Source organism: Ostrinia furnacalis, unplaced genomic scaffold (genome assembly GCF_004193835.3).
Source record: "Ostrinia furnacalis isolate ACB-3 unplaced genomic scaffold, ASM419383v2 OfSCF0067, whole genome shotgun sequence".
NCBI lineage: Eukaryota > Metazoa > Arthropoda > Insecta > Lepidoptera > Crambidae > Ostrinia > Ostrinia furnacalis.
Genome location: NW_021130306.1, coordinates 674065 through 746153, shown reverse-complemented (window position 1 = coordinate 746153; position 72089 = coordinate 674065). Strand labels below are relative to the sequence as shown.

The following is a 72089-nucleotide window of genomic DNA, read 5'->3' as shown; positions in this document are numbered from 1 at the left end:
ATATGTAGTTTTGCAAACGAACTTATTATCACACATTTTATGAAAGTTTCAATATAAATGAGCCGAGTTTGCAATTTTGTGTGCAACGTGAAACGTAGAAACGTATTTTAAGGTACTGGGAAATAGTTTGCATCTGATAAAAGCTGAGCAGGTATCTTGTATCTCGACTAAACAAATTACATTTTAGTAGCGGGATTCCTTCAAGCTTCAAGTTCTATTTTGTTGGTAAGAGATTACAATATTTGATAGTTTACATCTTTAAAAAATGTAAGATACCTACAATTTCGTTAAATCATAATTTTAGTTCTAAAATTTCAATAAGTTTCAATTACTTGTCGAATTACGTAAATGACTTATTTGACTTGACTTATGGTCCTATGTCCCCTAGATGGGGCAGAGGGCGTCCACAACAGTTACGTAAATACATATTTTTAATTTGCAGTAAAATTAATTAAAAGTTACCGAATGGAGTTAGAGAACAAAGGACATCATTGGTCCCAATTTCTGTACAAAAATTAACATTTTGTTTAAGTTTATTTAAACAAAATCCTTTCAATCCAAATATCGCAAACTATATTCCATGAAATGTCCATAATGATGTGTGATAATTGTGATTCTAAACGCTCAAAATCTAATTTGAGTAATGCGATCGTTGATGTACGGTAACTAAATACATTGTTCGCCGAATCTATTGTTTACATTACTATTTTGTGGGGTATCCATGGAACTTAATACCGAAACAACGGTCCAACGCCCCAATATTGTTTATTAGAGGCGCGGTTGGCGCGATATCGACTATATTATAATTTAACTTGATGGTAAAACTAGGTATTAAACGTTATATTATTGGAAATTGATATTCAAACTTTTAGTGGCTATAACTTGAGGTTTACGAGCATGGTGAAACTCTGTTATGAGTATATTATTATTGCCTTGGTTTCATCACATCATTAATGCCATTTTAATGACTAGTAAGTGTACAGTTTTGAAAATAATAAAGTTTTATCCAAAATAACTTTATAGTGAAAAATTACCTATCATCTCTGTCAGTAAACTTTGATCCACTGCAGCGAGTCAGCGACAAAGTCAAAATCAGTTACCTACATAAAAAATAAATATTCACATGAGTATCCTAGGTACTAATCCAACTAATATTTTAAATGCGAAAGTTTGGATGTCTGGTTGTCTAGATGTTTGGATGTCTGGATGTATGGATGTCTGGATGTTTGTTACTCTTTCCTGCAAAAACTACTCAACGGATTTTGATGAAATTTTACAGTATCATTTTTATAACCCAGAATAACAAATAGGCTATAATTTATGACGATCTGTGACAAACTAAATTTCACGTGGGTGAAGCCGCGGGCAAAAGCTAGTTAAAAAAAATCTAAGGCGATGTATTGTGAGACAAATCAAAGAAAAACAGGGAAAAGAAGAAATACTTACAACATGTTGTAGGTACCTTTCGGGTGTGGAGGTGGAAAGGTCAGTCCTAAAGTCATACTAAGAGAATGCCATGGAATTGATTTTCGGAATATCAACTTAGCAGCCTATGGCTGGGATTTTTTTTTTCCTCAAGAAATGCATGAAATTGCATACCCACTGGCCCGGGGGAACCAGTGGGTTATGTGAGGCTCTCCCTGCCAGATGGGCAGGGCCTACTCACTAAAACCTGACGGTGTTCTCCCGAAGTCTTTGGGACGGAGCTGCGAGTTATTGTCCGAGCTAGACGGCCTAGACATTCTTTCGCGGCTCCGCCCCAGACTGTTACCAACCTTAAAAATAACAACAACCGGTGTTTTGTTTGGAGTTTGACAGATTTTTGACGTTTGACGAAGATGGTGCAACCCAGCCTAAGTATTCCTACAGTAATATTCAACATAGCATACTTGTCTCATAACATACCTACTACATATTGCCGCGTACTTTTCCGTCGATATTCAATAAGATAAACAGAATAGACTTGTATTTTTATGAGAGTTTAGGTATTATTACGGGAAAATGTTTCCCTCGAAATATAATAACACAATCTGTGACCGTAGAATTCAATTTGACGGGCCTGTTGGCACGGTCACAATGCTGTCTGCCAAGTAAGGGATACTACGTCCGGGCACATTGATACTGGCAGTTTTTGTAACAAATACATTGACATTGAACTTTCATGTATCTAGGGATATGAGTTAAACTTTATTTGATTGCAATAATTGAAGCTCAGAATATTGAGATAGTTTAATCTGTCTTCGAGTAGATTTCCCATTCGTGTGATCGTTTCAAAGTTATTAAATTTTTAGCGTTAAGAGTCGCATCACGTCGCATCTCAAACTAATTTGAAAATTATAAAATAACTTGAAAAAATCGAACTGCCTTAGGCGGGAATTGAACCCACATTTTTCAAGTTATTTATAATTTTCAAATTGATCGTTTCAACCTAATGACGTCCACCGTTTCCAAAACGATCAGTCCTGTGCTGCCAGCATCCAGGTGCTTTCCAAAACCGCCACCAGATCGTCGGTCCACCTAGTGCGAGGCATCTCTACACTACATGTATTTCGGTTTTGAGACAATTTTTGTTATAATGCATTAACAAAACTGACGGATTCTGTTGGCGTGGACTGTAACGTAGTTGTTTTTGCTTTGGTTACTTTACACACAAACTACTATGGTCGATTGGTTTCAATATCGAATTAGGGGCCCGATGCGATTTGTGTTATTGACTGGAACTACTCAAGTTCCGAGTGAGTCGATGAGTACATACGAGTGTACTCATACTACTCATAAATAGGTACGAGTACAAGAGCGAAAACTCTTTAGTTAAGTACTTGTGAGTACATCACTTAAGTGTTAGATATTATTTGGTAGGTAGGTATTACGACGACTGCGTATCCGAATATTGTTGCTGGGTAGCACCATCCTACTTTAACTTCAACAAACGTCAAAAATCTGGCAAATTCCTTACAAAAAGATACTTTTCTGAAATTGATAGGTCTAGTCCTCACCTATTATCACCTGCCTTCGGCTTGACCCCTTACACGAAACACCCTGTATAGGTAGGTGAGTACCTACATAGAATGTGTGGTTGGATATTGAAATACAATTATGTTTAATAAGTTTAATAAAATAATCTAATATAAAGTGCTAAATTATACACTTTATTTAAAATGATGTATCCACCTGTAAAGGCATATATTTTAATATTGTACCTACTCAACACTGTATTATTGTTATATGTAAAGTTATGTGTCGTTGGTGTATCTTTTTCAATAAATAAATAAATAAAATATTCCATTGTAAATAGTTTCGTTTATTTATTTTGCTTCCTTATAATATTATGTAGTACTCAATACTCAATTCTTTATTGCATCCATAATGTTACAGAGGTGTAGGCGTATAATTATCTACTTAAATATGTCGTGCGCAAAGTGTGCGAATCGGATTCTACTGCTTCAATAATAAACCTCCAGGTTGAAATAGCCGCAGTCCCTCAGGAACTTAGTATCGGGGACATATTTGCATTGGTACATCTATCGGCGAGTCCCAACTAATATAAATATATGCACTTAACTAAATTGTTATAGAACTGTTCTATTTTAAAAGAATATAAAGCCTTTTATTTTCTCAGAAATAGGCAAAGGGTTTACGGAACTAGATAAATATAAATCCACCACAGGTTACGTAAGTAACATAAAACCAGACCAATTAAATAAATAAAAAATAATAACCCGAAAAAAGAGAAAAAACAATGGTTTAACGGTAATATTCGTAGCCTACCAACATTTTTTGTTCAACAAAAAATATTTTCTACTTGTAATTTGAACTTCTGGGTATATTCCTATGTAAGTGGGTTGGGTATATCATACATGCTCAGAACTTCAACTAAAAGCCTCCCGTAATAGCAAAGAAATCCCATTCAAATTTCTCCAAAACGTGCTCCTAACAAATCAATCGCTCTCAAACTTTATTTCTTGCTAGTTTGGTGTTTCTCGGAGAACCAAAGTTTCCGTTAAGATTATTCATAGGAGACATAACGGCCTATACAATCCCGGTAACGAAGTGACCTGGAGGGCCCCGTAAGAACCGTCGAGAGGCCATTAAGGCACCCTCCGCTGCGCCAATCTCCTTGAGTATCACGTCCAATTTTTACAGAAACTGACAAATCTTATATTTATTCCCAGAATAAAAAACCTCATACGCATTTAGAACGTCAATCCCACCCAAGTTTGGAGCATGATTGATGAATTCTTTATGTGTCTTTAACCTCGTTTCTAAGCGATTAGCACTAACCAAATGTTGGTTTACACAAAATTATGTATCGATTGTGAATACAGCACAGCGATTTTCAACTTAAACATTGAGTATTGTTCAACTTTTAAAGTTAGTAACTTTTCACGGTCCTAAAAGCTTAAATACCAAAACTTTTCCGATTTAGTTTCTTTGAGTTTCATTGGAGCGAAAAAGTTTGATCGCTCAAAGTTTTAAAAGTTTTTATAATTTTATTTCCAATATTGTCGTGTTAAGACTTTCACTCCTTTTTTAAATTCAGCATTCTTCTAGCGAGTCCTTTTCAGGCAGAAAGTAACTTGAAATCTTGTTGGTACTTCCTTCGATAAGATTGCCGTGGATGATTCTTGGTCGAAAATTCCGCTACCTTTTCCATTGACGTTATCGGCATCCATAAACTTTGGTGCTGTTCTTTTCCTGATTTTGTTATCAAGATGTTCAGCATTTTATACAGTAACTAGCAATACGTGATGATGGACATGGAGAAAATGAAGTAAGACGCTGTTTAAAGTCCTCAAAGAAGGGTATAAACCTACTATAAAGCCTAATTAAGAAAAAACTTCATGTTTTTATTATTTACCTTACCTTTAAACTTCGCCAGGCAATTTACGTGAGGATTTGACTGTTTATGTTCTTCGCTGAGAAGAAACAAAACCTTTGCCGTCTACTGTTACGTAATCAAATTTGTTACTGGATTAGGTAGAGAATGTGCAGATGGCGCGAGCAAGTAAGTAAAGAGCGAAGAGATAGGGTCCCGATATACGTGTCCCGAGTACTGACGACTACTTTCACATTTTTGATATTCAGATCGGGCAACCAGTGGGAACAAAACCCGAGTTAACTTCAAGATATTGAAAGCTTATGGATTTTCGATGTTGTCGGCAAGAACGGGCCGATAATCAACAGAAGGGTATAGGCATTACGAGGCCACGATTTACCACCCTTTCTGCTTGAGACTCGGGAAATGTTCTATATAAGAAATCCACGTTTCCGCCTTAGCCAGGTCACAAATGCCCGTTTATGTTGCGGATTGGCTTCGCAGAAAGAAAACGTCTAAATTGACATCAACCTACTTCTATGAAAATGTCCATTCTATGGCCCTATACATTATAATAATTTGACATAAAAAATATCCTTAATTAGACCGTACAAAAAAATCGTAAAATAAATGTTAAAGAAAATCGTGATTCGGTTAATTCGTAAATAAACCAGTCAGTTAGTAACATGCGCATGCGTCGATAAAGTTTGCAAAAAGTGCAAAGAGCATTGAGTCTCTACTTTTGTAACAAAACTTCTCCTAAGAGTATTTTTAGCAAAGCTTCTTCTGATGGAAAAATACAAGCAGATCAGTAAAAATAATCTTTTACTAAAAGCACTTTGTACTAATAGTCAAATAGATCCACATGATCATTGCATTGGTCAGAACTAACTTTCAATGGTAATGTAGGTATAAGCTTATAATTAAACGTCACTAAAATACTTTAATACAATTTTATTATCCACTCATTCAGATCCATGGTGTAGGTAATTTCAGTAATTACTACAAGTCAGTAAACTAGTACAAGTAGGTCATTCACTTAAAACGTAATAACTTCTTACTCTTTATGAGCATTTACATTACTCCTTTGTCTTAAAGTATAGTAAGTAGAATTATTTACTTAACTTAAAAGTAAGTACAATAAATTATACTTTGGTACCTACTACCCTTTATTACAAAATTACTGTTTTACTAACCAGCTTTTCTCCCTTTCATAACTATAAAAGAAGATGAATTGTGCAAACGAGTTCATTTTTATTCATTATCTCAATGTCAGTAATCTTTTACGTTATTAGCAATAACTTGCTTTTGGTAACTTTAAAAAAGCCTTTTAAAGCTGCAAAGGCCTTCGCAATTTATTTTCATTAGTTACATTGAAATCAAGGTCTACTATACGAGGTGTACCTTGCCATGCTGGTAGGGCCCAAAAGATAAGGACACGGGGCTTAAGGGCTACCTTTTTTTGATAACTGCCACTAGTGGTGAAAATTTAATAAAATATTCTTGATTTTATTTGATTTGATTCATGTAACAAACGGTTTCATTGAGAATTGAAACGGGCATGCCAATTGCAAGAGCTCATACGAGTACCTAGATAATGTCATCATAGTAGAGACAGGAATTGTGAGTGTTTTTTTTTATTTGTAAGTCACAAACATGCACAATTCATGTACAATATTTTGCGTGTAGTGCAGTAGTATTTAATTATTAATATTCCTGATGAATAAAAAATACCGGTACCGGTAAAATTTCGGGTATGTTCAACTCCTAAAAATTGATGGTAGTCGATTTTGTGGTTGGTTTTGACACATGATTATTTTTTGTGTTTGTCATAGAGATGCACATTTTCAACCATCAAAACCAGCAAAAATTATGGCAATGAAATCGTGTTTTCGAAATTTAACACAAAAAAATCTCAACAGGTCATCAATTAACAATCGGTTTCCAGCCGACCGCGGCGGAAGGTCGGCTATACCTTCGAATCTAACCATTTTGGTTGTTGGCCAATTTTAATTGAATGAAAAAATGATCGTCTATGCATTTTTTCGTTTTGGATGATGGGCTAATGGAAATTGGCAGTGTTCGCTGCGGCCACCCGTGCCAACTTTTGCGGAGCCAGCTATCGCTACGCTCCAGTTCGAACTGCGAGATATATCGTTTCGATTGAATAATGGTCTTATGGCAATTGCCTTCCAGTGTCCGTTCAGTGGAATCGATTATGAAAATTGTTGATTTCACTCTTTTCACCTGTGCACCTGAGAAAGTTATTGGAATTCGTCGTACGATGAATGTGATTTCTGTAATGAATTCAATAAATGTGATTTGTTGAATATCGATAAAACTTGACCTACCTACTTAAATTTCATTTCAGGCGATACTTACTTATAATTTTATATTATTAGTTCAACTTTCAATGTTCATAATCCATATTTGTAATTATTCAATACAATACAATGTTTCATAAATAACCATTACCTATTTCAACTAAAATAATAATCGCCAATGTGAAAACAAAATAAATTGCTTGCAAATGTCTAATATTACTTACTCGGAAATTTGAATAATTTGGTTTACATCAGTTATTCAAATTATTCAAAATAGGTACCTTTATAATTTTCATTACAGTGAAAATAGGAGTGAAAATGATGTAGCTTCTTCATAGCTTAAGACAATTCATAAAACAAAAAGTAACCGAGTGATATGATTACACTAAAATTAAGAATTACACAACCATTAAAATCTATGAGAGCATTAGCTTCTACAAATTCCTGTGCTATACCTCAATAAGACCGCACATTCGCGAGCCAACAATCAAAACATTTTGCGTCGTCGGCCTTTCGAATGAACGGCATTCCGTATTTGAATGATTTCATTCATCTTTGGAATGGAAGTCGATCGTATGTGCCTCAAATGGACGTATTGACATTCAAAGCCTTGTGCAGTTTCTATTGAATTGTAAATCTGAATTCTGAGACTGGTGCACTGGATCTCAACAAAAATTGCTTTCAAATTTTATTGAATTATCGCAAATATTTCTATTGTTTTCTGATAACTTTCTGAAATGAAACCTTAAGTTGTAGGCTTACTCATATAATATAATGTACAGAAATTGCAAATGGATTACTCGTGTACCGTTTCGTTGAACAGAAAGTTCTGTATTTTAATTCCACGAAATCAAGTACAATGAAACAATCGACAATCGGCACTTTCAGCCTCGAAAATATAAAAGCCGAAACGAGATTGACCTTAGCGACCTAGAATCCTCTTTGGAACAAGCTGATTGACCAAAATCTAGGCTTTGCCTACTTACAATGCAACACAGTAAACGTTTTTTACCGGCTCTGGTCAGTAAAAGAGGCAGGTTTTTCTTTTTACGCGTGTACCTTCTGTCTGTATTTGTTTTTAACCCCCACGTAGTTTTATAAAAGAGTCTGACAATGTAAGCTTTCAGAAAATTTAAGACAAGCTTTTCTTTCGATTTTCGATTCTAAGAACAATCATTGTATTTCTAACGATTCCTAAGAAATCTGCATCACAATGGAATAAATTTACAAAAGTTTAATAATGACTCTATGCAAAATTGTTATGACCCTGTGGCGAAGTGACAACGCTATAACACTTCTGCGCAAGATGCCACTCGGCGCATGTCTTTTGCAAGATGCTTTGATTCAGTAACAAAATGGACACCAAGACCCTAGCTTCCAGATGTCACATCGCCTAGAATTACAAAATTCGGTGTTGTATTAATTTATCGAAGCGCTCGACATCATATTATTTACTGAACCGTGATTGGGTGAGAGCCCTCGCGCACACTCCACTCCCGCGGCACCTGATTTAATGAGCGCGAATATTTCATGTATCGTTAAGGCCAGCGTCGAAATCAATCACGATATTAACGACTTGTGAAATAAATTGAACGAGCAAATAACTTCACTTTCCGTAACGCTGATTAAAAATATAGATAAGTGCGAGCGTTCGGGCCTTGAGAGCTGAGAGGAACCGTCTCCGGAGGCTGCGAAAAATTGTAATGTTTTTCATAAAATTTATTAGTTTTGTTTTAAAAGTAATTTTTAATAATAAGATGACGTCATGATATTTAGGTCATTGACGGCTTTACTTAATGGTTTGCCCTTTTGAGGAACCTTGCAGTTGCAACTTGTGCCCCTACTGGAGGCGAAAGTTAGTGTACATTGCACGAGCATCTATACTCCATGCGAGTAGGTATAATTTTTAAAATATTTTTTACTAATCTGTAAAAGTAAATTATACGTTATCTAATCAACATAGAAATAAATGAGAGTGTGATAGACCAACTTAAAATTATTTATCTCTAGTAAAATAACTCCAGCACCATTGAGAACCAGACGCTGCGCTGTGAATTTATCGTTAAACCAATAACATTATTCTCTGACCCTTAAGCTGTAAAGTGGAAATAAGCAAGCAGTTTCAATGCAATTCAAAAACGCAAAGGATAAATCTCGCCACGTACGGAACCCGGAGTTATCTATTGTCGGTTTGGTAAATATACACGCTAACGTTTGTTCGAGGAAGGTTGGTATCCACTGCACTAACGATTTATCTAATGACAGCGATCCTCGAAACAATGCACAGAAATCTACATGGAACGAGTAATGTACAGTGACCAGAATCAGAATACAATTTTTGCTGCATATTCGTACTTATTACAAGTACATTAAAGATACCATAGCGTTTGGCCTGATGTACTGTGAAGAGAACCTCAGAGCATATTGGTCAGATGCTGATACCTAATAGCGGAATATTGAGATTCAAGTATTAATGAACATGTTACGGATGAAAGGGCGACTAAAGACTTTCTGATTGCACTGCTTACTCATGGAGACACAAAAGAAGTTAAGTAGTAATAAGTCAAAAGGTAATGAAAAATCATTAACTTTTGACTTATAAATTTTAAATTCTGTTGGTATCTTTCTTATCGTTTCGTGATTTACTTTGCGAAAAAATAAAACACTTTTCCTAAGTAAACTTAAAGTAGGGCGGAGTACAATAAAACCTTATTCTAAAACCCTAAAAAGCTAGCCCAATCAAAAGGTACGTAAGTTAATGTTTTCAGAAGTCGGCCTCCTTTGTGGCCGGTCTATTCTCCGAAGAATTCAATGTTTCAGGTACGAGTGATTGATGTCTGTATCCAAACAGAGGCGCCATTTTAAATCAGCTTCTTTTCTCAACAAAATGAATATACGCATTGAGGGATTTGGTTATTTATTAACTGGCTCTACAAGCAAATTCACAAAAAAATGGTTTAAAATGTACATAAACAACATAATTAGTCGCTTTTTAGGTATTCAAAGTGCTATTTTGCAACTTCAATCAATGAAACTGATGTACTACGGCTGTACATGATAGTTCATCAAGTTTTTAATAGTAAAACCAAACCACCCCAATAGCACTTTCTTTACTTTTGTGCCAATAGTAAAATTACATCTTAATGAAGAGTGAGTCTGTGTATGTGAAAGTGAATGTAATATTAGGTTATTGAATTAAGTAGGCGAGTACCTTTTATTTTATAGGTTGCCAATTTATAACTTCTAAATTAAAATTGTACAGCGTCAGAACATAAAGCTAACACTAAATGTCAAGATTTTGAACCCTACTTAAGTTCTCATGGGACTTAAAAGTTAAATCCATTAAGGCTTGGTATTTCTGCTAAAGTAGGTATTTCACGCTGTCAAAATCTGCGCGCGCAATACTTCGCCGAAGACAGCGCGCCAAAGAGCTCTCCCAGCTACACAGTATAAAAATACCAGTTGGTTAGGTTAGGTTGACTTCCTTCCGTTCAAGCGTCACACTCACAACACTTTCTAATACAAATCATATCCAAGTGATACAAATTAAAACACCGTTAAGAATTTTTGGGAATATATTTTAGAATCGAAGAAATAATATAACTGCCAAAGTAAACACGGTTCAAAGAGGCGTGGCATCACCCGACCTTCCGGAAGTTCAAAAGAATTTCAAGATTACGTCACCCGACCTATTGGTAGGTCATTTAATGATCAGTTCATCAGAAAAACATTTTATGATCAGTTACTCGTAGTAGCGATTATTTAGAGCTTGGATAATAAATTATAGTTGTTGCAATTCACGAAACTTTGCATGTGGTTAATTACATTAATCAGTACACGCATCAATTTTGTTCAGTCTTTTTGTTTATTAATAAATAAAAATATCATACTAAAATTGCATACATATTTATTCTATCGAGTCAACTTCATCAAATCGTGTTTCCATCCGTTAATAGCCCTAGAAAATATCCTCAACTATGCCCAATAAAAATCTTAGCCTTTAATTTTACTGTTTAGTACCTCAAAAATTATAAATGAAAACCTCATTTTCGCCATTTTCTCTGCTACCCGGCCTTAAAGATAATCTTCATTTTGTGGTAGATTGATCTGCCAGCGACAAGGTCGATGAAAAGGTTCGAACTTTACAAAGTTTAACTGGATTTTATAATTTAATCAACGCATTTTGGTAATGCCATTTTGATTTACATTACGCTCAAACAGGAAATATGTTCCATTGAATCTGACTCCTGTTGACCAATATTATTTTGTTAAATAAAATATTACACAAAAACGCCTTTCGTAATGTGTTATCGTTTATTGTTTTTGTTACATTTCTGTCTGAAATTCAATTGGATAAAATAAATCGGAGAGTCAAAATTGCCACTAGTTACTTGTACTTAGTGGTTGCAAAGTTTTTTGGACTGTGTTGGTTGATTTACCAGTCCATTCCTTTCCCAAATTACATCTCGTTGTCAAACGCATTCACAAGAATTATTTTAAAAAGGCGTGTGTTCCCAATACCTATTATTTTAACACGTACTAAGGCCATATATTTGGCTCTCTCTATGTGATTTTTACTGCTTCCTCGCGAATTCGCGTTCGGTTCGAGATTGTTTTTTAATGCGTATTTTATTCGTTTGGAGTAATACGTATGTAGAACAAATATTTCTTACAGAAATTATACGGCAGATTTATGTAATGTGAGCGTGAGATTGCACATACGGACGTACTTATGTATATCAAGCAGAACATAGGAACTGCTACCTATGATTTTGACAGATGCGATTTTTCAACGAAATGTTGAGCATAAATGCTGGTCACTGGACAAAATTTAAAAAAACTTTCATGTCAAATCATAGAAGCTTATTTCTCTTGAAGTAATAATTAAGTAGGTTTTGTTGTTAGTTAGTAATATTCTACTTTCATTAAAGTTATGAGCGCCATTAATTAGTGCACCAACAAGTTATTATGAAAAGATGTCTCGCGAGTTTCTAGATTTCTGTCCTTTTATGTATGAAAGCCATTTAAAAATTCCTTTAAGAAAATGAGTTCAGTTTGCATTGGCATTTTTCTTGAGAAACTTGTTAACAGCAATTTTATGTAATTATTTTTACACTTTTCTATTTAGTTACGATTCAAATGTGAAGATTAACACTTTCTCGAATATTTTCGTAGGTTATTTTAACATTCTGGAATAACGGTGAAATATAAGTACGTATACGTCGTATATCTTACTAATATAAAATAATTTGAGTACTAAGCGACGTTTTATTAGAAAGAGGTGACGTAAAAGCCTCTGCCATTACCTAGGAAGGTACTCTACATACATATTTAACGCTAAGCTATTATTTTTATCTATCCGGGACTTGTACCGTGAGAAGCTTATTTCATGTTAGTTTACGTCGTATTTGAACCCGAATAAACATCTAACAGCTAAAATTTCGCTGCAGATTGCTGCTGCGCCGAGCGCGGCATTAAGTTATTGTCTGTTATCTTCAAAACTCGCGAATATTTTTCGGCGAACAAAGGACTCCATTGCATATTCGATAGTCGCTCCCCGCAACGAAATTCGTGATCCGTCAGCAGAGCGTCTGTAACCGCAGACAACACAGGCCGATCGGCCCGAGCTACACGTATTTTTCCAAACGTATGTTTTCCAACGTGACGTCAATGTTCCTTTTTTGATTTTTGAACGAATCGCGATCGTAGACAGACCATTTATCGTCAGTCGTTTGCTGCCAGTAAAGTACTGGTCAGTTTCGCAAACACTCCACAGTATTTTAACAGCGATCCAAACTGCAATGTCTAAAACCGCCCATGAGCGAGGTACACTCACGTACAGAGGGTTTTTTACTTTTTCAGCGCATCACATGACTTTTAGATGCATTGCTTGTCGAATACTTACAGTATTTTTTTCAATAACATCAATACACAAGCAAAAAAGAAGTACCTAGGTACTTATTAAAAATCAAGTTAGTACATTAGTGTTTCAAAGGTGCACTCATGTGCACCCCTAAAACTATTACTAACTATTCATGTGTGTCAGCCAACAATCCAATTCGAAGGCAAATACCAACCACTACTACGTTCTTTCTTCCTTCGTACGTAAAAGCTTCCACATTTCGAAATCTTCTTAACTTCAGCTCTATATCCCCGAAACAAGTGGTATTATCGGGCAGACCTGTCAATTTACCTAAAATCTCTCCGCCGATATTGTCTCTATGGAAACACTTCGAATGCTTAAACCAAGTTGCGAGTTCATTTTTGAACATTTCCGGGTCTACATAAACTTTTTGATAATCCTTATTAAAGGAGCTTTAGGCACGGGATTTGACAACGTGACACGTAAGTACATAAATTGTCGACAGAAATGGTTAAAAGAGCGGCGCACGTGATATCCGGCCAATATTCTATATCACCGGGTGAGCTTAGCGCTACACGTGCGCGGATCCTAAGAACAATAATATTTCATCCGCGCGCCATGATTTGCCGCTTAAGCGCGATAGGGAAATCGTAAATTCAACGAAAGGAATTTTCTTTATAGTCGCCAAAAAAGTTTCCACGCAAGCACGTAGCCGTACACAGCCTCGAGAGCAAATGGCACCGAATTGTTATACCATCCGTCTGTAGACACCCCTACTTTTCAAATTTTCTTTTACAATGCGACGAGGTAATATGCGTTTTATTGGATCGTTTCTCTTTTGAAATGAAATGGAAATGTTGTTATGTGAAAATATTTTTTTCACAAGCCGATCCTTAGAACGTAATTTCGTACGTTCGAGAGAATGTACTCGCCCACTTGAATATGAGACTAATAGAAAATAAATATGATATATAATATGTGGAATAGAGTTGAGAAAATATTAAATCATCGCGCCTATTTGAAGAAACTAGGTACTTGGAATCGCTTGATAACGGTCTGTAGAACAGTAGAGCTTTCATTCATTATACTCACAAAATTACGAGTGGACAAAATAAACAAAGGTTGTTGCGAGTTCCGTGTACATGTTCGTGAGTGTGGGTGACACCTTTTTACAATTGCAAATTGAATGGACGAAGCAAAATTGCCATTTATATACAGTCACTGAAACTCGATTTAAAGTTTTAAAGTAGGTAGGTGCATGTAGCATAGCATCGATTTAAACTGCTGTATCGATTGAAAAAAGTAACGTAGGAGAAAATAATGTGAACCAGATGGCATTTAAATAGGTAATTGATTCATTAACTTTCACAGCTCAAGTGAATGTTACCAGTTTCAAAAAGTATTTTGAACAATTTCACTGAATCGCAGAAAACCTTTAAAAATTAGGCAGGAGGTCGAAGGGCAACCGCTAACTTTTCCCCGATATACTGAAACTTCGGGAGTTAATTAAATAATTTGGCAAAGGTTCACGGGGTCGTGTTCTTTGTCCAATCATAATTAGATTACCGATATTCCGGCTGGCCCATTGTCGGAGGTAAGCGACGCACGCGCAACTTCGCGGCGTAATCGCGATCAATCTCTGGACAATACGTGGCGCTAAACACCGCCATACTGAAGCTGTATTGTTTCACCTTCAATGGCGTCTTGATGAATCTTCTTGTCAGCCTTTGTGTACGTTATTGATGAATAATTTGACGGGTAACGGCCGTAATTATTTAAGGTGAATATCAAATTTCTTATTGGTTGTTATTACTTTATTGACGTATTGATGGTTTCTGTTATATAACGATGATAAACTTCGTTTGTTAATGTAATTTTTAATTGGATCTACTGATGGCAATTTTAAATTTCAGTCGTGTATACTAAATTTCAAATTATACTCGTGTTTCGTTTCGGAGAAATATTTACAAGTTGGTGTTTTATTTACTGGTCGTCAAAGGTGTTTTGAATAAGGACCGAAAAGGAGGATCAGATGGGCATTGATGTCAGCCGCTCAGATTTTCTTTTATACCTTTACTATTATTCGGAACATTATTAATGTACTCTGTTGCTGATTCTATACATATATAACACAAATAGGTTTTTATACCTAAAAATATATCTATATCATTTCTGGTATCCACAATACAAACTTTAGTTTGGGACTAGATGGCACAACGTAGATATACCCAAGAACATATTACATACATTATTTATTTTCAAGAGTCAACATAATCGTATCAAACTCCAAAGAAAAAATGAGTCAAATAAAACCACGATCAAAATGGCCCCATCTTCTGAAGAGCATAAAAAATGCGAAGCTAAAAAGATTTATTTTGTTTTCAACTTTTCGTGCTTTTCAATATTGATTCCCCGGCTTGGAATGATTCACAGTTTTTCAGAGCTAAATGTACAAGTTTTGGTTCGTGATCACAAAATAAAAGTTGCGAACCGCTTTTCCTTAATTCATTGTTAATGCGTTAAATCTGATTTCTTCGCTTTTACTTCGAATACAAAAGTATAATCTCAAACCAGATAAGAAATAGGTGAAATAGGTCAGTGGAAAAATATGAAGACATTCATGGAAAGAGTTAAGTTAGGCAACACACAATATTTGTCTTTAAAACATGTGCGACTCATACGTATCGTAACGTATCATACACGATATGTTTTACAATTATTAAGCTTTTAAAAGGTGCGTTTCAATATAATTTTAGCTCTACCAATGTGGGATTTTGATTCCCGGATTGTTTTTGACCTTTTCATTGTACTAATAAGGTCGCTAGCTACATTATGAAAAGTATGAAATTACTTAGGCTGAGTTGCACCACCTAACTTTAACGGTAACTATGACGATAACCGGTGCATTTTGTATGGATTTTGACAGATTTTTGACGTTTGTCAAAGTCAAAGTAAGATGGTGCGCCCCAGCCTTATTATGTCATTTTTACGGGATGTATCAAATCCAAATCAAGAAAAAGTTATGCTTTCTAAGAATCCATTCAAAACCATAAAAATAGATGCAGGTACAAGATATCTTTTACAATTTCCTTAAAAAATCAGACATTGTTTTGATCTCAGATTCGAAGGTTTGAACGCCGCCCCGGGAGTCGGTAGGCCCGGCACGTCTCCATACACTGCCCGGCGACATCTGCACATTTCCAGCGTTATCGACTGGAGGACACATTTTTATAGGAACAAATTTAATCTAAGCAGGAGGGATCAGTCTCGGGAGTACCCCCGCACGTGTCCTCGCGACGTGAGCACAGGCTAACGATTTTTCACAGAACGTTATTATATGCCCGATAAAAGACTATCTTGAAACTATGCCGTTGGCGAGATCCCTTTTTTGTTTGCATAACATATTTATGTAACGCCCAAACATTGTTCGTAACGTGTTTATGGACGCTTTCAAATGTTAACCTCGTGTTTGAAGGTGATCGTATGAAGTACGTAAGCGGATTTTTACCCTTATTTTCGAGTAATATCTTTATGTATTAATCCCAAAGAATAAACTTGTGATTATTACAATGAATTAATAAGTAGGTAGAAAAGTAATTACTAACTCTAACCCTGAAACAAACTCTAGCTGAATCAAAATTATACAGTTAATTTATATCTCACCAATTCCTAACATGAAAATCACACTCATATGAAATAGGAGAGTCTTAATCATTGCTTAAATATACAATCTAACTAGAACTGTGTGGCTCGGTTGATATATTAATATATTCCGGTGTCTGAAATACCTTCTTATTTGTAACAAAAACAGTGAGCGTGCACTCTATTTGCTATACTTTGAGCTAGCACAATGAGGTTTTAAACAATCTAGCTTCTCGAGACGTCATTAAGTTTTTGCAAGTCTACCCTTGGGACCCAACAAGGATGTAGCGTCGTGCGAAGAAAATTTTCTTAGAAAAACAATAAATTTTCTGTGAGCAACGCTCGAGTGAGTTTCGGTGTCGGCTGAGCGAGAGCACGCTCGCCATAATATATTGAATTTGAAACGAACAAAGTTTTACGTTCTCGTTGCCGCATGTAAAAAGATTTTCTCAAAATGTTTACAATGCAATAATTTCAATCCGCGTCAAAGAGTTTTGTCGACAAAATGACTTGTCACTTTGCGTCGCACTGTGTAAATCACGTGCTTCACAAAACGAAAAAGGAAAACAGATATTGTAGAGCTCATTTCTTTTCGTATACAATACGTAATATGAGATAGAGTAGATATTGTGGTCGAGATAATTTATAAGTTTAGAAACATATTTGGGCCAACATTATTTATATCGGTTTTGTGGCCGTTCGATCGTTTGAGATTTGCTAACCCAAATCCCTATAGCAATATTTTTACCCATGTAAAATCTCTTTAATGCTGTACACAGCTTTTATAGCTGAGCAGATTACTCTTTACCTTTTCTGAGGTTGCAACAAAACGGGAAAAAATCTCCAAATCCTGTTTACTCGGCCTCACCCTTCTTCATCAAAATATCAATAAGAGTTGTAACGAAACGTTATCTTTCAAAACGCCTATTGATCGTCGGCAAAACACTTTGTATCATGGCGGTTTACCAGCGGTTGAACCACAAAAAAATATTGGTGAAAAGGTGTGAGCTCTCCTAGCTTAATCCCCGACGATTTGCGAAGACGGAAAAAAGGGTTCGCAAATAGGGTTGCCTCCAAACAAATCCTGCCCACTTTTTGCGGTGGAAACTTTCTGTAGAACCCCGGAATCTTTTGGAATAATTTTATCAAATTAACACCATTTATGCTTTATTAAATATTCCAGAATCTGACGCTTACTTGGTTTCGGACCTGTTTATTTTAAAATTATGAAACTTTGTGAATAAAGGTAAAGTACAAATTGGATAATATTGAAAATGTTATTAAGGTGGAAACGTAACATTTTGCTCGTGTAAAAGTAGCTTTTGCGGCTTTCGGTAGTACCTAGGTATTAAGCAGAAAATACCGATCAATCTGCCCTCTAATTTATGAATATTGTAAAATTAAAAGAATTCTGTTATAATTATTTTATTGGTGTTGCTCTTAAAATAAACGTATTGAACAATATTATCATTCGATTTTATTTTAAAACTGAATCTACCATGACGCTTTATTTTCTTTCATACATGTAATTAAATGAATAAGACTATTATCTCACAATAAACTACTTACATAAGATGATAAGGATCATGCTTCTATTTACGTAGCGAGCCCAGACAACATTTCTATCTGCCACAAATGGAAACACTGCTTGCAAAAGTCAATCTAACGCTAGCTTTCTCGAGTTTATCGACGCTGTAGCCAGTGATTTATTGGCCGTTTAAAATTGCCGCCTGCGCCGATTTAGAATTAACAGAGAAACTTTTAAAAGGTCTTTTAATCTCTCATGCTTAGAGTTTCGTTATTGAGAGTACTATTGTAAGAGGTAATGGCGAAATTTCTACTTTTCTACGCCATTTTGGCAACATTATCGTGATGAAAAAGGATACTAGGCAAAAATCTAAGAAATGGAGGAAATATTTTACTTACTTACATTACATTAGGGCTAGAAAGAGCTGTGTGAAATTGTCCAAAGATATTTATTTATTATTTATAGTTATCTAACCAATGCAAACCAAAAGGAATATTATCATTACTTAGGCTGAGTTGCACCACCTAACTTTAACGGTAACTATGACGATAACCGGTGCTTGATGTATGGAGTTTGACAGATTTTTGACGTTTGTCAAAAGTAAGATGGTGCAACCAGCCTTAATGTATGTTAGAGTCAGTGTAAGCTTAAAGTTTAATACACAGGTTTTATACCGTAACAATAAATTATTGAATAGACACCTTTAACTTGCTCTTTTCATGAGTAAAAATAAGGGTAGAGCTAGATTAAGATAAAACTTGACACTTTGTTTCGGGATCTAAACTGAGCGTTGAAACTAAAAAAACAACACCAAAATTAGGGAAATTGAAAAATTCTACAATGCGTTTATTCAGACAATTATTTAGGTCAATTTAATCCTAATTTATTTAAATGCAATTTAACACTTCCCTCCCTTTTGTTCGTTTACTGTGGCAACTGAAGTTGACGAGGCATTTAAATAATAAAGTTAATGACTGAGTGACAACCCTTCTGAAGACGCTTAGTCGCCGAGGATTCCCTATATAACCAGGCCTTCTGCCCGCGTTTATCGTGCTCAGCCCTATTTATTTGGCAAAATAAATAGTGAGGTGCGTATTGAGAGCATCTGAATCGAACCATTATTAATACCGCGTTGGGTCCCTTTCATTTGGAACTAAGGAAATCGTTTGGCGTCTTTCATAAGGTTTTGTACTTGCTGATCTGTCTGCAGTATTAGCATAGTTATTTCAAAAGATTTGCTGTTTTCGTCCGTTACAGCTATATTACGTCTACTGCTGAACAAAGGTTTTCCACAACTAACAGCCTTATGCTGTCCCATGCAGGTACTTCCCGCGACCTTCACCAGATCGTCGGTACACACTACACGTCTTCCACTACGTTCCAGGTAGAACAATTCTCGAGTGGCCCGTGGTCGTCATTCGAGAATTGTTATGCCTGAAACTGTACACACATACGACACATAAATATAACCTATGTAAGGTTTAAAAATATCTAAAAGTACTTCATTTGTCTGGAATCTACCAACAATAAGTTTGCTTCAAAGTTTGGGTTAAAGTCTTAATTGAGTTCTAGGTTAATCAAACAAGGATCTATCCCTTAACTTATTAGTAACTGTAGTATTTAATCAGATTTACATAACGCAGTTCTATACCAGTTTAAGTCAACTCGAAGCTGTGTACGATAATTTCTGTGAAGCTTAATAGTAATTCAATTTTTTATCAAGGTCTCATTACATGAAAAGAAATATCCAATCAACATATTTAAAAGGAGAAACTGACTGACTGACATCAACGCACAGCCTAAACGGCTAAACGTAGGCACTTGAAATTTGGAAGGGACTTCGCTTAGGGACTGTAGAGATGACTAAGAAAGGAATTCCCGAAATTCCCACGGGAACGGGTATTAGCGGAAAAATCCTTTTGTATGAAAAATTTAAGCCGCTTAAGTTAGACGCTTGAAATTTGGCATGCAGGTTCCTTAGCAAACTCAAAGCTTAGTTACAACAGGATATTGCAAAATTCCTACGGGAACGGGAGTTAGCGGAAAAAAAAATTTGTATGAAAAAATCTAAAGAAGGGGGTAAAACGGAATCCACGCGTACGAAGTCGCGGGCGGCCGCTAGTACCAAATAAGTTGAGTCTTCTAGATATATTTTACCATTTACCTAGAAAAATAATTTATCTGTAAATGAGCTGTTTATTCCGGAATACTGGAATTCCATTCGTTTCAAACCAGTGATTCCCAAACTTTACGACGAGAGATAGGAAAAAACGTAAAAAGATTTAAAGTAGAACTAACAGACTAGACGCTGGCCAGAAATGGAAAAAATCCAAAAATAATACCTCACAAACATTTCATACACTTCTGTGTGCGATGTATGCATGAGGGCTAAACTCTTTTGACGTTTTATGTAGTGATAACAATATGGTATGATGTTTTTTTGAATAAAATGCAAAGTTTTATGTAGCTTTAAGATTTTTCTCACTCTCCACGATTTTTTCAGGTTTCGTCGATGCGGGTTTCATTCAATTAATATACACCTTGTTTTGGATAATATTACATTATGTTTGTGATAATATCACATTTACAGCGCGTTAATGAAATTGTATGAAATGAAAAATATAAGGATACATATGAGGCGCTAACGTAGAGATCCGTTGGACTATAAGTTTGAAAACCCCTGACCCGTATAATTCGTTGGCGTAAAATGAACTCTAGAAAATTTCCAGACCTACAAACGGCTCATCTCTTGTATAAACAACTTTTTACCAAAATCCCTTCAAAAGTTTTTCGGATATAAGCAGCTTATGAGTTAGCAAATAGTAAACAAGTAGGTCCTTACTTTTCTGAATATCTAACATTTTGTTTGATCGTTTTCAGAGCTCATTATACTTAAACCCTTATAAAAAGTTTAGAATTTAAGGGTTGGTATGTAACCTACATTAAAAGAAAATAATAGGTGTTATATTTTCAGAGGCAGCTGATAAATGTATTTTGTAACAGGTTCGGTATACTGAAACGAATGTTTCAGTTAAATAATCTTAAATATTCATTTACTTAATGCAAACTCTACATTACATCTACATCTATAACTCTACATTAATTTGTATAAAAACACTAAGGCTGGGTTGCACCATCCTAATTTGACTTTAATAAACTTCAAAAATCTGTCAAACTCCATACAAAATACACCGGTTATCGTTGTTATCGTTATAGTTACGGTTAAAGTAAGATGGTGCAACCAAACCTAAAAGTAATTGTTTGATAAGGTAATTAATATTACCGTTATTGTGTGGCCACTTAATAATAATAAACTGTCTTCACAAGGGCCTAAGTGAGAGCCCGTCTTTGTTCGTATTCAACAATGGCAACACACTCGTTTTGTCTTGAGTCACTGAGGTAGGCTAGGTAAACAGTGATTACGTAGTTTCCCGAACGCCCAACTGAGTTGGATTCGTCCATTGACTTCTTTCTCGAAATTGGACATACCTAATTGGACCGTTTGTCTGTCGAATCGCTCGTGTTCGAGAGTTATGGTCGGTGTTCCTTTGTGAGATCGATTCAGAAATGACGAGCATAGAATAACGAGCGGTACAGCCTGAGGATTAACAATGGTAGGCAGGTCGTACATGCAGAAATTTGGGCAAAGAAAAGTTCTCGAGAAACGAGATCACGATTGTCCATTACTAATAGAAGAAAATCCCCTTACACTTATTAAAATAGTCCTGTAATTATTTGTGGATGCAGAAAGTTAATGTTGATCTTTTAATACGCCATCTCGCAATATTTTTCGACGTTAATAAATTATGATAACTTTACAAAATGCAGCTGCATTGTTGAGTGTAGCGCAGCTACGTAATGAAGAGAAGTGTCGTTTGGTTAATTTGTATGGGGAAATGCAAGGCTTCGCGCGGTGACAATCGCGATGACGTCAAATACGCATTTCAAAGAAGTTTAAAAGTTAACTTTTTGTAATAAACTGTGTTTTAACTAAAGTAATTTGATTACAAAACGCGGAAAATTCAATCTCAGTGATATTTGAGCGGAAGTTAAAAACTCATCGTAGATTAACATTAATTTAAATTCAAGATTATTCATGGCCAAAAGCGAACTTCCTCCGGTGGTATTTAACGCGGCACCTGCCCGAGGCGTCTTAACGTGGTCGAAATTAATGCGACGCAAAGTCGGCAAAAGTCAATTACACTTTATTAAAACCGTCTCCATTTATATCAATTTGACGCAAACTGTTACAAATACTGGTAATGTTCCGTCCTTTCATCCAGCGAGGCGGGGCTACGCAAGCGCCGCGTCGGGCCCGCTGCTAGACAAAGCGGCCCGCTCGGCGCCAGTACACAGCGGACGCGCTCCGAGCACGCGAGTCGCATCTCGCTCCACGCTTCGCTCGCCGCGCTCGCTCGAAACGATCTCGACAAACAACTCAACTCACGACTCACCGATGAATATTTAATGACACTTATTCCTACCCCGGCGGATGAATGAACCCACATCGTTGCCCCACCGACAGCCATGACAACACAATTCTAACACTAGAAAAAGTTAATTACGATGTCCCTGGATTAAAGTAATTATAAAACCATGAACGGTCGAAGATTGGTGTCGCGATCGACGACGGCGTTTGTTTTGCTACTTATCATAAGATGTGCCGTCACGTCGTCCGATGGTAAGTTATGGAAATAAACATGGAACCTTAAGTATTGCGCATTACTTTGCAGAAGTTAATTGTTTTGCAACAATGTTTGCGTAGCTTTTGTGAAAGTTTGAGCGTTTCGCTTTTTATTTTCTGTGCTGCTAACGGAGCTTATGATCCATTTGTATGAGTTTGCATTGGTTCTCGTCGTGAAAGCGTAAACAAAGATGCATCTCAATAAATCCCGAGCTAATGCGTTTGCAATGTACCTCTCTAGTGTCTCGCTTGAGAAGTTTAGAATCTATTTAACACAAAGTTCGTGATGCGAGATACATGTCTCACAAGTTTGTAAACACTCGGCGACTGCCCTCGCCACCGCATTCGCAGTTATTCGGTTTAACCGTGAAACTATTGTTTGGGATTCTATTATTTAATACGCTTGTTTTTGTTTTATTTCTTAGTTACTTTGTTTTCATAATATTCATACCTATTATAGCACAGTATTGACGTCACGATTCATTTATTAGTAAACTAGCTTTCCGCCCGCGGCTTCGCCCGCGTGGAATTTTGTCTGTCACAGAAAAACTTTATCGCGCGCGTCCCTGTTTCAAAAACCGGGATAAAAACTATCCTATGTTCTTTCCCGGGACTCAAACTATCTTTATGACAAATTTCATCAAAATCGGTTGCGAGGTTTAAGCGGGAAAGCGTAACAGACAGACAGACAGACAGACAGACAGACAGACAGACAGACAGACAGACAGACAGACAGATAGACAGACAGAGTTACTTTCGCATTTATAATATTAGTTGGGATTAAGTTCGTAATCGACGGTACCGGACAAAGGTCAATGATTGGCCTTTGATTGATGTATGATAACTTATGAATAGGTTATCGTGATGAACGCGGTAACTTATTCAATGATGAAACAATTTTAGAATATGTTTCAATTCCCTTTGGGTTTATTTAAAAAGAAATTTCTCCTAAAATATTGATGTAAGTTGTACACTATCTTGAAATATATTTTTTTAATATCCACAATCAATTTACATAATCTTGAAGCTTCAAACAATTTAAGCCCCATGAGTAATTTATTAACGAAGTTTGCTTCGCTCGTAGCAATCAATCTCTACACATTATTTATTACTTTATGAATACAACCGTGACTGGATCAGATACTATAGGGGAAGTTATTCGTTATATAAGTTTTGGGGAGTTTAAATCGATACTACAAGTACTACAATGGAGCGAAGTTAAAAACATTAATAGAATTAATTTGTCGCTATTTGCACAATGAAATTCAAAACGAGTCCTCAGTGGATCATTACTGTTCACTCGACGCTTCGCTAGTTGGCTGTAAAGAGCTGTGAAAGCAATTAAAACATCAATAAAGCTGAAATTTATTATTTAAATGCCGTTATTAATGCCGCGGGCTCATACGCCGGCAAACAATTGGCATATTTTTCCGACGTGCCTGCGCCAACTCTGATATCTATAACCCATTATTCAGCGGATTAGCTTTTTGCTGGATAAGCCATAGAATATTCAAAAGGGAATTATTGGATTCCGTGGAATCTGTGCGAGTGTCGCGATAGTACGGCACGCAAATTGCCGTTATGTTTCCGTGTTCATTAGGCTAGTTTGGTATGCTCAAAGAAAATGAAAAACCTAGCGTGGACTGTGGACGCTCGGAGCGCAGCTTTGAAGCGAAGCAGCGGCCATTAGAGCCTATTGCTGGACAAAGGTCTTTGATGTAATTGGTTTTGGGCAGTTCTGATTGGCGCGTGGTGATTACACACCAGCTCTTGGTAACTGGTTATGATTAACTGGTTATGGATGTCATCCCATTATAATAGTTATCGATAAAAGCCTAGCTTAAAATAAGTTCATAAAATATTTTTTGAATATATATTTTTTTAATCAAGATACTTGACAATAACAACTCGAATGAAAGTAATGGGGAGTTTATGTTATTAATTTAAAGTTACATTCTAGTGGGTAATTATTTCTTAAAATATTAATTTGGTTTTTATGACCTACTTACTGCTGCTGAAGAAAGACTTACAAATTCTTCTGACCACTAATAAGTAACAAAATTATTCTTTAAGATACCTACAACAAGAGTGTGCCCAAGAAATCAAAAATCATAACTCTCCGTAGGCCTCGGTAGTCAAATCAAATTCATCCACTGTTCCAATAACTGATCTTACTTCTAAGTTAGCCAATAAAAGACAACTCTCTTGCCCTCTTTTTCTTCCTTGAAGTTGCCTAACAGAAACGTTTCACTTAGCTAACAAAGCGCTCCACTAACTCTTTTTTGATACGAATACTTTGGACTGAAACTCGCAGCCTGTTAATATCTTCCTCGAACTCTATGGACGGTGAGTCAATTACGAAAATACAACATTTTAACGAGTCTTTTGAATTGAGTAGTTTGAAAAAAAAAATTATAACTGACCCCCTATCTTACTCGTATTTTTTTTTAATTAACCGATTTGAAAGTGAGTGTTTTCTTAAGGCAAGTGCGAAAAGGCACATTTCAAACAATGCCATAATATAAAAATAGGATTTTGTTTTAAAAAATATATGAAAATATAACAAAAAGTATTAGACCCAATTGCCGCGTCCGTTTGTATGTTCATTAATCTGGTTTTGTATGATCAAAGAAAATGTGAGCGTGTTGAACGTGACGTGGGCTAAGCTTGATAGCCGGGAGCGAAGACATGGCTTGTAGTGTCCCCACATTAGGGTATTTTACCCTAAATTTAGGGTATTTTTACACATTTAGGGTATTTTTAAGGGTAGAAAATTATTTGGGGTATTTGTCAGGGTAAAATAAATATAAAAATGTTTCAGTGAAACGTGTTTTTAGAAGAAAAATACTGCAAATTACATTTCTATGACTACTATGGATGCATTCCAAGAATGTTTGGAAACCGTGTAGTTAAATACTAGTTTAATAAGTTGTAATTAAGTAAATTGATTTGTTTTTATTAAAAAAAAATACGGCAAAAAAATTATAAAACAGCCTAATTTAGGGTAAATTCACCAAACGTCAGGGTAAAAAAAATCAGAGGTGGCAACACAGATGGCTTGACCTATTTGTCTGGATTTGGATATTGACTCATGTGGGCGGACTAACAGCATTAAAGTTTATCAAACGCGTCGAATCAACGTGAGATCTTGTCATGGTAAACACGGCTAACTTTGAACGGAGGCACGTTTCATAGGTAGTTGGTACGGACATTGCATTTAGTAATTTTCCGGTAAGTTGCATTTAATGGACTCTATTGAATGACTAGTGAAGGCCCGTTTGCATGTTTTTTGTTTTAATGATAATTAAGTACATTTTAAAGTTCGTAATACCTCATGCTTATTCAGTTTGAAGTTAGACAGTTGACAGTTTTTATTTAATTATTTAATGTTAATTGAAATAATGATTGAATAGAACAGAAATATTTTTTATTTGGCACACAATTTAACATAAGAAAAAGAGTAAAAAAAGAAAATTAAATAAAAACAAATCATGTGCTAAGTAGGTCCTAATTAGCATAGTCACGGCCTAGTGAGTATGCCACGACGGTAGATTTCAGTACTTGACCTTTGGAGCACTAGGTTACGGTCGGTTCATTGAGTGAAAAAAAAACAGATAAAAAATAGCATAAATAAACCTAAACTATAACAAACAATTACAATAATTATTATTTCTTTTAGAATGTAGGTCTATTAATGGTTTGGTGGAAAACCCAAAACAAAAGTGGCAATTGTGCGGTCTACTTTATACCACAAAGGTGACGTCAATCCATGTGACCCATCAGTAACGTAGTGCGACAACTGGACTCTAGTACGCGACTAATCCGGCTTAAAAGCGTTTGCGAATGGAAAGACTTACACGCATTGATACACACTTGTGTAGTAAAAAAATAATTTTGTGACACACAGATTACACAATAAGGAGGTCATTCAATGTGAGATCTGTTATCAGAAACACAAAGTTATACAGATACAATTTTATTAGATCAAAACCCTTAACTAAGATTTAATTTGTCAACGCTTTATCTACCTGTACCTACAATTAGGAATCTACCATCCATAGAACAGTTGTCTCTATCTCTATAGAATTTTGGACTCTATCTGGGATCTCTTTCTCTTTGACTACAGAATTGTGATCATACCTAGAACTTAGTGCAAGTTGGAAGATCGATTAATCGTTAAATGGAACACACGATTTTTTTCCCATTTGTGCGGTCCGCCTAATACCACAAAGGCGAAAATCGTCAATCTGTGCTCATGTGACGACATACGGCGACAACGTGGACACTAACGGCGGGGCTAATCCAGCTTAGAGAGGTTTTGTGGGGCAGAAAGAGTTGCATTGTCGTTCTTATAAGTTCTTATATAAAACGTATAGATATTAGCTAAGTATGGATGGCCTAGTTTCAAGAACTAATTAAATACGATTGGATAATGATCACTTTCAGGGGGTGGTTTGAGTTTGTAATCATGTTAGTTAAAGAAACCTCCATACGTAATACGAAACGTTATTTAACTACTGTTAATACTGTCGGAGTCTATATTTAACTTAATTACACAAACAATTCATGAACTCAATGCGAGTGGGATTCTGACTAAACTTTCCATTCTGGATTGTCCAACCCTTGGCTAAGAACTACAAAATATAATTTTAATTATTCAAAGTAAACAAATGTAAGAAAGAAACATTACAGGACTTGATTCAGTGAACTTTGTTGCTCTTTGTACTTGAAACAGAACCAGAATATAAGACGGTCGTCACAGATCTTTGAAAATCACTACACACAAAATTATTAGCTACAAGACAAAGGCCTGACCACTTTTATCATAAATATAAGGCAAAAATAGCGAAATATAAAGGCCCGTTACAAAACACAAAGTAAACAAATTACGTACCTAATTTGTTTGAAGTCGCGAGAGAGTACCGCAGGAATTCTGGAGGACCAAACCCGCGTGATGACAACGACCTCCTAATTAAAAGGATTCGACTAAAATCTAGAAAGAAAGTGTATTTTGGTCGGTAAACAATGATCAAAGCGTTCCCTTACAAAATTACGGCGACTTTATTTTATTATTTGCACCAAAAATAGTCAACATTTCGTCCACCTCGTTTGCGCCGATTCAGCCAATTAATTAACGAAACGATGGATATTGTCTGATATTCCTGAATATAGGTAACTATTTATTCATATGATATTAAGCCGTTGCAATCAGCCTTGCAGATTTAAAAGAAGAGCTCAGCAAACATTAATAAACTCTGGCATCGATATTACTGGTATTTTCAAGCTGGCAAAGTTTTATCACAGTTTGCAGTCACATATCTCATAAACAAGCTCTTTTCTGTGGCTCCATTTATGGTCATTTGTGTCTCTCTCAGCATACGTATCACATAATCTCTCATGAATCCAATCAATACTTCTAGGAGACACATTTCGCAAACAAAAATGTACCACTTTTTGTATTAATAATCACTTTTCCAACACAAAGCGTTTGAAATTACTCTTGATTGACCATCGGAAGCTTATTGCCATCAGAGTCAGAACTTTCGACGCTCGAACTTACCTTGTATGATTATTTGCGAGTTGTCAGCTCCACTGCAATTTGTTACTCAACTCTGCCGCTGAAGTTGGTCCCGGTTCATTGCGACGCCGATTGCCATAAACAAGCCGACCCGAGCTATGATATACAAAGTTCGTCTACAGTTCTTACTACATATCGTAAAATATCTATGGAATGGCAGAACTTAAACACTCGTCCGCTCGTGACGCCTACGGAACTTACTGATTGCTGTCATTTAGGAGCCGAAGCACACGATGCGTTGCGGCAACCGCACCGCAAAGATTTGCGGTGCTCGCCACTATGTAAAGCTTCGGTCTCGCGATCGCAATGCACAACGCTGCGTACGCGGCTGACGCAAACTGCGACGAATTGCTCTTCACCGCTGACGCATACTGGGACGGAACAAGAGAACATTCTAGACGTTTTTCATAATGATGTGTTCGTCACCCCATATTGCAGCGTTGTGCGTTGCGATCGCGAGACCAAAGCTTTAAGGTGACGCAGTCACGCAGCGACGTCGCACCGCCGCCGCAACGCATCGTGTGCTTTGGCTCATACTGTCGTTATAAATTCAGTTAAAACGAACACCCTATTCAAATTTGATTACACGGAAATATTTCGGAGGTCGTCAAAAAGTATTAAAAGTTTCCAGCAACGTTTCCAATGAATTTTAACAGTTTGCAAATTTAGTTTGACGAATGAATATTTATTTGCTCTAAACTCTATAACAAACATCTATACAAGGCCCATAAACCCTATCGTTCTAAATGATTTTTATGTTTCTTTTTATTTTCGTGTTTATTTTAAATTGGAGTTTGAAATAAACCAGCATATCATCAATATTACAATGTCGGTCTCGTCTAACCATCTTATTCTCATCTACATTATAAACCGTTTTAATCATAAATAATACTTATTTATAGAATTATTATATTGGCCTAATGATATGTTTGTAAATTATAAATTTCCTCGAAATTACAGTTGGTGTATGAATTTTGAATAGCAGGCTATAGCAATTTTGCGAACATTTTGCAATACAGCCTCGCCAACATTGTTGTTTACCAGGTACCACGACTTCTACCAGTACAAGCGTAAGGTTTTCTAAATAAAAATCTTAAATTTCTTTACACCACTTTAAAAAGTACCTATAGCATAAATAATAAAATGAAAATAGCCTCAGATCAAACTAATTTAATGATTGCTTAAATAGATAAATCTCTTTAAAGTACGTATAAGAGTAATGTTTTCGCCCTTAACAATCTCAGAGTCAGAAATACTCGTAGCATGTTACGCTAAAACCATTGTACACTCGCAGTTAATATCGTGGGAATGCAAGCAACTGAATTTGTAACTTCTACATTCAAAGTGCACTTTATGTTCACCAAAACCAGGAAATCAGCTCTACCTCTAGGTAGAGTGACGATTATGAAAATTACCCCGGGTTTGAATTAAAATATGACCTATTTTCAACAGAATGTGACAGTGATGTCTAAATCTAGGCAAAAGCAAAACAACGTAGGAACAACTTGTAAATAAAATGGTTACACACTCTTATTAGCTGTTTTACACTCCACCAGTACTTACAACTTTTTATCTGCTGATAGAGATTGAGTTGTAAGCACCACACATCCTTAAATCTACTCTTATACATAAAAAATTGTACCACAAAATAAATAACCATCGTCCGTCCACAGATCAATACTATTCTTCTAATTGTGTCATTCGAAAACACAAGATGACTAAAAAAAAAGTAAACGTACAATTTGAATTTTAATGACGCTCCAGTGTACACGCTACTTAAACAAAAAGATTTCATCTTCAAAGTCGCACAGGTGCGAATGAACAAATCATACAAAACTACGAGACCATAACAAAGTGTCTATTAGTGCCTAATCACGACGTAAAGTTACCCGCACAAATTTGACGCCTATTAATAAACACTGTAAGCTGTATAAGCACAGGAAACGTAATTAAAACGTTCTCATTACTTTAGGTAATATACCGTTTGTGTTGTAATTGGCTAGCTCGGCGGGCCGCGGCTCCGTGTGTCACATAATAACGCCCTGGGTCCCTCTATCTAATGAAGGCAATTTTCTACGCCCGCGCCACCTTTGCTCCTTTTGAATTTTCTCCCGTATTTTCCTTGTCATCCATCTACTTCCGCGCTTCCGCGCAAGCAGATTACTTTTGATTTCAAATTCAACCTCCATTGATTTAATAAACAACAAATTGTCTACTACGATTCCATTTGCACTAGACGTTGAATAAATTTAGGGTAATCTCGAGATTTTATTACAGCTGTGCAGCAGGAAGTATTCATAAGAATTTGCCTTACAAATTACGAGTAAATCTGCTTAGAGTACGCAGAGTGAAGTTGTGTTTTATTTTTTAATACTTTTCGGCAGTTTGGAGATATGAATAATTTAAGAGCGGCTTATATGGGAAGCTTGTTTGTTAGTTTTGTAGGTTTATATTTTTATTTTATTTTTCTTCTCGAATTAAATTAAAGTAGTAAACTTATATTTTTACGGGCTAACATAAAATATTTCTGTTGTTTATCCGTATCCGTATATACTGTTTGTACGTCACAAAGTCAAGAAGAACTTGATAAGACTAAGTAAAAAGAGAAGATTTAAATAAAAGTGCCGCATGTCGCACAGAAGTTATTTAACGATCTAGACAGGCATAAAGTGAGCACGTATGAAGTTTCCAACTAATTTTTATTAACTCTCGAGACCGGCTGATATGTTATTTATTTTGAGTAGAAATCTCAGTGTACATAAAGCTTCCTTATTTGCTGTGTAGTTTCGCCTAGAAAATATTTAAAAGCAAATTTTCTCTTACTTAAAGTTTACGCTAGTTGCCTCCGAGTCAGCTGCAAGGCAACTGGCATTTACGAGAATATGCACGAAATGCAGATACACCAGCTCTCCTTCAACGGCCATTCAGAGTTAGCGAGCCGTGCCCTGGCTGCCACAATAAAACACTGCTTCATGATTTCATTGTAAATATTTGAGAGTTCGTACGAAGCCGGCATCGTTAGTACATTTCGGTGTTCCAGCTCTGATTTTAATTTAATAGATCGCTTTTAGTGCAACATTCTTGGGATTCCACAACAACACTCGAAAACTGTATTTAACTACAGATTTTATTTCTTAGAGTTGAAATTGTACTTGCTTTGGTTCAATTAGAAACTATGACAGCTTAAGCATTGTTGTTTCAGTACTTTAATTAACTTCGGAATCTGAATTGAATTGTTTTCTGCGCGAAAGGTTAGTTCGGTCAATAAACTTTTGTTACCAATAATTTTAGTTCAAGAACCTCGTTTAGTTGATAACAAGTTACACATAAACATCTTACCTGCGTATGTACGTATCTAGGTACTTCATAAATCCTACTAAGAAGTCGTAAAGTCGAAACTTGAATTTCTCTGAGCGTTCAACAACGGAACATTATTACTCAGCCAATACACGAATAACTTGTACAAGTGCAGTAAAATACAAACAGCCAGAAACACAAAATTTATCCAATTTGTCAGAAGGGGAAAAAATAAATTCCCCTTATTTTTACTGCACAGCTACAAACCGCAAACTAGAGAATACTTTTTCCTCGTTCTGGCTGAAAAATAAGAGATACCTACTTGCATTTGCAAATCTTTTATTTTTCGTTCAGTGTACAATTACTACTGCAAACATTACAAAAATTAAACTTTTATTCAAGTTAACGTTTAGCGTTGTTTAAAGACTATAACCGGAAAACTTGACATACGCTAAATTATTCTAGAGCTCATTGAATACAATGTAGTTTTATTATACTTACATATATTATGATTTCGTTGATAAAACGCGCTGTAGTCACTCCTTTACCTTCATGATAAATATTGTTACATTTTTTAATCATTTTCCTATCGTATTTACTTTACAATTTAATTTATTCGGAAACCTACTTTGTTTGTTTGGCAATACGTAAACGAATCACACTCGACATTTCAGTTTTCACCGCACATTTCTGTGTACTGTCACATCTACTAAAATAAGATCAACACATTTTGCATTCATACTCCAGTTTTGCTTTGTGCCAAATTCTGTTTCGTATTTTCACACTAAATAAAAAAAAATACAAATGATGACGTGATAATTCAAAAAAATGCTATTGAATCAAAAATCAGCTACTAATGTAATTTTATTAATCTTAGCTAAAATGTTATAAATGACATGAAAATATAACTTAAAACTTTCATTTGCGTTCTAAAATATATCTATTTGTAAAAACTATCACATAGTCCAAAAATCAACATACCTATTCGTATCTTATTGAGTCTTTACGGTGTGATTTTACAACAATAATATACAATGCATCTGCTGTCGACTCTACACTAGGTAGGTATGTGGTTATTTTATTTTACTCAAAACATCTAAAGAATCTCTTTGCCGAACAAAGAATAAGTTATTATTTTAAAATCACATATTTACAGCCGTTTCATGCAAGAGCCTTGACTTCGTTAGATTCAAATGTCGCATGTGAATTCCAGACAAAAATACGAATATATTATTGTAATAAGAAAAGTTTTTCTTATGCATGTTTTCAAATCGGTCGGGCGTAGTATGTTTTCATAACATGCACGGAGGAAGCCACCGGCAATTTCTACGGGATTGTTTTATGTGCAATATGTCTATGTAGATTAAGTCAAGAAATATTTTAACTGTATTGAAACTAGGATTTCAGCCAAACAATTCAGGGAAAAGAAGCAAGAGATGTTATTTATTTGCATAATTAGTTATTTTTTGTTCTTTTCTGTCTTGAAGAAATGTTGAAGTTCGAGCAATCCCAACTTCGTTGCAGTTTTACTTCCATCATTATAACAGAAAAGTGTTGTATCTTGGAATAAAAAAACGGTATAGCTCTTGTTACGGTCAATGGCTTCATTGGAAATGTAAATTCAGTTCTTAAAATTCTCATTTTCTATATGATACCTATGTGTTTCTGTTTTTTTTTTTTTTTCGAGTCATACTTTTCTCGGAATGACAAAGATAGCTTTGCTGTTTCCTAGGACACGGATAATTTGCAAACATAGAATGGGAACTCAAAATTCAACTCAATCAATAAACAATCGATCATGACGTTGGATGTGTTGGTAATAGGTAGATACTTAATATTCGTACCTAATTGATTACCGACACCAGCTCCACTCCCACTAGGTGGACCGACGATCTGGTGAAGGTCGCAGGAAGTACCTGGATGCAAGCGGCGCAGGACCGGTCTTTGTGGAAATCCTTAGGGGAAGCCTTTGTCCAGCAGTGGACATCTTTCGGCTGAAACGAACGAACCAGCTCCACACGAAATGCTGTACTCTGATCATTATTGCTCATGTTTTCGTTTCCAAAATAAAACACCGCAGTTCGGCGCAGCACGAGCGGCGGCCATAACTCGCTAGCGCACGTCTGCCCATATTTCTCCACGTCTATGCCGAAACCGGTAGCATTTCACGCGACGCTCCCGCTTTTTGGATGTGCGGTTTCCGCGACACAATAACATTTTATTTACGGCTGAGCTGCGACTATGGAGTTCGGTCACGAAGCAAACGCTGTAAGTGAATCCAGAGCGCGTATTTCAAACTGGCCAGGGGTTTCCAATCTGGCGATGTGAAGCGCGAGCCATTGCATCCCCTGCAACTGGTATTCGGTTCTAAAAGTTTTACAAGCTTACAATAGCGCTGCATGGAACGACGTGCATTCAGTTTGAAGTTGAGGTCGTAAATCAAAACCTGTCTGATAAAATCTCAAAAACATATTTGTATCAGACTGGTTTTTATAAAATAAGGGATATAAAATCCACGTCTGTAAAGTATTTAATTTATGAACGTTCCTTAAGATTTGCTAAATTGGTAAAGTTGGCGTAATATCCACGCGTACAACTTGACGACATTTTAACATCAAAGAACGAGTTTTGAAACATGGAACTTAATATCAATCGGATCGGTAGGCTTTTCTATCTTAAAATATTGGTGTCAGCGGCTTTAGTTAATCATTTGATACAAAAATAATTCTGGTCAATATTTTAAAGTAGACAGATTTCAGCATACTTATCAGAAATGCATAACATAGCAATGACAGCTATTACGATTTGCACCTATTCCAAATACGTAAATTGCCAAAGAGTTTACTTTGACTATATCGACGGCAGAAAGCGATTTTGTCGTATCTCAAAAAGTCCGATTTTATACCAGAGCAAAAAAACTATTTCAAAAATTCATAAATCTTAAATTAAGAAAGTTAGAAAGCTGAAATTTCNTTTAAGTTTAAAGGGTAAATCCTTAACTGTTTAAAATTCAGAATTTTAACATACATTTTACGTAAGAATGTAGGTACGCTTTAATGAAACACTTTAAAAAGTGTACCAAAATCACTGATGAATATTTCATTATATTCTTTCGAAAGAAGTGGTTAAGCCATTCATCATTAAAATTTAACTTACTACTTAGCAAACCGATACTAATATACAGATATTAATATCAAAAGCGCATCTGAATTCTATCTTTGGGAGATGTACTGTGTTTGTTTCCCTTATCTATCTACTTTTCAATTCATTCAATTACTCCTATCCATACGAGTGTCTAATTAAAGCTAATAATATTTACTTTCATTCATAATAGTTTGCGTACGCGTACAAATACCGATACAATGCAGATTAGCGTGAAGCAACGACTCAATTAGAGCCATGATTGTGTGTTCGGAACACATTGTAGTGGTGAGGTGTGTCGTGTCGATATATTTATGCCGCGAGCGCGGCGCGACACCGCGTGGCACGGCGCAGCACGCGACACGACACGCGTCGGCGCTGACGCCACCGCGCGCTATCGCCAACACTGATTTATAACGGCAATATAACCCCAAGCTGTCCTCCAAGTATTTTTATAACCTTCATACCGACTCGATACGTTCCTTTCGCAACATTTGCTGTTACATATTGTATTGTTTCATTTCATTCTCTCCGTCCCGTCACTTAAAATTTCGACAGGAAAATAATAACGAGGCGCTGTGCTAAAAATAAAGACAATTTGATCTTATTTGCTTGAAATATTTCACATTTCACTTTTTAATGCTTCCGAATTTAATCACGACTTTGCCATACTGGATAAGGAAAATCATAAAACACCTAGGTTAATGTTGCGAGTTACAAACAATATCTCTCAAAAATAGCAAGACATCAAGACAAAATTGCCGGGTGATATTCAAGACGAGACAAAGAAGATAACGCAATTTTCCTAAATGTTGTAACATATTTTCTCGTTATTTTAACCGGAAAACCCTTATATTTCAAGGTGAAATTTGAAGTATTCCCTCGTTAAAGTAGTGTCTTTCAAGTCAACCCTAAAAGCGGCCAACCACGGAATTTCGGTGCACAATAAAGTAGCTAATAATAATAAAAATTATGACAACACTCTGTCGTAGCTATTCTACGGCGCTACAGTGCTACAGTGCTACGCCGTAGTCGCCCAGACAATTTACGAGCTTATGTTTGTTTGTAATCACATTTATAACTTTAGCTTTTACAGTTTCGTTTATCGTTTGTAATTATGGAACGCGTTAAATGTTCGACGTTTCCCAAATTGTATTAGTTAAATTAACTCGGGCCTGCTAATTTTAATTGCACATTAAAATGCAATCGTGATAATTAGCTGGAATTTGTGCTCATGTTTATTATTTGTATGTTCGTTTGGACGGTAACGAAACCGTGAATTAAAACTTTTTTGTGTATCGTAAGATACATTTAATAAATTAATTATAAAAAAATGTAATACATTACATTTTACGCTGAAAATCAAACACTGAAGCTGAAATGTTGGCTTTCTCTATTATATCAATTTGATTATTGATTAAGCTTAAATTTCGAGCTAACTGATCTTATAAATGTAACAAGTAGCTATGTAAAGTTATGTAGATAACTTACACGGAACCTGCTAGTTATGGATAGCCAAACATCTCGTAAAGCTAACATTGAAATTGCTCATCAAACAACACTAAGAACCACTTACGTAATTATGAAACTTGTAGCATAATGAGCCTTCAACGCTTCTAATTACTGAAGTGAGACTAGAGGAACTAATACGCGTGTGGAAGTAATTATATCGATAAATATAGCATTTTAATCTTTAGCTAGTTTGAATTTTGAATACACAAAAGAATTAAATTGCTTAAATAATAGCAGCTGCCCCAATATTCAATGTTAATTGGCGTCGAGGGCACCTAATTAATTTAATATAACCCCAGAAAGAGCCTACTCACCTAACAACTTTGCGCTGGCGAAATAAATTAGAACATTATACACTTAACCAATTTATCACTCCGGTTTCAAATTATTTCAGTAGCCACAGTTCGCGCTCCATTCCAAACAGAGAACATGATCTGCAAACTTCAAATTACTTAACTAACCGAAATTTGCATTACTTGTTTGCTCATTCAGTTTACACAATGGAACCGACGAAACTAAAATGAGGCGCAACTGATAATAAACAGGGTATCGGAACTATCGGATCCCGGCTAAATTGGTTTTATCAACATCTTATAAAGGGGTATATAGGGCTCCACAATTACACAATGTTACATGTATACACGACTTCAATTCTCTCAATTTCGCAGGTCGCATTTCAACTCGCCGGACAACATTCCCCACCATTTACTAGCTTCGATACCGATACCGATGTAATTGCTGGACAGTTACCTACCTACAGTCGGCATGTTCAAGTGAATCTTGTTGCATTTTGCATAAAATCGATACTCATGAATGGGCACGCCGAGCAGCGTTAAGCCACACGAGACTCGCCAGCTCAAATTTACCACAATCGGTTTTAGGTATTTTTAGATAGCAATTTTCGTGCCGACGCTGATAATTCAATTTTTGAATCGCGTTCTATCGAATTGAGATTTGGCGCCTGCATCCTGCGCTGGCATGACTAAGGCGGCCAACCGTCCCGCATTCTGCGGGACCGTCCCGTAATGACAGTTGCAATTCCGCATTGCAATATTTAATAAAATAGTCCCGCAAATCGTCCGAGGCGTCCCGTATGTCCCGCATTCCTCGTTTCCCATCGTTTTGCTCGCATAAAAGTGTTCCACATCAAAATACAAATGACTTTTGCCTAGCCATCGTCCAGTACCTACTCTGTTTGCCAGGAACGAGTTTTTTCCTTAATGAACAGATTATGGACATCCGAAAAGTCGTCACTAAAAGTAGAAACATTACGTGCAATGCCAATTATAAAATTCAATATGGGCAGCTGTGAAAACTTTTTGGACATTCTGAACCAAAACCCAGACCTATTTAAAAAAATTCCACTCATGTGAAAAATATGATTTTAAAAATAAATGTTAATTCGGTAGTAGTGTTCTTTGTTTCTAATTTAAGTAGGTACACCATTAACAATTCCAACAAATCATAAGTCTTATTGTGGATAGGGGTGGGTGTCCCGCATTGACTTATTATAAAGTTGGCCGCCTTAGGCATGACCTAAATGAGTAAACGCTGGAAAAGGAGTTTATTTACAACAAACATTCGCTGCTTTCGCTCGCAAATGGAGTGATTTCGATGGCTGTGTCTACAAATAGATTTTTCTGTGTTACGTTACGTAAACGTTCCGTTTTAAAACTTACACAAAATGTGCCATTAAACGTCTTGTATGTGTATCATTAGACGTCTTGTAGAAAACATTTTGTTTATTGTACGAAATATGTTCAAAGTCATAACCTGTAATTAATTTACATGTATTAAAGTAGTTATACGTTTCGTCCTTTTGTCATTATTTGTTAAATAACCTAACAAAATTGTTCCATATTTTTCCACAAAAAGATACTTTTCAAACCAAAAAGGCCAAATCGCGATGCCTTTGACTCGTTTTCAATTAGGGTAAAGTCAATTATGGGCGAAAGAGGTAAGTAAAGTGAGTGCGAGTAGCGAAGGACCGAGCGGGTGGATTCGTAATCTAATTTGGGCTGTGGGTAGTGGGCAGTGGGCAGTGGGCAATGGGCAGTGGACTTTTGTCGCGCGTAGCCAATTAGGCAAACACGGCCGCGCGAGCGAGCGTCGCGTGCATCTGTAAACACTTAGGGCTGATGAGCCCGCCCCTAATCATATTCTCAGTGGCTGGTAATCCCATTCGCTCGTCAACTCCGCTACATTATTAACACGTTACTACTGCCTTGATGCGTCATCTAAATTGACTAGACTAGGGCCATGCGGAAAAGTTGCTTTACTTTTTTCTCTGTAGGCACAAAACAGTGTAAAAGTTTAGTTTCCTAGCTACTTCCAAAGGCTTTAGTGTTTTGGGAAACTGAATTCATGAGTATTCTAAAATAATGGTAAATTATTTCGATTTTTTAATAGCATGACATTCAATTAAATAAAACATTATTTGGATGGCTCTATACCACAAAATAAGACTATACAAATATTAATTGGTTACCAATTAAGCATGTTTATCGTAATTAATTTAATTGAGGATTAATTTATTGTTCACCTGTAGTTATGTACATGGGATGTATATCAATTTCATATGTTATTACTGTTCTGTATTTGTAGACGATGTGACGTTCATGAGTATTCAATATCGTGATCGCTACCTTCCTTATATTTCAAACCAATTAATTAAATTGCCTCGAAGTCATTTCAAGTACTGGACGAGTACAATGCTGCAGTCAGAATGTTGTTTCCCACAATATTATTCTAATACAAAATTGTACTGCAACTACCTTTAACAATATTAGGCTGAGTTGCACCATCTTACTTTAACTTTGACAAACGTCAAAAATCTGTCATACTCCATACAAAAAGCACCGGTTATGTTATTGTTACAGTTAAAATACGATGGTGCCACTCAGCCTTAGTTTAACTTATGTAGGACTTGTTTACGACCCCAAATAGAACGAGCCTAACACCTTTTAATATTTTAATTACTCGCCTGAAGCCTCTCTAATATCATATTCTAAGTATTTCGCACCTCAAGTTTCTCGGCGTAACAGAATTATTAACACAACTCGCACACAAATCAGCCTGATACGCCCCTGGGGTGAGATGAGACCTAGTTTAGTTTATACTTTGTCTCTTAAACATGTACTTTTTATTACATACTAGCGGCCGCCCGCGACTTCGTACGCGTGGACCCCGTTTTACCCTTAGGGGTGAAGTTTCGAGTTTTTTAGGGTTTACCCGGAAATTATTCAAACTTTTCTCGTTGTAAAAACCATCCTTGGACTTCAACAAACATTAAAAAAAAAGAATTGGTAAAATTGGTCCAGGCGTTGTTGAGTTATGCGCTTACCAACACATTTTGCGATTCATTTTTATATTATAGATTTAGAGCCATTTAGAGTAGTTTACGCTTCAATGGACATTTAGTGCCATTTAGTATGTTAAGGGTTCCGTAAAATCTGAAACGGTGTAATGGTTTCTAGTGTCAAATGGAGCTTTATAAATTACGTAGCTTTATGAAATTATCTTATATGTGAGCTGCTAAACGAAAAGAAAAGTCTCGGAAAGATTCAAATGTATGAAGTGAGTGAAACTGTTTTCGGTAGGATTTAGGATTTTTAATCTTTTTTTTTTACAGAGGGTTTAGAATTTATTTCAAAGATACAGTGAAAATGAGGTACATTTTAGAGCCCTCTAAACTTCAATATACTTATTTGCGGCCTTATGTAATTAGGAATCCCTCTTAGATCACTAAATGTATTCTACTATAACATTTTTAATGTTTCTTAACCTTTCCAACACACCTAAGACTTTACATATTTATATTTAGTATCGGTTGAGATTAAACAATCTAACTGCTTTTAGACGTAAATTGAATGGTTACTGTGGGCATTGTTGTCACCGATCCCTATCAATCAGGAGGTCAATTTAGAGTGTCGTGCGCACTGGAGTGTCGAGAGTACAGCCTCCATAGTTAATGGGACTAACGCCTACCAAGCTGTATCTGGATTGAGATGCCACATATATCTATGAACACTATTTGTTAATAATTTGCTATGTAACTTCATTCGTTCTTTTGTTTATTAATACCTTGTAATTGAACATTAAGGCTGAGTTGCACCACCTAACTTTGACCGTAACTATGACGATAACCGGTGTTTTTTGTATGGAGTTTGACATATTTTTGACGTTTGTCAATGTTAAAGTAGGATGGTGCAGCCTAAATTATCTCCAGTAAAAAAAAGTTCCAGTTACAAAGCTCATCATATTAATATGTGTCAAGGTCAACTGTGCAATCCAAACCCATAGATAACCACAAATGTTAGTGGTTTAGTACCTATACGCAAACCACCAGGCCAGGCGTGTAATGCATGNAATGCATAGAGGCTACCAAAACGTTTATTCTATAAACCCGGCAGCCTGCCAAAGACAATTAAAGATGCAAATTGCTTAATTACAGTACTTGCAATACGTGAATTTCATTAATTCCGTTAAATTTATGACTCGGTCATACAACCCTTGTCACTGTCGGCTCGCGACGGCGGTGTGTTCCGTTAACCACGTTATCCGATTTAAAGAGTCCAAATGAAGAAGACATCGTTCGCCATCTATCTTTCAGGATATTAGAGGCAACATTTTCCGATTGTTTATGTGCTCGGTAAGCTCTCCTTTCATTAGAGACGTATACGTCGCTGGCAGGGCCGCATGCCAAGATTGATGGTGCCGCGATGGATTTGTTCTATTCGCGTGCTCACTCATCAATCATTCACGGATATTTTTCCGTGTCTCAGGTTATTTAGCCCAAATAGATTGTTGCAGGCTTCCGAGCATCGCTCAAATCGACATGTGTAACGCATTAGGATTGACGTTTACGTGATACCGCATCCCGGCAGACGCCTTGTTTCGGTGCGAGTGTATCTTCAGTCGTATATCATTTACTTATTTTCAATAATAAATGGAGACGAATATTCTGTTATTTTAAGTCAGCTGCTGTATATGGTTGATACACTGGAAAATTATTATTGTTTGCCAGATCGAGGCTTCGGCGGATTTCAGTCTTTCGAATTAAAATACTGTCATTTTGACAAACAGAATATTATAATGTACCATCCTAGACTGCATCCCACATAACATCAGGTGTGATTGTGGTCAAATACCTGCCTTGTTATGGATAAATTATTACTATTATTAGGCACGTTACTTTGTAACTTACCTTGTATGTTTATTTTACCACAAAAACTAAAATGTGTTTCCGCAACAAATAGCAATGTAAACCTAAAGTTCCAAATGTCCTTTCGTCTAAAAATGTAAAATTGAAACGTGGAACGTACCGTGATTTTCATATTCATCGTCGCGACGGTCTGTGAAATGCTGCAAGTCATTTTAATTTCAAATAACAAATACCTATACGTAAATAAGTCCGTTTGTTTATACATACGCAAAAAGGTTTTTAAAAGCGGTAGTTGCAAATTAACTTTGTTGTTAACAGACCAGTTTAACGATTTGCTCGACCCGTGCCTACATTGAATTCAGTTCGCAACCGATTGCTGGAAAAAACTGAAATTGCTGCTACAAACTGGAAACATTTTAAAAGCGCTAACTGATTAAAATGACGGTTAGTACTATACCAGTGCCGATTCACTGAATTTAATAGCAGTAAAATAAAAATGCAAGCTTGTGAATTCCAAGTTAATGCAAAATTGCGTTATTTAAATTTGAATTTTCAGGCATTTTCGGCTTATGTGATTCTTTTTTTACTTTTACGCTTATTTAATTTGGAACTAACGTTTATGAAATTAATTGATGATGAATGAAATAAAAATTGAAAAAGAATTATTTTTAACCTTTAACTGGTGACCTGCCCGTCTAAAACTGAAATTTTCATTTCATAAAGAAAAACATTTTCATTTAAAATCTGCTAAAATAAAACACAATGAATCAAAGTCAGCTCGTTCTTTTCCGAACAACACAAAGCCGTAAAATCATTTTACAGTCGCAGTTTGCAACTCAAATGTATCGGCCAAACGAAATTAAAATAAACAAATGCAAGCAATCGACGGTGAAGAGAATAACATTGTTTCCTTTGCCAGAATTCGGTATAGCAATCAAATATACATTGTAGCATCGGCAAATTGAATGAAACAATAAAATACGTCAATCTATCACGTGCCCGCTATAAGCTTACAAAATACGGGTAACTGAATTGACCGGCGGACTTCGGAGCGATGGCGAGCGACGGGTAAATGAATAAATTACTACGCAACCCTTGAAGCGATCGGATGAGAACTACTTATTGGTGACGCCACAAATCAATAACGGCCAACTTTCCAGACATTTAGTGGAACTGATTTTCGAATCCTCCTCCTCTCTAGTTTAGTAGAGTTGGTCTCACCAGGTCTTGATAGGGTCTGATGAGGGTAACAGATGGAAATACTTATATTGATGACCTTAGTTTGGCTATATTTATTTTAACATTTAGGTACACATTGCAAGCTTGAAAGAATAGATTGAAAATTGAAATCATCATTCCATACTTCAGAGACAGAGGTCCCAATATCTTGTTAGCACTTGTCGTATTAACTTTATCTTGAAGGGCTGCAATGACGCAAAAATATTAAAACATGCCAAGGTCCTTTAAGAATAGCATAATTTAACGTTCTAAAGACACAATCTCCTCTGAAATTAATATAAAACTTTGTTTATTTTATCGCTGATATCTACAAGGTTAGTAATCGAAACGGTGACAAGATGAAAATTTTTAAGAGATTTTAATTGCAGCTATCGCAATAGAAGTACCAAACACATTCTTCGGTGGCATGCGAATGCATTAAGGCTCCCCTACATCTCCACTAATAAAACCAACAAACTATTACGGCCTTAATCTCGTGCCTAGTTCGCTAAGCCAATTTATGCTAACACAATATTTGTCGGCTAATACAAAGATCCTCGCAAATCTTTTGTCAACCGACTAGAGGAAAAACACGAAAGTATTTCCAGCTACATTGTTGCAAGACCCGAAGTTGGTTTTCGATTTTATACACGCTTTTTCCCCATTGGAACAAAAGTTTTTAGGGGCCAAGAGTTTCTTATACCACATAGCTTCGGCCTAATGAAGCCAAAGAGCATGTCAAATGAAGCAATTAATGGTGTGTTTGGGTTTTAAGTTTTATTTGTTGCAGACCATACACAGGTTGTGCTCTATAAAATTAGTAGATATCAAAGGGATACCTTTTAATTGTTAAAAATATTATTTATGTCTAAGTTAGATATCTTTCAAATATAAATCTATTTTTAATCGCAAGTAAGTTGAATGAATTAATCAGAGATCTGTCTGTTCTCAGTAATTTAACTTTATCCTATTATTTCGCAATTTTATTAAAGCCATTATTGCATAAGCTTCGGCGAAAAGATACAATTATTATGCCGTGAGCTTTTAAATTTACATTAGTATGTAATAAATATTTATTTAGTATGTAAAATATTCCAGGTCATTATTTACTTAATGCTTTTCACAATACCCTATAATACCCTATAATAATACTATTTACTTAATGTTGTGAAGCGTGTTGATGCGTGCTTACGTTTCTGTGTGTACCTTCTGCCATGCATTAATTAGGTATGTTTACAAACGGCTCCATTTCAGTAAATTAATTATAATCAAATTTAAAAGGCATCGCATTATTAATCCAAAAGTTCGGTTCGAAATAACAGTGCAGTTTAGTTTTCGGGGAGAATAAAGATTTAAAAGATGACTGAATTCTTCCGTCATATCTTTTCAGCATCAGACAATAGGTACTGTATGTTGCCCTGAGGTAGTGGTAGGGCAATCCATAATTAGTATGTGTATTAAGTGCCTTGAAAAATACATAGTCAAAAATGTATGCCTATAGTCTTATCTTACTAATATTATAAATGCGAAAGTTTGTATGGATGTCTAGATGTTAACATGTTTGTTACTCTTTCACGCAAAAAGTACTGAACGGACTTTGATAAAACTTTACAGTATTATTCTTTGTAACCCAGTATAACATATAGGCTATAATTTATGACGATCTTCACTGACAGTCAAATTTCACGCGGGTGAAGCCGCGGGCACAAGCTAGTCCCATAATATCATGATGTCTTTACTTTTACGTAGGTTACCAATGATAGTATGACATATCAAAGTCACGCGTTAGTTATTATTGTCCCTAATATTTCCTGTTTGTTCCAGAATCCCTTTTTCCTCGTTTCGTGGAGCCGGTGCCGAACGTCACGGTGACGGTGGGCCGTGACGCGCTCCTTGCCTGTGTCGTCGAAGACTTGCGTGGGTATAAGGTAATATCGTTTAATAAGCTTTGGATAACTTAATTTTGAAAACTATTTAAAACTTTTTACCTTCAATAACTTGTTCTATAATTTATTGGTTGCTTCGTGGACACTTGCTTTGGACAAGCTGCTAAACATTGATGTTAATTGCAGAAACAATACATCAATTATGTAAAAACAATATTTTTTTAGAATAGGTTTACAAAGTTGATCATGCGAATTTTTGTGACATTATAATTATCTCTGAATGAAAATAGTCATTATACTTTAGTCAATTTCCTAAGGGTGGATTCGACCAAACAAGAGTAAATATTAATCTCAGAATAAATCGTCAGTTTTTAAATATTTCCCACTGAAACTGTCAATGTGCCAGTTATACCAGGTGTTATTCTCGGATAAAAATTTGGTCGAATCGGGCCTAAGAAACAAAAGGTTGTATGTGTAGTCTTTGAATTAGCGAATTTAAAAATTACATACAAATCACGCGATATACCATATTAAAACACTATAATAAATCAGGCATGTTATACAATTTCGTAAACTCCCAATTTGCTATGAAAAGAAAATAAAATTACCTTGAGCCAGCTTCCTTGAACGCCGGAGCAGTAAACCAAATTCTTATAAAGCGGCACCACTAAAGAACCAACCTCTCGCTAGCGTCGACAAGGATTTTCGAGGGTGCAAGGTACGAGAAATATCTCCGGGTAACTGCGTCACGTACGATACGACCAAATCAGGGTCTTGAAGATGCCCCGCCGGCAGGATACACGGGAGATTTAAATGGTTTACATTGACTGCTACGTTTAGGATTGGTGATGTACCTACCGATTAAAGAAATTTGTGTATGGAAGAGAGTAACTAGTTGTGTGTGCGTGGTTATAATCGTTTATGGTCGTCAAATATTTATTAAGAGTTAATTCTATCTAACGATCACAACCAAGAATACACAGCCAGTTCTAAGTATAATTAACTATTCCTGAATAAGAACAAAAATATTTGGACTTGAAAAAGTGCTTTAAATGCCAACTTACAGAAAATAATTAATACAGATTTTACAAGTAAAATATCTTAGCTCGCAAACAGAACATTGCTCGCATATGTTCAGACTTCGACGAAATTTAAAACAAAATTGAAAAAGAAAAAAATAAGAAACCGCTGAAAGAATATTGTCAAATCAATTTAAAATTAACTAGACTCTATCTAACGACGCTATTACTCCTTCGCCAACAGTGATGTCTCATCATTATCAACTTGGCACTACTGCTGGCAACCTAAAGTGAAACTTAGAATTAATTCCAGGAGTGGCTCCAAATTCACCTAAACTAGAAACTGCAGGTTCAGTAGGTACCAGTGGTGGCAGAAATAATTAGGAACTCACTTACTTTGTTTATTTGTTACTAGTAATGTCAGACGTATGTCTTTGGAGGCTATTAAAGTCTGATACCATGGCTGATACTGTAAACCCACACGATAGAAAAAGAAACTATCTAATGTTTAAATTATTTTTTATTAAGTAGGCTGTAAAACAAGATGTCCGTGCCCTACTTACATTTTTTTATTTTGACATTAGGTGTCACTTTATTTACGCTTTTTCCCGCTTTTTCTGTAATATTTAGGTAATGTGTTTTGTGGTTTATGCTGAAATAAAAGTTTGTGTGTAGGTAAAACTAAAAGAAATTTTGTTATCATTTCAAATCGAATATCTAAGAGTAATGTTGTTACCCAAAACCTTAATTAGTTACGTTGTTATTTTGGACCCATTTATTTATTTTCAAGCATTTTAGTAATTCATTTAACAATAAATTAATACAACAATATTCTCAGCAAAATATTTAATATTGGAAATTAATATTTATTAATCAAGAAAGCTTTAAAAGTCCCTGTACATTCTTGGAACTCCCATTGTTCCGCGGAGCTTCAATTCATAATAATTTATTAAAAATAGCAAGGATATTAATAGGTAGTAAAGGAAACTTAAAGTAAAAATATTGTTTAAAGATTATGTGTTTTTTTAATAATAATGTATATGTATGTATAGGTATATATATATACCTCCGTACCACACTCGCAATTTACACTGACATACTCGTATGTGTTTTGAACCAATAGCCAGATTTTGATGGTCAGGTCACAAACCAATAAGTAAGGGTGATGAAAAAAGTCCTACCTTACCTACCTGAATTACCTACCTATATGTTTTAAATCCTGAAAATCTTTCCATAAAACATGCAGTCTTGTGAGTAACCACACCTTGGTTTAACACCTCATTATTAGGATAAATAGTCCCTAATCGTCCCTAAATTCCCACTAAATTTTCAATTCAGAAACAATCTAAAAATGCTCAAAACCGGACCTATTCGGACGCGTCAAACCGTGTGATGAATGGGGACGCGCTGGCGCACTGTAATTCTATAACCGGATACGTGGCAGCGAACTTCACACAACTTCATTCTGCAGTGCTCGGGGTAAAGTTTTAACAAGCCAACTTAATATCACTTTGCCAGAATGCGCGATTCGCCCGTTATTAATCATGCAGGACGGCTAGTTAGCGGAATTAGTGCTGTATACTGCAGATTTATATGGGAACGAAATTGTTTTAGGGATAATCTAAGTTTGTCCTTTTTGCATAGGTAAACATTAAGTTTGCAACGTCAGCTTTAGATATATTTAGATAGACCATATCACATGATAAAATTAAAAATATTCTTCTAAAATTGTGAAGGTTAAGTTTGACAAAACGCCACAATATTAGTATCACTGATGCACCTAGGTCATAGAATTAATCGTAAATCATTTACTAACTTACTAATCGTGCGAATGTTTTACGTAGACGCTTTTCTTGTCAATAAAATAGACACATTTGAAAATGCAGAATTTTTATGCTGTTTTCGAAATAATTTCTTCTTCTTTTCTTCCACTGTCCCTCACTGATGAGGATCGCGACCACATATTATCGACTGAAATAACAGCATTTATTACCATCATCAATCATTTCAGCCACAGAACGTCCTCTGCTGAACATAAGCTCCCCCGATGATTCCCAGATAGGCCGCTTGGATCTTATAAAGGTTGCGCCTGCTTTCTAGCAATCTTCATAAGGTTCTCTAGCCACCTTGAACAACAGCAACTAATCATTCATTTTCATTGTTACACAGGTGGCATGGGTCCGCGTAGACACGCAGACAATCCTGAGCATCCACCATAACATCATCACGCAGAACCCTCGCATCAGTCTGTCGTACAACGACCACCGGTCGTGGTACCTCCACATCAAGAACGTGCAAGAAGTAGACCGGGGGTGGTACATGTGTCAGGTCAACACTGACCCCATGCGGTCTAGGAAAGGATACCTGCAAGTTGTTGGTAAGTAATTATTGGATTACTATTATTACCTACATTTCGTCATCCGTGCGTCATACACTCAAAGCATAGTCGTACGAGTGACTGAAGTTAAATACNGATTTATTATAAGTATTAGATTTAACAATAAATTAATTCAACATTAATAATGTTACTCAACAACATTCTCAGCAAAATATTTAATATTGGAAATGAATATTTATTCATTAAGAAAGCTTTAAAAGTCCCTGTACATTCTTGGAACTCCTATTGTTCCGCGAACCTTCAGTTCATAATAATTTATTAAAAATAGCAAGGATAATAAGCAAGGTAGTAAAGGAAACTTAAAGTAAAAATATTGTTTAAAGATTATGTGTTTTTTTACCTCCGTACCACACTCCCAATTTACACTGACATACTGGTATGTGTTTTGAACCCATAGCTAGATTTTGATGGTCAGGTCACAAACCAATAAGTAAGGGTGATGAAAAAAGTCCTACCTTACCTACCTCAATTACCTACCTATATGTCTTAAATCCTGAAAATCTTTCCATAAAACATGCAGTGAGTAGCATGTGAGTAACCACACCTTGGTTTAACACCTCATTATTAGGATAAATAGTCCCTAAACGTCCCTAAATTCCCACTAAGTTTTCAATTCCGAAACAATCTAAAAATGCTCAAAACCGGACCTATTCGGACGCGTCAAACCGTGTGATGAATGGGGACGCGCTGGCGCACTGTAATTCTATAACCGGATACGTGGCAGCGAACTTCACACAACTTCATTCTGCAGTGCTCGGGGTAAAGTTTTAACAAGCCAACTTAATATCACTTTGCCAGAATGCGCGATTCGCCCGTTATTAATCATGCAGGACGGCTAGTTAGCGGAATAAGTGCTGTATACTGCAGATTTATATGGGAACGAAATTGTTTTAGGGATAATCTAAGTTTGTCCTTTTTGCATAGGTATTTTAAGTTTGCAACGTCAGCTATAGATATATTTAGATAGACCATATCACATGATACAATTAAAAATATTCTTCTAAAATTGTGAAGGTTAAGTTTGACAAAAAGCCCAACATTAAGCATCGTTGATGCACCTAAGTAGGACTTGGTCATAGAATTAATCGTGAAATCATTTACTAACTACTAATCGTGCGAATGTTTTACTTTATGTAGACGCCTTTCTTGTTAATAAAATATACACATTTGAAAATCCAGAATTTTGATGCTGTTTTCGAAATAATCGACTGAAATAACAGCATTTATCACCATCATCATTTCAGCCACAGAACGTCCACTGCTGAACATGGGCCTCCCTCAATGATTCCCAGATTGGTAGAGGCCTGAATCCAGCCTCACCTTAAAAACCAGTCCTTAAAAAGCTTGTCCCTGCTTTCTGGCAATCTTTATAAGGTTCTCTGGCCACCTTGAAGAACAGCAACTAACCATTTTCATTGTTACACAGGTGGCATGGGTCCGCGTTGACACGCAGACAATCCTGAGCATCCACCACAACATCATCACGCAGAACCCTCGCATCAGTCTGTCGTACAACGACCATCGGTCGTGGTATCTCCATATCAAGAACGTGCAAGAAGTGGATCGGGGGTGGTACATGTGTCAAGTCAACACTGACCCCATGCGCTCTAGGAAAGGATACCTACAAGTAGTTGGTAAGTTAGGGTAATTCCAGGATACATGCCCCAGTGGGATAGGTGCCGCGATTTTAAGTACACTATGTTACAAGCAACTTAGCCTAAAGTTATAGTACGTATAATAGAAAGGGACCTCCCCGTACCACTTTTCGCCTAGCAAATCATCAAAGAGTGCGTTCGTTTAGCCAGTGAGAGTAAAAATCTTCCGCGGCCAAACCTTAGCGAGCGTCGAAATAAAATTGGTAAGTATCTTTTAATGGATAATTTTTTTGTCAGCTGTAAAATGAAGCAGATTTTTATATAATTTGATAGACTATCTTATAAATTAGACGTGATAGCTATGTTTAATTCGATTTTTAGTATTATTGTATTTTTTATTAAAAAAGGCACCTATCCTATGCTAAAAGGATAGTTGCCTTATTTTTTTTGGGTATAGATGCCCTTAGGCCCATGTCCCATGCACCTAGGGGCATCTATCCTAACCTGCTCTTTTTGTCACAAGTAGCAAGTAAGAAGAAAAAAAGAATGTAGTACGGCTAACCTTAGGAAAGTAATAAATAATAATCTGATCGAATTACCTTTTTACCCGACTGCGCTAGAAGGAGTGTTATATTTTTCGGGTGGATATACTATGTACTATTTTTAATAAAAAATATTAAATTTCATTTTTAATTCATTTAACAACAAACAATGATCCTTGGAAATTATAATTGATCCTTAGAATTCAAAAACTGTATTAAAGAGTCATCTATCCCTGCATCAGGCATCTATCCTTTGAAGCAATCATACAGTGAGTCTTCTATCCCCCACATTAGGCGTCTATCCCACTTTTTAGAGGTCAATTAAAATGGTATTTACTCAGAATCGGTATAACTTAAACTAAAATAATTATAGTAATATCATAGACGAAAGACCAAAGTTTACAGAAACTAAGGTCAAATTGTTGATAAAAACTAACTGACTGAGTTACAGAGCTGTTTCAAAAAGTGGGGCATCTATCCTGGACTTACCCTATTACTAAATTATTTGGTGCGTCAAAAACTCAAAACATAGTCTTAGTCGTCAGTACAAATATCATCAACAAATGATGTTAAATTATTCAAAGCACTTAAGCTCTATCTATACTGTATAAGAGACAATACGTATTTATAAATTACTTTTGTTGAAATTTTATCAACCTACATAAGTTAAATATGTCACGAGTTTCGTGTACGAGAAACTGTGAAATAGGTTCACCAGCAGCCTCAAGATTACATAACTAATAGAAGATGAGGTGCATACATAATTTTCATTGTATTTGTATTTAGTTTTTTTTTCTCATAGAGTGTTAGTCTATCGTCCACTTCACTGACAAAGTACGAGTAGATCGTTCATACACTCTATATGCCGTCAATACAAAGGTTCTTACGAGGTTGATAATATTTACTATACAGAATATTTGGTCAGGTCTTATTCGGTAATTAATCACACGTCTTTCACCCTTAATGGCAAGATAAATAACTCGACTGTCTAAGTGTCTAGCTTAGCTGCTTAAGTAGGAAAAATATATTATATTTGGAACTGTAGCCTTTCTAATACGGTTTAGGTTATGGCTGAGACGGATTAGTCTGATTACTTGCTTCGTCATGAGAATAGTTCAAGTCATGGCATAATGTAATGAATGTCATTCAACTGATGGCGTGACGTTAATATGACCTGTAGGCACAGAGGAGTATCCTAGCGATTAGTAGATAAATCAGTCAAATATCCTTGCTAATACTTGCTTGCTAACTAGTGTTTAACTAGGAACTAGTTCTCAACATGAAACAAACTTATACGTTTGTAGTAATTCAACTTTTAGTCGCGGCTTATAAAAGAAAGCAAGTTTCTTACTGGATGTAATAACAAAACCAGTTCTAATTCTAATAAACAAAAAATAGTTTTTCAGCTATTGTGAAAGATTTATTAACACTTTATTACATTTTAAGTACCTACCTTACAATAAATAGTTTGTATATTTTTCAGTGGAGGTTCGGTCAATTAGGTACTTAACATAAGTCCACAAATTACAGCACATTACACAATAATCAACAAGCATAAATAAGCATAACTACTGCATGATTTCCCTCAAATGTAAATGTCCTGATGACGGCACGGATAAAACCACTGATAAAACGATGTCAACGTTTGCTCGTAAACGTTCATTTTATGTTCATGTCAAATATACAAAATATACATTGAGACATTAACATTAATTAATCACTGAAATGTTAACTTTGCGGTGTTTACTTAATAATGAAAAATATTTTGATAGCTTTACGCTTATTTAAATAATTTATTCGCCAATTGGAATGCTATTTTTAGAATCATCACTCCGATCCGCCTGCCCGTGGGCGGTTTTGACAGAAAGCTACAAGCAATTTAGGTTTTCTTAGCCAAGGTGAATTGTAAATTTATGACGAAATAGAAACATATGTTTTTGTTAACATCATACAATGATTATCTCGTTTTAGAACTTTTACTTGCACAATCCGAGGATTTTTTAAGGAATTGTCTATGTCTTTAGTAAATAAGTGACGTCATATGAGAGGTTCGCGACTTGATAGCTCATAACAAGTAGTATCAAATAAATTTCAAGCGCATTTATTTGACTAACTACATTACTTTTATTTTCTACTGTTCTAAGTTTTCTAAAATCTTATAGAAATATCTTTTTCACAGTGCCACCAGTGATAATTGACAACATGACGTCCACGGACATGGTGGTTCGGGAAGGCACCAACGTCACCATGGTCTGCCGAGCTACTGGATACCCTGAGCCATACGTCATGTGGCGAAGAGAGGATGGACAGGAATTCAACTGCAATGGAGAATCAGGTAAGTTTTTCAAATACCTTTACAGTCAATTAAAGCTGTTATAAATGTGAAAACCCTATGGGAGTTCTAATGAAGTCACCAAGGCATACATACGAGTAACATTAGTCTGACAATCAAATCACATTATTGATGGCTCGGTCGATTATTTCAAGCATACTTATGAAATCCATAAACGAGATAATAATGAGTCAATATACTGAGTGTATTAAATGAACACACCAAGTTTGTCAAAGTCAATCTCAGTTAGAATCTTAACTCGAGAGAAAGTAAATAAAATGTTACAAACTTAATAAAAGAAGGAACCGACCATTTATTACAAGAGATCAAACAATTGATTCAACAGACTCGAGACATTTTCGGGGTGTTGTCAACGTTGTCAAGACCCTTCAATCTGAGCTATTTGTTCTTTGCCCGGAATAATTTAGAATCGCAAATTACTCGAATACTTCTATAAGGCTACACGAAGCGTTGATCAATAAGCATGCCTACACGGGCGACGTCCATTTCTATCTTGAATAAAAGCTGGGTACTGAGAGTCCGTAACAAAGATTTTCGGGTGGTCATTACGTTGATGCTCGCAAAGAAACAAAACAGATGAAAGAAATCTTCGGAGCGCGAAAGTACTACCGAGACCACGTGCCCGATCTCGGAAGGCACTCAAGACAAATCGATTCCGTAATCTTTGCATTTCGAATCTACAAAATCTGTCGGCATTTTCTCCGTCGGCGAATACGAGTTAGTTCATGGAAACGTTTTTGGACATCGATAAGACAAAACATATGTATTTACTCGATTAAATAATTACAGACTATCGGTGAAACCCTTGAATATGTAATAAGGATGGCAATGTCATAATTACAGAGTCTTAGCACTAATTTCGGATATATTGTGTGTATACCATATTTGAAATAGACGGCCGCTTGGCCAGGTGGTTCGCGTACCTGAGTAGGTATACTACAGTTGCAGGTTTGAATTCCACTGGGAGCAAACTGTAGTCTTGTAAACACGAATAGGTATTGAATGACACTGTATACCTGGAGTTCTGTACATTTACAGTATAATAAATGCATAGATTAAAATGTCTATTTTATAATTATGTTAAACATTAAACTAACAGGAATCGTCGACACTTTATTTTATTGTTTAGAAATTGTAAAATAACAAAATTCCATTCATAACAATACAGTACGTTTTACCCGTTGTTACCCTGTCTTATAATTATGACATTAGAATGCTACTAACATGCCAAGGTTCTCACCGATAGCCTGTAATTACTTAATCGACTAAATGAATTCGTTGTCTTATCGACGCCCTATGATATTTCCTTTTATTTTGTATGTAATCAGCGAATGGATTCTATTGTCGCCTTATCCCTAATGGATAACAGTGTCGAAATGAGTACGTCGGAGGCTATTAGTTTAATTAACGATTTCCTCCTCCTGTACTCTTTCATTTGTTTTGATGTATAATATATCACGGATTCTTTTGCTTTCTTATTCATAGCCGTCGAGCGATGCAATTATGTTTGATTTATTACGTTAAATTAGGCTGAGTTGACGATAACCGGTGTTTTTTATGGAGTTTGACAGATTCTTGACGTTTGTTAAAGTTTGACTGGTTGGATTTTAATATCTTACTGGCACAGAATAAGTAATAGTACAGGTTTACTGGATACCTTTACAAGGTACGCGTCTCAAGGTCAAAAACACAATTTCAAGTCGAATTTTCTGGAAACATTCTTCATTATTAACTAATATGTAATTTACGAATGTCAATTCTATCAAAAACATAACTAACAAACAGGCAATCGTATTTACATTTCTATTAACATGTTAGTAACATGAATAAACATTATTAATGAGACTCACACACGGCAAAATTTGCTCACTTTCTCTCAGTTCCGAATATTGACAGTTTGTGATACAAAAATAGATCCATTAATTGGAAAATTATTGGTTGCCTCTAAGATAACAGCCAAGTCAATTTATAAGTAAATTTCAGTCGGAAAAAACGGTAAAAGATTTTTGCATAATTATGCTTTCTCTGGCCAGTTAGAGCGAAGTTAGTTCAACATAATCTAAACTTTGAATTGTGGGTCAACTTGTTCTTTTGTAGCTTTGGATGTAGAGGAATTTTATATTAACTACTGCGGTCCAGTAGTGAAGTGAATGGATTTCAAGTTACATTTAATTTACGTTTTATCCACATTTCATTACGTTTCATTCACATTTCTTTTTCATATACTCATTAACATAAAATGCTTTGAAATCTACAAAAAAATAAAAGTGCTAGTTTTATTAATTTGCTACTCAAAGGTGATTAATCAGTCAACAAGATTACAGTAACAAGTTACTACAGTAACAATTTGTAACTATAATAATAATTAACAGTTAGAAGTTATGATAGTTAATTACCAAGTTTGTTTCATTTCCAAACACTTCTAAAATAGCAATTCGACATTTACCCTTTAGAGTTAGACAATCTTAATCCAATTACTGCTTTTAACTTTAAAATTAATTTTGGCTATATTAGCAAAATGAAGCATAGAAATAAGTTTCTTTGACATTAAAATATGTGTAACCGTGATGAGACAAGATACCCGGCGAGTGCCCAGTTGGGTCTATTTGACCGTCGCCATTTTAAAATGAACGCATCTCTTAAAATTTTGGCATTACAGTACCATACTTCTCAGTAGCTGGAGCTAGTGGTCTCCCCTTCCCAGGGATTATCGGCATTCAGTTGTGTACCGATGGATAAATGCAGCGGAACACGCAAAAGGGTCAATATCATCACATCAATCAAGTTTGTGCTAGAGCTTCGGGACTTATCCCACCACACTTTCTCACAACTGCAACTCCTGTATAGCCAGGATCTACACCTTGGCCTCCAATGAAACTCAACCAGTGAAGGTAGAATAGTCCCGGGGGATAGCTAATTGTCTTTGAAATCTTCGAACCCACAAACAATTTACTCAGAAGAATATAAGAGGAGTTCGAAATATAATATCGCGGTAGAGCTTACTGATTACTAGAAAAGAACTGAATTTTGACATTTGTTGCAGTGAACGTGGTGGATGGAGAGAACCTGACGATATCGAAGGTGTCCCGCCTGCACATGGGCCCGTATCTGTGCATAGCATCCAACGGCGTCCCGCCGTCGATCAGCAAGCGTGTCGTGCTTATGGTTCAGTGTGAGTATTGTTAATATTTTGATTGGGTTATTAATTTTGATCATTAGATACTTAACAATGTAATTAGATACAGTATTAAAGTTCCCATCCGCGTCGCAACATTATTCATCGACTTTCCTACCCTAAGTGGGTATTTTTGTGCGTTGAAAGGTAAGGAAGATTAAAGTATTCGTTACTTAAGCAAAACCTTAACATCCTCTTCTGAACATAAAATTATATCTCACAGGTTTTTCTCTACAGTTGATTCTAAAATGAGCCTAGACAGAAAAATACAATGATCGTCGAAAGCGGCAACTGGCTTTTTGAATAATATAATAAGTCCCCAAAAGTATGTCAAAAATGCTTCACCCTACAGCATAATATCAACCAATTGACAATCATGACAACAACATTATGTTAGAATATATTCCGTTTACGCTAATTTAACAGTGACGTCACACACTAGTGTGATGGATGTACCGTAATTATGTACATATTGCCAAGCGATAATCGGACTTTGTGTGACGATATTGGATGAGATAATGTATAATCACGCTAACATGGACTGTTTGAGTGTTTAGTAGTACTAATTGAACCATTAGCAATAATGGGGAGACGAACCCCTTGGATCTAAAGGTTTCACCTGGAGTAAGGGTAAAATTTAGAGTAACGACAATCTAATTCAATTCCATTTATTAGTGTGAGTCCTTTTTAGGGCACTAATGTTTATTATATCCCAAAAATATAGCTTGCCATATTTCTTATTTGGTGATAGAGCAATTTAAAAATACGCTTCTTGGTATCAACATAAAGCCAAAGCACATGATGCGTTGCGGCGCCGTACCGCAAAGATTTCGCCATATCGCGGCCGCACCGCACGGGTGCACGCCACAGATATTTCTATGTAAGACGACGCAGCGATACTGCCCTAGCGTCGCACCGCCGCAACGCATCGTGTGCTTTGGCTCTTACCGTACACTATAAACATAAATCCTATAAAGAGCATATTGCAGCCTAATTAATTAACCTATAAGATACCGATAATGCGGCTTAATAATTAAAGCGTAAAATATTTAAAATACCGGGTGGTTACTGCTCATTCATTACTGCGGGCCACAACTCACCCAGTTAACCGCGGGGTTAAATTTTGATGGTGATTACACCACTAAAAACATGGCCCCCGCTCTACATTCGCGCGCACTTTAGTTAATTCCTTCCTTTAACTAGATAATAAAACATGAACATTTACATAATTTATTCAAATACGTTCGGAAAATTCGGTTCGGTTAAAAGCTCAACGGCTTTCTAACTGTTTTAAGTGAAATTAAAAATGTTGCGTAGATTGAAACTAAACGTGATTATGTCTGCTTTAAAANAATGCGAAACTTTGCTTTCGCTTTACTTCGGAACTAATTTACCTACAGACTTGAAATTTTGGATTTTAAGTGTGTGATTATAGCTTACTAGATGACGAAAATTTCTGCGTTCTGGTCTTATCTAAAGGTTCTCAAATAGAGGCCTGAAAATGCGGCGAAATGGTTCCAGTAAAGGATGGTACGGCAGTGTTTGCTTCGCGCTCGACTTGGCGGGGGCACTGCCGTGCCCCCAGATTAGTGTACCGATGCCTAACGTATATTTTTCTCGTTATTCGCAACACGTGTGTGTATTCTACAAAGATCCATTACTAATGAGTCCAATCGAGTGAAACCTCAGTTCATAATGACAAATTAATTCTTTGCGAAAGGTTCTTTTCCCTTATTTTAAGGTCGTTCAAGACAGCCGCGCAAATTATCTTGATATTACTTCCCCATTGGCGAAAGAAAACACCGGCGCATTTCTGCCGGGCCGTTAACTTGGCCTCAAATTCTTCGTAAGTACGTGAGCGTTCTTCTTAGAGTCAGGGCGTTCAGAAATATTATTTTTCTCGGGGTGAGCGTCGTTAACGAGTATTTACGAGGACACCTCTACCTGACGGCGTTCCGGCGGATCGGCCGTAATTGCGCCCAATTAGAGCATTATGCTGACGTGAATACGGCGCGGACGCGATAATGCCGATACTATCTGTTCCCGGCGCCTTCCCGCCACAGCCCACGGAACGGGATTCACGTTAATATGATTTAGTGACTCCGTGTTCGTGATAATGTCAACTTTTTCTGTTTGAATATTTAGGATATTTGTAATCTGCCTTTTGATATATTACACTACTAGCGTTTGTTCCTGTTTCCCATTGATAGATCGGACAAAGTTTACTTGTAGATTAAATTAAACATCTAAAATAGAATAACTGTTATTAATCTTATAAAATACATTTTTTGCTCAATTACAAATACTAAACGGGATTTATAACTTCGCATCACTAGCGATTAACCCATTTAGACCGATAATTATTTTTGTAAATAAAAATTGATTTTTCAGCAAAAACTTACAAAGGGAAGCCTAAAAATCATGAAAAAATATTTAAAAAAATAATCCATAAATAGGGGGCCGTGGGGAGCCCGTACCATATAGGGTACAGTAGGTCTATAAGCAAGCAAAACATAGTTGTTTTTCAAAGAAAATTTTTATTTATTTTTGTATGATATAAAATAAAAATATAATCATATAATCACTATTATCACACATGGCATATATTTTCTGTGATACTAACCACATTTGGTTCTTTTTTCCTACCTTCTCCGAAGTTAGTGAGGATAGCTGAAGAAGACCTGGCTTCTTCTGATTTGTTACGTTTAGTGCTATCCATAATCGCATTTAGCAACACGACGATGGAAATTTAGCAAATCCATCGAAGAAAACTCTGAGGGTTATTATTTACATTGACACTATCTTTATCACCTAAATCTTCGTCAGTCTGATCATCATTAGCGGTCATCTGACAAGACAGCAGTAGAAAAATACCAAAATTGCTTTATGTTTGCTGAAATTATCAAATTTTTCATGATTTGTGGCAATAAAGTAAAGTATCAATTGTCTCAAACAAATAAAAATAATAAAATTAAATAATATTTTTTCGCACGATTTGCCCATGCATAGACCTACTGTACCTTATACGGTACACCTATTTTAGACTGGGTCATCCATAAAGTACGTCACACGTAAAGAGGGGGGGAGGGGGTTGACAAAGTGTGACATGGTGTGACAAGGGGTGGGAGGGGTCCTAAGTTTCGTGACATAACATTTCAATTGTCAATTTCAATATTTGATATAATGTTGATTTCATAAAAAAAAATACTTAATTGAAATGGAAATAAAACTAATTTCGGAACTGCTGTTAATTTANATTTCAATATTTGATATAATGTTGATTTCATAAAAAAAAATACTTAATTGAAATGGAAATAAAACTAATTTCGGAACTGCTGTTAATTTAATAATTTTTCGATGTGAAATTGCAAAACATGTGACGTAACACTAGGGAGGGGGGGGGTCTCAGAAATGTGACCACCTGTGACAAGGACGGAGGGGGGGTCAAAAAATCATGAAATTCATGATATCTAATTGTACTCTATTTTTAAAATAAAATTGATAAATAACATAATTTACCATGAATAATAAGAATTTATACCTTCTTAAATACATTGTAATTTTTTTTTTGTTTTCTGTCGAGGAATTTCATAAATATTTCCGAAACCACTTGTTAAAACATATTTTTAAATATTTTTATGTAAAATAGTCACTTTAAGCTTACTGTCACAATCATTTTTACAAATTAATAACAGTTTGGTACTTCGAAATATTTTCAAAAAGTTACCGTACCACATAGGGTACGGTAGGGTTAAATGGGTTAACTTTGTCTTTGATCCATGCACAAAGTCACGGATGTTCATAAATTGGCCCTTGCGCCCAGTTAGAATATGAGAGCATTATGCTGACGTAAATACGGCGCGGACACGATAATGCCGATACTATCTGTTCCCGGCGACTTCCCGCCACAGCCCACGAAACGGGATTCACGTTCATGGAAATATAATTTAGTGACACCGTTTCTGATATGTGAGAATTAGTGTCAACTTCTCCTCTGTGTATCATCGTTCTTAATATAGCAACTGGCGTTTCTATGTTTTTCGTTTGATAGAATTACACGTTCCTAAAATAACTTGTAAATTAGATTTTTCCATTGAGTGTTATTAGAAGATCAAATTGTAAGACATCCAAACATTGTTAAACAAATAAAATAAAATATAAATAAAATCCAATGAACTACATGATGCAATGAATAAATGAATTATGGATTATCGTGAATCGTTGTAAGATGCTGTTAGGCAGGTTTACAAATAATAACCCTGTACCCTGTAACCCACACCAAAACCGTGTGGTTACAACCACAGCGACAAAGAAGCTCAAAAACATACACAAATATGAACATTAAAAATGCAACTGTTAGCAAACGCATGGTATTATAGCTGATTTTTACCCCCTGATTGAATGTACAATCAAGCACAGCATTCAAAGTTTCGAACTTTATTTCCAAATCAATAGAAAGGTATCCGTTCCTATTCTATTGTTTACGAGCACGAGTACTTGGCTGAGCACGTGCAGATGGGTACTTGGGCCCAATTAGAGCATCATTCGACGGAATATGGCGCGAAAACGGTAATACCGATACTATCTGTTCCCGATGCCACAGCCCAGAAATTTGAGGACTCAACTATTTTGTTTAACTCTAACTTTACCATAAAGTTTAACTGCAAAACAGTTCTTCTTACTAGCTTTTTGCCCGCGGCAAAAATCTCAATATCTTTCTATACGCAAATGTTATTTTGATGTAGGTATGAATCAAAGTAGGTACTGTAGTTTCATCTTATCATGAATTTTTATTACATTTATTATTATTAATCCCTTCAGAAGTTTTTGTGTGAATAAGTAACAAACGTCTTTCAATCAATCCATTTATCCATCCATTGATAAGATAAGATTAAATAAGTTTAATTCTTTTATTAAACCTATCCTATGAACGACTTGGCTACTTACGCTTTTAAATCGTTAATACCTGTCGCACCTTCCAAGGCGATCGGTATGAACAATGCATTTTTCTGCATAAAAAAGAGCGATCGATCTAGCTGGTATATCAATCAATGAGCTGATCGTTCTTTTTGCTTTACGGCGCGTACTGAAGCCCGGCCAATGAGGCACTCCCCTAATTCGCATTCCGTATCTCAGCGCGTTCACAGTCCTCTCCATTCCTTATAGGATACGTGAAACGTTCACGTAACTTACACTCGATTAGCCACCGAGACTTCCTTATGAATGCACTGTCAGTTTTCATTATACTTACGCCCGGAGACAAATCTTTATGACTGTTCCTGATAATGTTATTATGTAGTCATTTCCCGCTTCGCAGCTTTTCCTTTCTTTATTTGCACCAAATGTATCTTACAGTAGCTTTTAAGCCACAGTAAAAACTTTATACTTTAATTTGAGACTTCGTTGTTACCTGTTTTCACAACAAGACGTCTTGAATATTTGGGTAACTCCAATCCAAATCCGATTCCATGCTCCAAACTCCTGCTACTTACTTTTTGAATAAATTTTTTGCGGACCCCAAAGTACCTAGCTAAGGTTTTCCCAAGAGTGCAAGTGTAAATCTTCTGTAAGGGTTTTATTTGCATTTATTGATGTGTGAAAATCCTGGCCACTCAAAAATGTTAATTATTGTCCCTAAAATAAAGAAAATCTACTAGCTCCAAAATTTTTTATACTTTCAGAATAAAATTAATGTATCTGTGACATAACGTTATCTTCTCTTTGATTAGTTCCACCGATGCTCTCAATACCGAACCAGCTGGAAGCTGCATACATAGGTCAGGATGTGACGCTGGAATGTCACACAGAAGCCTACCCTTCGTCCATCAACTACTGGACTACTGACAGAGGCGATATGATTATATCAGGTAAGTACGTGAAAGTCATCATATCAGCCAATGCTATAAAAATACTGGATAGTCCCATAAGTAGCGCGAAAGAGCATTAACTTTTCAGACGAGAAAGCCAGTAAAGTACAAAAACAAACAACAAAAACAGTGTGAAAAATATCGTGAAACTAATAATAACAATATAAAAGCTAAACTAAATTTCCACCAACACACTTTTTGTCGACAGGAGAAAAATACACCACAACGTATTTCGACGACAACTACAGCCGGAAAATGAAATTAACGGTACGGAAAGTGTCATCAAGGGACTTTTCTTCGTACCGCTGCGTTGCCAAGAACTCCCTGGGGGAGACTGATGGGCTCATACGCCTCGACGGTACGTAGCCGAAATGTACCTAAATTATCGTTTTAACGTCACATTTCGTTTATAATTTGAATTCAGATAAGGGTCGAGCAGAAACGGAATTTTAGCTATCGACTTATCAACTCATTGATCTTGAAATACGATTACATTCTAACGTGAGTAACTGGCTTAACCTTTAAATAAGATTCAGCGAGGAACATTTTCAGCACATTTTTCTTTAAAAGAAAGACATTAAATTTCCATTTATCATGAACAGCGGACTAATTTGTAACGTTTGTTGCAGAAATACCAGCGCCTTCTACTGTAAGCACTACAGACAACAATGTTCCCACAAATCCTCCCAGAAAAAAAGGTAAAATCTCTTTTAACACCACTGACCAAATCATCTAATTAAATATTTTATTATCTATGCTGTTTTATGACGAATAGCCCTTCTCAATTGGTTTCACGAAACTGATTCAGACATTGAAATAATTAATTTCCAAACAGTGCCCTCAAAGTTTCTAATGAAACCCTTCCAGGGCCGATCAATTCCGGAATTTCCGGATTAATTTTTCATGATCAACTCAATACTCGTTCTAGGCAAATACCTACGTGCCGGAAAATTTGGGATTTCAATTTTGGCACGTTAACCACGATTAGAAAGGCAATAGCATTGAAAAGTTGTGACGGGCGCGTGCCTTTATACATTCATCGTGCTCTCCTGCTGGCGAACGGAAAAGGTCGACTCTGGATTTTGTATTTATTGGTTTTGCCACCGCGGCCCAATGCTTCCGTACAATTGGGTCGTTAGTAATATTATTGTGGGAAAAGCTATTTTGTTTGGGCTTTGACTTCCAATGTGGCCCGTATTATTATAGATTTGGCCTTTCGTTCCTATTCTTTACGGCGTCATATGTTTTGTTCAAGCTCGAGAGCTTTATTGGCTACATCAGTTTAGGGGAGATTTTTCTTCAATACATTTAGTTTCGTTTTTCCTCAGGTAAAAACAGACCACGAGTTCGGGACAGCTCCGCTGAAAACAGAGTCTTAGGTGATTATGAGCTTGAAGAGTGGAGGGAATATGGTAATTTTTTAATTAAGTTTTACGCCCATAATTAAATTCCAATGAATGATAAATAAACTTGATAAAGGTTGCATGAAGGCGCTGGATGCAGGTTTCTACCAACCGTGGGATATGGGAGTCATTGGGGGAGGTCTATGTTCAGCGGTGGACGTTTTGGGTCTGAAATGATGACGACGAATAATGCAGTGCACATNGATGACGAATAATGCAGTGCACACTATAAGAACCTTATCCTTTAAATAGATCTTGAAAATATTTTTAGACAATTCGCTCTTGCGCGTTATATAGCGTCTGTCAGTCAAGATGGCTGGTTTCGTATGTTATAATGCCAAAGGTGAATGGATACATCAAGGGCATCTGCTGCTTTTTGCGATTAGAAGAGGAATGACATAAAAATGTAGTAAACAAAAATAACTTTTTGATAATTTTATAAAATCTTACTAAACATGTTCAACTTCACAAGAAAATACCTTCTTTTTCTGGACGTTTAAATCCAAACTAAGTTGAACGTAACTAGGTAACACTAACTTTGTTCTTTGAAACAAGACTTATTACTCTAACACGCTCAAGTCTTTATCTATGGCTCCAATCGCTTAAAGTAGATTTCAAGAACGTTGTTACGTCAAGGATATTTTGGGCACTGTCAGCTTGAATCGGCTGTCATCGCTTGCGCACACGCGCAATGCGAATTCATTATGTACCCGAAATGAGTCTATCGATCATCACACAGCTCTAGATAAGGTCCCTTCCTTGAGTTTTTTATATCCACAACAAGACACCACACTTATCAATGGGCATTTTTACTAACAGTCGAAACGCTATTTTCAATAATAGGACCCTATGGCGTCCTTTTGAGTTTAAAACAAATTAAAATATTGATACTTAAGTTTTCATCTTAAATCTTTCTTTATATGACCAAATACAAGACTATTTCATTTTAAAATTTTCTTTGTAGGACCCTTTACAAGTTTATTTAGTAAATGAACTGCTGTTCCCCAGGTTATGAATCCACACAGTCTTCGGGCTCCACGCTCGTCCAAGGCAAACTGCTCATCACAGTAGGAGTCATCATCATCGCCAGCTGACACCAAGTCACCTGTCCCGGTCTCAAGACATAGTGCCAACTAGAATGTGAGTTCTGTGCTAAATGACTTGGCTGAAGCACCAGCCAATACTCAAGCTGTGTTGAAAACCAAATTGTATAGTTTACGTAAGAACTAGACAACCTAAATACGTTAAAAGACATCGAAAATCTCGTATGTTAAATGTTCTTAATTTATTTTTATGAAGAATAACGTTAAAAATCTACGTAATTGTTGTAAATATTTAGATCTACTTCTCGATATGAAAGACTGATAGTTTTGTATGTTACATGTGCCATATCCATTGTATAATCAATAATCGTAATGTAGTTGTTATTAGGGCGGCGATCAAAAAGTGTTTATGTCGTCAATTATATTGTCTTTTGTTTTATTGATCAGTCATTTGTACACCTATTCAAAGGTCGTATAATAACTACGGCTTTGGTTTTACTAAAGTAATTTGTTGATGTGAAATGTGTGTTGATGACATAAACATTTTTGATTGTCAGTAGTTCGTGCTTTAAAAGCTAAATGAGAATTGAATTATACTGAACGTGATCCGTCATGTAAAATGTACATTTTGTTTGCTATAAACTCCAAATATTCATGATTTAAGTTTCATTAAACCTTAATTGATACAAAAATTTATAGCAGAATTCGTTGCGTCTCGCTCTTTTATTTGCATATTTAATATGCATGAGCGTGAAGGTAATATTTCGTACGCTATCGTCAAGTGTAATTAACCGAGTTATACTAGAGTGTAATTTACAATAGGTTCCTGATTAGAGCCACAAAGGACCACAGCCTGAAGAGATCAGTTAGTTCTTATAGAAAAATCTTCAAAAAATATGAAATAGTTGGAAGAGCAGTCACCCGGCAAGCGGAAGGTCGTGGGTTCAATTCCTGCCTTAAGCAGTTCGATTTTTTCAAGTTATTTATTATATTTATATTCAAAAAAATACATTACGAATAATATTTTTATGGCATCATTTTCGGTTTAACTTCCCAGAATGACACCATGATTATAATACTTATCATATTTTTCACAAATTAATCTCGTACTCTACAAACCAATTAAAAAAGAGTTGGCTCTATATTTCTTTCTCTCCCACAATTATGTTGTCATAAGAGCCAAAGCGCATCGTGAGACATGCCACTGATTTCTATGTATTTACCAATCAATCAACATGGAAATCATTGGGAGAGGCCTATATTCAGCAGTGGACGTCCTGTGGCTGAACTGATAATGATGATCATGATGGCTCTATCTAAGGGAGGCGGACAGAAATAAAAAAAACTAAACTGATGTGCTTAATAGGTAGGCCCGTTAGGTAAGTGGGTGACTTAAATTGTCTCTACAAATGAAGATAAATAAAACTTGTCTTTTCTATTCCGGCTCCAACTGCGTTTATGAGATAGTATACATAACACTATAGCCGTGGATCGAATACTGAAAATTAATTGCTTTACCCGGATCGCATCATACTATACTATTTTTATAAGTTGTTCTTATAAGAACATTTAGCATGAAAGGGAGCATTGTTTTTGTAATTTTATTATTTAGCAAAATAATAGGAATAATAGAAAAAAATACAAATTCCTTTGCTGTAATTATTATTTTGTGATAAAAAAACAAATTAACGATTAACCTCAAGTCGCAGGATAGTTCCTTAAGCTAAACGTTAATCTTAAAGAAAGTAGAGCCAGAAAAAATCGCCTACCGAGTACCTATCCATTTCTTTCAAAGATACGGGCGATGTCACATCGAACTATAAAGCACTATAGTGGTGGTATGATGGTACTTATGTGGTTGATATAGTTGCTATTTTGCTACAAAAATGTTCAAGTGCTGTCGACTGTACAATCAAAGGAACTGCTACAATACCTGTGCAAGTCGTTCAGTCAAGTAAAGAACGAGATCGGAAATAATTGCACACAATTGTATCTATGTTACCTCCTGCTCTATCAATATAACGTAGGAACGTAGACATCAAACGCGATTTGAAATTTTAATGTAAGAAAAACTGTGGAAAAGTAAATGCCTTTATTTTAAACCTTGTAAAATCCCTTGACGCTGAATATTATTTTAAACATTTCCCATAGAAATTGTTATGTATATAATATACTTACTTACTGATTACATCTGCAATAAAAGACAATATGGTGTGCTTTGTAATATAAATAAATAGCTATACGTAACTAGTACTTCCGGTATAATATCAAGCTTTTATATCTTTTTCTGTTATTAAACCGAAAGCGTTGCTTGGGGAATGATACCACATAGAGTCACTTTATTATATATTCTATTAAAAAAATGTCGTTGTTGCAAAACTGCATCCCACTTAACATCAGGTGCGATTGTGGTCAAATACCTACCTGCCTTGTTATGCATAAAAAAAATAGTAGCGAAAACATTTTAATCTGACGCGTTATCTCGCTCGCCTTTATAATATCAACTCAACAAAACGCTACCTCTTGTAGCCTAGCAAGAGATCTTAAGCAGCACCCACTCAGGGTCAAAGTGATTAGTGTGTGACAACCCTAAACAGGATCATAAAATACAAAGACCCATCCCGAATACTCCACAATCAGCTTAGGAACGTTCTCGAATGTCTGACGACGGAATTGGTACAACTACTAAGACAATTATGTGTCTACAACGAATTCGTATTCAAATTGCGAAGTGCGACCCAAATGATATCGATTCCCAAGCAACACTGCCATATTATTAGGTACCTGCGTACAGTACAATAATAGTCCTGCCGACTATTGCTAACGTCCAGACTAGGCGTTTCAGACTGGTGTTAAACCAGAGTTATGGTTGTTTTAACCAACTATTTTAAGAAATATATCGGCTGTATAAATGTCATCTAAGTTTGAAGCACTTTACACACCGAAATCATTGGTCTACAGTAACAATTTTTAAGCGAAAATAGTCTGTAATTAAATGTAGCTATGACCGATGATTTCGGTGTGAAAAATACTTAAAAGACCCTCTTGTAGCTTGTTTTTAAAGTGACAAAGCTTTTAAATCAATTACCTCCATTTACGATTTCATCTATTTTGCTATAAGTTCTGTAAGAAATGTGATAACGCCTAATTCTGTAAACGCTCTGATACTCGTATAACCCGTTTTTGCAATATTTTCCAAACGTCTGGCTGTATAATATAAATACTACCATTTATCACATCAAAATTCCAATTATCTTGGGAATAGTGTTTCCATTGATATGTATAGTGATCGTTGCAGTTAGCTGTTTATGTAAAGTTATATTAAAAAATATTTTGTAACAAATGTGTTTTTCTTGAAACGTTTCGACATTAGAATCGCTTGGTGTCCATCCCTGTAGCTTACCTTTAAATTAATTCATGTAATGCCCTTACCAAACTAGGATGCTTAGAATAACGATAGCCATATGTTAGAAAAGCCCATAAAACTATCAATTTGCGAGTTTAAAAATGTAAAAAATAAAAGATTTACATTGACACACAACACAAAGTTAATACTTAATATTGATAAAAAAGGCAACATCTGCTTCGAAATTGTAATAATAAATACTTCAACAGACCTCACACCGTGAAAGGAATTAGCGGCGTCGCAATCTAGAGTTCGCAATTACTAACCAGAGCCGACTAAATCGCAAGTCAAGAAACAAAGCGGCATTGTTCCCGAAATTATTAGCCGACTAGTCGTGCTTATTTTGCATAAAATAATGGCTACACTACACCTGGGTACGTGCATAATGCACTCACGCCGGTGGCAAATCACAGCAATGAATATAACTTTTGAGTTTTTGAGACTGATTGCAACACTGATGCCACTACCTTCTTCTTCTTATTCTTTGGTTTAACAATCATCAGGTTTGGTAATCATCAAACCTCTTTAAAAGGTTTATTATTTTGTGCTAATGTGAAGTGGAAATTGATGTAAATCAAACAGTAGACCATAGAGTTTTAGTGTTATTGTTTTTTCAAGGATTTCGTGGGTAAGTACCGGTATTTTCTAAAGCAGGATTCAAGACGCCATCAGGTCCAATGCGAATTATTCTCATTTTCACTCTGGACACACAATGTGCGCTCAAATTCAAACTTTGTATGTGTTTAGAAATCTATCTCTTCACTTCACTTTACAACACAAAATACCACCAAAGTATACTAAAGTCAAGCATCATCGACCATGCTTTCCGTTCAACTACCCTCCACAGAATTTCGACTACACTACCTACGTACCCTCGGCGACTCCACTACGGTCCCTTGGATGTCACCAATTTTGGAATTAGACACCAACCCGAGTGCAGAATTGGAGGGAAACAAAGGGGATCTTTGTCGTAAGTATTAACTGAAGACGGCTTTCAATTCAACTTTGGCTAGCTCCGAGATAGGGTTCACCTCTATAGTTAGTAGTGTAATATTTGGCAAATCCTATTGTTTGTTTCGAGTAGTAGTTTCGTGATTTTGTTTACGAAATTCTAAAAAACAACTGTATTTGACAAAGTTTCTTAATCTAAAATCTCGTCTTCGAATACGATTCTCAGACAAAGAGCTTGGTACTATTTTAAGAAACTACACTACATTTGTGAGGCATTAATTAAAATAAGGAGACGGTGATATAATGGTAATAACACAAAGCTCGTATACGAATAAATCATACCCATATGTTGAAGCTCGGTCTAACACATCCTACGTGTAAGATGAAATAAATTGTATTCTAAGGATACAAGATTATTATACGAAATACAGTATTGTTTGAAGTGGTAAGCAATTCTTAGACCTTATTAAGTAAATAACTCAGAAATAATGATAAATTAATTTCCAGCTTTCAAAGGCAATCGCAAAAACAGCATCTCTATAATTTAAATGTCGCAAACAATTTTCAGTGTTGCCACACGCGCAGCGTTTAAACGACAAAAAGTCGGGATACGAGAGGCTCGCGAGAGGNCGCGAGAGAATTCCGCCGGTGAAGTGCTTATGTTTCCCTAGGCTAGAGTTGAGGGCTCGTTTAGGGTTTACTAGCGACTGCACGCGGCTTTGTTCGAGTATTTCAGTCAACTTAATCAGTGTGTGTGTATGTCATAAATAACTTTAAAGACAGATAAAGCTGGTCTCCTAATATTTTTAACACAATACAAGATGTTTATCTACAAAGAAAATGCAATAATAATAAAAAGTTATTTTTTAATAAGTGACAAAATAATGTTTATTGTTTGTTACCATAAACATATTAGTAAACTAAAAAAACACTGAAAGATGCATGCATACTTCAAGCAACTTCTTGTTCGCTTACAAAACGCTGTAGCGAAATAGCAAGAAACAAATCCTTTCAAATCTTCACCACAATATAATATGTGTTTATTATGGAACTATTGATGTTGGAATACTTTGGGAAAACTAATAAACTGTCTTAGTTATCTGCCTCTACGAGTACATTGCCAGTTGCGTTATACTAAAATAATAAAAATAGTTTAATAACTCATATCGTACAAGATGTTCCACTTCATGGCCTACTTCGTCTTCGTGAATAAAATATTGGAGTCAGTTATAATAATCTAGTTCAAAATCCATTTTTTTTTTGTTTCAAAATTTCTTTATTAGACACATTTACAGAGGTTGGGAGTCTCCTTTTAAGTTTAGAAAACCTGTGAGCAAATAAAGAAAATCAATTCATTAAACCAAAGCCCACGTTTTCTATGTTGTAGCAGTTGCTTTTTTGCTATAAAAAACCGTCCGTTGGTCTTGGCAAGAAAAAAACAAAAGCGATGTTTCATTCTTATAAACAAGGAACCCTAAAAAACTCACTTTTGCTACGAGCATCAACCGCGTGCACAACACTGCATATAAATGCTTAGTTTGCAAAATGAAACTTTTACGTGAACTTCAGTGATGCGGACGTTTCATTGAGGGCATATTGTTACGAGCGCCCTACTAAGAGACTATATCGATTTTATGCAAAATGCAACCAACTTCCCCGCTGCAGTCTACGCTATAGGGTTGTATTAGCCATAAAGCGCGCTTATTTTCCTCGACCGCTCCATCATAACCTTTATATCGATTACTTATGACGCCGCTGAACCTTCAACGTCTATAAATAAAACGCTCATTTCACCTGATTAATAGAGCGTAATTTCTCTAACGTCTTACACTCCACATACTCGAGTACAAAAACACGGATTTTCGAAATAAAAAACTCGGCGTGCGAAAGTTCAATCAGGCAAGAGATATTTCGCTTTTTATGGCCGATATCCTCCTATAAAGAAACGTATAAAAATAATAAGGAGTCGTGAGGGAAAATAAAATATAATAATAGCACCCCGTCAAAGTCATTGTCCAACGGCTTGAGAGGATTTCGGGTGTTTTACCGAGTTTGTGTGCTCTGAGAAGGGTCTGTGGTCAATCGTACGATTTGAATTTGGTGTTGCCTTCGAATCATAAAATACGATATCGACGACAGCGACAATTTTGTTTACAAGGATTTATCTACGGTACGTCGTCGTACCAATATTGGTTCCATTCCGGCTTATTCCCGCGTGGGTGAGCGGAGCGTGGTACATATTCGGACTTACATCATAACAATGACGTCGACGGAAGTGTAACAGAGTTAGTAAGTTGCAAGTTGAAGCTCTATACTTGCTTAAAATGTAAACAGGTTACCCGTTTGGAGATATCATGGAGATATTTTTATAACTCAGTTTCATAGATTACGTTGTATCTTGGATGTTCAATTTGGCACAGCAGCCAAATTTAAAGGTGAAACAGCCCAGCATAGAAATTTATAGTACCTATCTGTTGCAAAAATGCAGTATTAACTATGTTTATATTACTATGTATTGAGGTTAGCTAAAAAAAAATTAATAAGAACGAATATGTATTTCTTTTTTATTTTATTTATTTGGCCAACCAACAAAGCAAACACGGAACATGAAATAGAATCGCACAGCCGTGTCGCTTACATATATAGACATATACTACACAAATATGAACAAGCTGATACAACCGCTATAATGGGATGTTGACACATTTTATTCCAATGGAGTTATTAATTAAGCTCACATACGCTTACACGTTCTCGAACATTCGAATTCCAAGTCACATAAAGTCAAACAATATACGCAATTTGTCACGAACAATAAACAAAGTAGGGCATCATCCCTACTGTCATCAACAGGTAATCATAAAATTAAATAATACCTATTATTAACATCATTGTATTTGGTAATTATCAGTAGAGATGTTTTAACCAATTATTCTGTGTGAAACGAAAAGATTTGTAAAGTTTAGATTCGAATAGCAAAAATCTTCATGGCCTTATTACAAAATGTTAACGCAAGGTTAAACACTGGTTAAAATTGACATAGTGTGGAATTGACATTTTAAACCAGTATTAAACTTTTTGTAATAAAGCCTTTAAAAGATTACGCGTGATTTGTTTCTATGCACGAAATCTAAATTCAATAACGCTTATTTCAAAACACAAACGATGATTGAACGATACAAATTCTGTTTTCTGCTGATTTCATAAAACATCGAACACATACATGCATTCGACATTATCAACATTGTATAATACACATTTACAGGATCCAATTTAGTCGAATATTTTGAGATTGTAACGAAATTTCACAAAATCACGCACGTGTAGGTGTTTGTTTTTGTTCAATTCTGAAATAATTTTAAATCCTTTGCTTTGAAATTTAAAAGAATCGGTTTTTTATTACATTTAAACCCCTCCTACCCCTACCCCCTATGTAGGTAGGTATCTACTTACCTACATATCGTAGACTGAATTTATTTTCATTGAACTGTCTATCAGCATCGTATACCAGATAATCAAGTGCTCGTATGTCTAACATATTTAGTCAGAATATTTTTTCATTTAACTGATGGATGTCCTGAAACGTGTACTACCAAAAGATTCTTAAAACACATTAAAAAACTTAACTGTTTTCCTATTAATTTCGTTATTTTTGATCGGACACGGCTGTTCTTATGAATAGTA

General features: G+C 35.8%; 1 protein-coding gene across 2 annotated transcripts; it reads left to right on the top strand.

The window, feature by feature from the left end:
- The first annotated feature begins 22516 nt into the window (after positions 1 to 22516).
- On the top strand, positions 22517 to 64979 carry LOC114364258 (lachesin). 2 transcript variants are annotated; one of them, XM_028320459.1, is made up of 10 exons: positions 22517 to 22854; positions 44592 to 44695; positions 49497 to 49704; positions 52387 to 52542; positions 55604 to 55732; positions 61465 to 61602; positions 61811 to 61960; positions 62232 to 62300; positions 62931 to 62981; positions 64014 to 64979. In XM_028320459.1, exons 1-10 carry the CDS (start codon positions 22770 to 22772, stop codon positions 64097 to 64099), a joined length of 1176 nt encoding a protein of 391 aa, XP_028176260.1. In that variant the 5' UTR covers positions 22517 to 22769; the 3' UTR covers positions 64100 to 64979. The 2 variants fall into 2 exon arrangements, with proteins under 2 accessions (XP_028176260.1, XP_028176191.1); XM_028320390.1 differs by having other exon boundaries at positions 62931 to 63014.
- The last annotated feature ends 7110 nt before the right edge of the window (positions 64980 to 72089 follow it).

Coding starts and splice junctions, on each gene's coding strand:
- LOC114364258 (XM_028320390.1), top strand. CDS start 22,770: ATGAACGGTCGAAGATTGGTGTCGCGATCGACGACGGCGTTTGTTTTG. Junction 49,705..52,386: donor AGGATACCTACAAGTAGTTG/GTAAGTTAGGGT, acceptor TCTTTTTCACAG/TGCCACCAGTGATAATTGAC. Junction 52,543..55,603: donor CAACTGCAATGGAGAATCAG/GTAAGTTTTTCA, acceptor CATTTGTTGCAG/TGAACGTGGTGGATGGAGAG.